The sequence below is a fragment of the Chenopodium quinoa genome, unplaced genomic scaffold, assembly GCF_001683475.1.
Source record: "Chenopodium quinoa cultivar QQ74 unplaced genomic scaffold, ASM168347v1, whole genome shotgun sequence".
NCBI classification, from domain to species: domain Eukaryota; kingdom Viridiplantae; phylum Streptophyta; class Magnoliopsida; order Caryophyllales; family Amaranthaceae; genus Chenopodium; species Chenopodium quinoa.
In genome coordinates this window covers 4,179,791-4,251,879 of record NW_018744304.1, presented here as the reverse complement: position 1 = coordinate 4,251,879, position 72,089 = coordinate 4,179,791, and the positions used below count along the sequence as shown (strand labels likewise).

Below are 72,089 nucleotides of genomic sequence, written 5' to 3'. Positions count from 1 at the left end.
TATGTTCTAAAATGCATATCTTATATGTAGTTATTTGACTTGTTATGTTCTAAATTATAATCTAGCTATTTTTATGATAATATATTGGTATAAGATGGTTATGTTATAAATTGTATGTTCAAATTCATTTTTGATCCTGTTTAAACTAGATCTATTACACTTTTTATATTTTAAATTATAATATCCTATGTTTTAAAGTATTTTGCTTATGTTCTAAAGTGTTTTCTGCTTATTTTTTAAAGTACAATAATTATGTTCTAAAATAGATCTATTATATTCTCAATTATAAATATAATGCTTATTATGTCCTAAATTATAATCTTCTATGTTATAGATATTGACTATTATCTCCATATATGTTCTAATTTATATGTATTTTTTTACCTCTAAAAAGGGAAGTCCAACCAACAAAAGATTGATCGACATAATTCAAGAATTGAAGAAGGAAAAAACAGTTTCTGATGAATTCCTTTGGAACTTTGTGGTATGTGTTGTCATTTGTTGCATCTGATCAACAAACAACACACAACTATACATTAAATTCTTGTATAGTTGTATGGATGTAAAGAAAATTGCTGAATTGGATTGGTACACATTTGTGATTAAGCACTTAAAAGATTATGTTAATGTATGGAAGAAGGGAAATTCTTACTTTACAGGTCCTTTACCTTTACTAATGGTAAGTTTTAATTTCTTACTATTATGTATATATGTTATTCTTGTTATGTTGAAAATGTGTGAAAAATATTCTAATTAATCTTAACATGTACTAAATAGGTATTCTTTTTTATCGTCTACAAAGATGAGGGTTAGAAAAACCAAGAAAAAATCCACTAATATCGGTGTGGACAAAGGAAAGGATTCAAGTGAGATATAAGTTTGAAAAAGATCATGGATTTGGATATGGAAAAATCTTGGAAAGAATGGAATCAAATGTGATATGATATTTGTATATGCTTATGTTTAAACACTATACTTTATATTCTATCTATATTTGCCCACGTTCTAAATTTACCCTTTATGTTCTAAACTATATACTTTATGTTATAAACTGTTTTAATATGTACCCCTATATATTCTAAAATTTATATTCAACTTACTTTTGTCTATGTTCTAAAGTTAACCCTGTACGTTCTAAAGTTTACCCTGTATGTTCTAAAATTTATTCTTTATGTTGTAAAGTTTATCCTTTATGTTTTAATCATTCAACTTACTGTTGCCTATGTTCTAAAGTTTACCCTATATGTTCTAAATTTTACCCTATATATTCTAAAGTTTACTCTTTATGCTAATTTATATATTATAATGTGTAGGAAGAAAACAAGAAACAATCAAGACAAGAGGACAAAGAGAAGAGAAAGGAAGAGCCATCAATGGTAACTATACCTTTTAAATTATTACTACATATGTTTATCTTTTAAAAATTGTAGACACTTTATTCTAACCTTTATATTCTAATCTTTAAAATTTATGTTGTTCTCTAAATTTTGTAATTTATATACTAGAAGGCACCAAAAGGAAAAGAAACAACCAAAACAAAAGGACAAGGAAAAGAGAATGAAAATTCATCAATGGTAACTATACCTTTTTTAATTATAACTACATATGCTTAACTTCTTAATATTGTAGATACTTTATACTTTACGCTCTTGTTATTTTAAGTTTTTATGTATATGTTCTAAGATTTGTATTTTATGTTTTGGAAGGCACACAAAGAAAAACAAACAAAAAACCAAGGCAAGGAGGGAAGAATAGAACAACCATCAATGGCTTCTAGTTCTACAACTTCTCGAAATGACATGATGATATAATGTTTAAATGTTTCATTTATTTATTTACTTATTTCTATTCTCTTCTTATTATGTTCTAAATTATCATCTATGTTCTAAATAATCCTTCAAGTTCTAAATAATCATTTACTTTATGTTCTAAATTATATTTTATACTCCATTTAATCCTTTACGTTTTAAATTATCCATGTTATGTCCTTTATGTTATAAGTTTTCCTTTATGTTCTAATTATTTTTGTGTTCTAATATAGGGCTTTTTGAGCAAATTTGGAGATTTGGCAAAAACACTTGACTCGAATGTTAAAGAGATGTATGGCATGTTAGAACAAGCAAAACATCTTTTTGTTGAGGAAGAAACAACGGGAAAAATACACCATCTCATAGACAAAATATGGTGCAAGTACACAATAAAGGTATTATAATTATATTCTAAAGTATTTTCTGGTTGTGTTCTAAAGTATTTTCAGCTTATATTCTAAAGTATAATAAATTTTTTAAATAGTTCTATTAAATTCATATAAATATTATGCTTATTATATTCTAAATTATAATTTCTTATTTTATAGACATTCGTGAACCAAGAAGAAGAGAAAGAAACAAAGAAAAGTCCTTCTATACTTAGTCAAGATCAACATTTCTTTGATGAACCGGCATTTATTGAAGAATTGGATATGGTTATGGATAAGGGAATTTTGTCTAGAACTACCCGCAAGATAGGGTCATTTGTGAACAACTACCCATTTTTTTTATTTGTTTACAACTACCCGCAAGTTTGAAAAAGTTTGGGTAGCACTACCCATTAACGTTTTCCATCCAAAAAACCGTTAGTGGGCCCCCACATTGTACACGTGTCAATTATTTATTGGATAAAAAAATTAAAAAAACAAAAAAAAAACCCCAGCTACCCCAACCACCGTGAAACCCTAGCCCCTAGCCCCAGCCACACCAAAAATCGGCCGGCCGCCACCCTAAACCTTCGAAAACAGCTGGCCGGAACCCCCTGACCACCAATCAGCCACCGCCACCCCCTTTCATTGCAGGCGACCCTAACCTAGGAACCCTCCCCAATCATCGCCTCTCCTCCCTCTCTATCCTCTTGATATACGTGTTTTATACAATGGTTTTCCCCGGTTTTACTTAGTAATTTTATATGGTTTTGAGCTCTACGGAGCCATTTCTTGCTAACAATCTCTTCTTTAGTGTATTCGATTGTTTTAGTAAGCTTTTCAGGAATATGAAGCGTTTCTAGGCAATTGGACGTGTTTTTAGTAGATTCGGAAGAGTTGATAGCCAAGAACTGCAATTTATGTGGAGTGCCCGACCGGGCATGGCTTGCCCGGGCAGACCGGGCAATGAAGAGTTCACAGGAAGAAGCCCAATTCTGAACGGTGCAACGCGCGCCCGATCGGGCAGGCTTCGCCCGGTCAGACCGGGCGATGAAGAAGTCAAGTTATGAAGATGCAATTCTGGAAACGTGTTACGCGCGCCCGACCGGGCGAGGTTCGCCCGGTCTGACCGGGCAAAGAAGGAAAACTGTCGTATTTTACGCAGCCTTCCTCCGCCCGATCGGGCGAGGTTTGCCCGGTCTGACCGGGCGATGTTCAAGATTGCGCGATTTCAGCTATTTCCGAATTTCTATCTTTTGAGGGTATAAATACCCTTTTGTAATTAACTTTTAAAGTGAGTTTTTTTCATTAGTTTTTCTCCTTAAGCCCTAGAAAACTCTCAAGAACCCTAGTTTTATTTCCTTTAAGCAATTTCAATCTTTTAATCCCAGATTAATCAATTGTTCATCAACAATTTGAGTTCTTTCAATTGGAGTAATTGGTATTTATCTTACTTCACTCTTTTCTGATATTCACTGTTCTCTAAATATGTTTTCTTTACTGTTTCTTGTTTTTGAACTTGATTTTGATTTTATTATGATGTGTGAGTAGTTTCCTTAATCCGGGATCTTGCTAAGCCCGATTATGATTGATGTATAAAGTAGATCTTTAAATTCCCCAATAATAATCCCAATTGACATGCTTAATTGATTGTGTTTATGCCAATACTAGATTAGGAATAATTAGTATTGTTATCATCCCTTTGTTCTTATTGCAACGGAAGTTGGGTATTAACGGGATTAGGTTATTCCAATTAAGGGTTTGAAGATCATCACGGAAGTAGATGATTGAATAATTAGGAATCTAGGCATGGTGTTTAATGTCCCTTATTCGCTTGATTCCACGGAAGTAGGCTTGATAGTTAATTTGGGAAGCCATTGATAACTTGGAAGAGACCTTTGGTATTATTATTAGGGATTGCTTTTCTTCTTGTCAATTGATTTATATATTGGGGGTAGATTTATTAGTTTATCAATCATAATCGTGGTAATGCTTGATCTTGGATGCTTTAGTTTATTGATTAATATTTCCTCTAGTTAATTGTGTTATTTAATATATTAGTTGATTATTATCATCCATTATTGATTGGTGACGTGCTTAGTGATTAATTGAGTCTGATTAATTGAATGAACCATAGTCTCTTGGGATTCGATCCTTACTTGCCCTACTACACAGTTAGAAGGAATAGTTAGGTTATTTTTGTTAGGTACGCGATAAGCCTATCAAATTTTTGGCGCCGTTGCCGGGGACTAACGGTTTCATATTGATTTTCCGTGATTCGTTTTTACTAAGCGTTGTTTGTTGCTTCGGCTATTGCCTCCTGTGTTTTTGATGTTCTTTGCCTAGTTCTTTGTTGTATGCAAACACGTCGCTCAGGGTCAGACGACTTAGTGCCTCTCGATTCAGAAATTGAAGCGACTGCAAGAAGACGAAGAAGTAGAAGAAGAGCAGGTAACAGAAATATGGAAGACCAAGCAACAAAGTCTCTTTTGGAGTACGGTATCCCTGACACAACAACCGGACTCCTTTCTAGCATTGTTAGACCACCTATCACCGCTCAGAATTTTGAATTGAAACCGCAGTTTATTCAATTCATATCCAATGATTCATTTGCTGGCACACCTCTTGATTGCCCAGTGAATCATATAGATGGTTTCTTGGAAAAGTGTGACACTATGAAGCTGAATGGTGTTACAGATGATGCTCTTAGACTTCGCCTTTTTCCATTCTCATTACGGGATAGGGCGAAGGAATGGTTAAGAGATGAGGGTTCTGGTTCCTTTGATACATGGGATAAACTAGTAAAAGCTTTTCTGGTCAAGTTCTTGGGACAAGAAAAGACTGCAAGATTAAGGAACGAGCTATCCACTTTCAGGCAATCAGATGAAGAATCCTTATATGACGCATGGAGGAGATTCAAGAGATTACAGAGACAGTGCCCTCATCATGGCATACCTGAATGGATGTTAATCCAAACCTTTTATAACGGTCTAACCCATGAATTCCGGATCTATATCGACGCCGCATCTGGAGGCTCCCTTTTAACTAAAAATCCAACCGAAGCAAAGGAGCTGGTTGAGAAGATGTCAGCCAATGACAACTATCACCCAGGCGGCCGAAATAGTGTCAAGAAAGGAGGTAAATTAGATGTTGATGCTCTAACTCTTTTAACTAGTTCTGTGCAGGCACTTTCAAGCAAGTTCGATAGATTACAAACTGGATCTTCTAATAATGTGCTAGAAACTTGTCAAATGTGTAATACTCAAGGTCACATCGCACCTAATTGCCCACGAAATTCGAATGAGGTATCAATTGAGGAAGCCAATGCCTTCTACAATTCCAACCCTAAAAGACCATACGATCCCCATTCTAATACTTATAATGAAGGTTGGAAGAATCACCCAAATTTCTCATACAAAAACACCCAGGCCCAGCAAAATCCACCTCCGCCCCCACCTCGAAACAACAATTATAATCCACCTGGTTTTCAACCAAGACCACCCCTAGTACAACAACCCATGCAACCTATGCAACCACTCCCTCAAAAATCCAATCTCGAACTAATGATGGAGAACTTCATCAACACCACAAATAATTCCATCCAACAGTTACAAGCCCAGAATAAGCTCATGGAAAATCAAATAAGCCAACTTGCTCATCAAGTCGGCCAATCTTCAAAAACACCAGGTACGTTTCCTGGCCAAACAGAGCAACCACAAAAGGGGCACATGAATGCTGTAATTTTAAGGAGTGGAAAACAGTTGGAAGACCTTCCCGTAAGGGAACCATCAACGATAGATATTGAGGGAATGAGTGAAAAACAGGGGATTTTGCAAAATTCTTCTTCGCCCGGTCAGACCGGGCAATGTCCGCCCGATCGGGCGCGAGAAGCAGTCGACGAAAAACAGGGGACTGTGCGAATTTCTTCTTCGCCCGGTCAGACCGGGCAAGGTCCGCCCGATCGGGCGCAAGAAGAAATTCCAGACAAACAGAAGAACATAAGCAGCTCTTCTTCGCCCGGTCAGACCGGGCAATCACTGCCCGACCGGGCGGGAGATCCAGACAGCCTAATTCCAAGGAATGATGTTCAAGAAAAGCCACGGGAACCGATCCCACCTCTCGCCCCATACATGCCAAGAGTCCCTTTCCCACAGAGGTTAGCCCAGGCTAAGTTAGAGAAAAAGTACGGTAAATTTCTAGACATCCTTAAGAAACTTCACATTAATATACCGTTCTTGGATGCAATTTCTGAAATGCCTTCTTATGCAAAGTTTTTGAAAGACATGCTATCTAACAAGAAGAAGCTTGCAGAGAATGCTACTGTTTCTCTAACTGCAGAATGTAGTGCCATTCTGCAAAACACTCTTCCTAAGAAACTAGGTGATCCAGGCAGCTATTCAATCCCAGTGAAGCTCGGAGATATAGAGATCAATAGAGCGCTATGCGATCTTGGTGCAAGTGTAAGCCTTATGCCGCTCTCCATCTGCGAAAAGCTTCAAATGGGTGAGCTAAAGCCTACAAGGATATCTCTGCAACTTGCAGACAGGTCAGTTAAATTCTTTATTCCATGTGATTTTGTTGTTATGGAAATGGAAGAAGATGCCCATGTCCCTATTATTCTTGGTAGACCATTCTTAGCTACTGCAGGTGCAATTATTGACATGAAGAATGGGAAAATAACATTTGAAGTAGGGGATGAGAAAATGGAGTATTCATTACTGAATGCTATGGGAAATCCGTCTATGGGTGAGACTATTTGTCAAGTGGATGTCCTCGATGATCTACAACAAGAACAACTTCCCCTGATCAAAAAGGAAGATGCTCTTGAAACGGTGTTGATAGGGAGTATCCATGATGAAGATTGGGAAGTAAGGGAGTACACGAGGCTACTAGAAGACGCAAAAGCTAATCCAATCATCGCTCCAGTCAAGGAAGTCCTTAGTACATCGAGTGTTGGGGAGAGTTCGACGCCTCCCGAGGTAGAGTTGAAACCCCTTCCATCTAATCTTAAATATGCATATCTTGGTCCTAAAAATACATACCCTGTTATTGTTAATGCTGAGCTTAATAACATTGAATTAGAGAAACTTCTCGCTGTTTTAAGAAAATATAGAAATGTTATTGGGTATACCATTGATGATATCAAGGGTATTAATCCCTCTTTTTGTATGCATAAGATCATTCTTGAGGACGATCATGCCTCCTCTAGAGAACCTCAAAGAAGGCTAAATCCAACTATGATGGAGGTAGTCAAGAAAGAGGTTCTCAAATTGCTTGCTGCAGGAATAATCTACCCTATCTCAGATAGTAAGTGGGTTAGTCCTGTACAAGTAGTACCAAAGAAAGGAGGTATGACAGTTGTCAAGAATGACAAAGGCGAGCCTGTTGCCACAAGAACTGTTACAGGGTGGCGGATGTGCATTGATTACAGAAAATTAAATAAAGCCACCCGTAAAGATCATTTCCCCTTGCCTTTCATTGATCAAATGCTCGAACGATTGGCTAACCATTCCTTTTTCTGTTACTTGGATGGATATTCCGGTTTTTTTCAAATCCCCATCCGCCCTTGTGATCAGGAAAAGACTACATTCACATGTCCATATGGCACCTTCGCATATCGCAGAATGCCATTCGGATTGTGTAATGCCCCAGCCACGTTCCAACGGTGTATGATGGCTATTTTCTCAGGTCTCATAGAAAATTCTATGGAAGTTTTTATGGATGATTTTTCTGTTTATGGTTCATCTTTCGATATTTGCCTTGATAATCTAACAAAGGTGCTCCATAGATGCCAGGATGTCAATCTGATATTGAACTGGGAGAAGTGCCATTTTATGGTACAACAGGGAATCGTTTTAGGCCATGTAGTTTCAAACAAAGGGATTGAGGTGGACAAAGCCAAAGTAGAGGTAATAGAGAAACTTCCCCCTCCAAATTCTGTGAAAGAAGGAGAGCAAGTCCTTCTATTCAATTCAAGGTTGAAACTATTTCCAGGGAAACTCAGGTCAAGATGGTCGGGCCCTTTCACGGTCTACAAAGCATATCCTTATGGCACCATTGAATTATGGAACAACACCGGGGGCACCTTCAAAGTCAATGGACAAAGGGTGAAGCACTATCGAGCGGGAGATCCTATTGAAGAAAAGTCAGATATCACATTCTCTTCCTCACCACAAACTCAATGAGGATGAATACGGTCAAGCTAATGACCTTCTAAACAAGCGCTTGCGGGAGGCAACCCGATTCTTTTTGAGGAGCCGTCGAGATTCCTATGCTCTCCTTACGCTGCAATGAGGCCATTGCCGCATTTAGCTTGGGGGAGTTGCTTCGTACATGTGGTACTCTCTCTCTCCTTATCTCTCTTATCTTTCTTGTTTTATTTTAGTGTAGTTATTTTAGTTGTTTTTTTTAAAAAAAAAAAAAAAAAAAAAAAAAAAACATACAAAAAATACGATCCAATGAATAATAAATCATGCTTCCCTGTGCCCCATTCATGAAAATTGTTTTAATTCTTGGTATATGATGACGAGTATTGTGGATAGGTTAGCCATGATTTGATGTTTGATTACTTGGATGTCTTAACATGAGTCAATTTTGCCCAACTACTTGTGAATATAGTGCTTGACTAGTTGATTTGGTTAGGAATGTGTGTTAGTTCCTGGTATGTCAATGAAGTTGAGTATTGGTTTATAACTTTGAGTAATGTTTGCATGACTCATTAATATGCACATTGAGGAGGACGAAGGCATTTGTTCCTCTAGGTGGCTTTCAGACGATATTAGATACATTTGTTCCCTTCTTTCTACCCATGTTGTTGCTTGTGCCCTTTTATTGTTTATTTTGCCACATTACAAGCCTATTTAAGCCCCATTGGTTACTAGTCCCAAGCTTGGCTTGGGGGAGCTAATAGTGAGTGAGGTGAGGGAGTTGTAGTGTGCATGTAATCTGCACAATTTTGGGTGGATTTGAGAAGTTTTTATTTGTTCTTATTGTTGTGGATTGAAAAAATTGAAAATTTATTGTGCAAAGAAAAAATTCCAATGTGAGATGAAAAAAAGGGAAAAGAAAGAGCAAAAGAAAAAATTGTTTCAATGTTCAAGTGTTCTAATTGAAGGCTGCTCAAGAAAAAAAAAGGAGAGTTCAAAGTTTGTTTGTTCACTCAAGTTCTATAATTTTATATTTTGTATATATGAGTGAAATTTTAAGTGTTGGAAATTTTTAATATAATTGGATGTTTGGTGAATTTTTGGTAGAGTTGAGTTGTGTTGGAGATGATTTGGTCATTAATTCATTTTGACCTTGGTTTTATTTATTAGGATTTTGGCTCCCTTAAGCATAGCTTTACTCTTACATTTTCCCAAATATTTCCTACCTTTTATCCTAGCCTTACATTACAAGCTTTGAAGACCTTCTGACCTTTGTGCATAGAGTTGTGTGAATGTGAAATTAGTTGTTTTCCAATGCAAAGAATGATTTGATATATTTCGAGTCGACTGCTAGGTTGAGTGCTTGTTTTCTTTAAACACACGAGTGCGTGAGTTTGGGAGGGCATTGTTCACATTTAAAGGAGTTGGATGGAGAGCGATCGAGTATATCTTTTACTCGCCACATAAATGAGAGTTGAGTGTGTGAACACTAGTCTTGAATTCTATATGCTCTTGTGGTTTGCTCTATTTGACTATTGTCAGACAGGATGAGTAGTCAGATGGATTTGATTGGTTGACTTTGATGCATAACTGTCGAGTTTACCTTTAATCGTATTTATTGATTTGAATTGCTTTTGGGGTGAAGTATTGATTTATTTATTCATTGCTTTGCTTAGGGACAAGCAAAGGTTTAGCTTGGGGGAATTTGATATACGTGTTTTATACAATGGTTTTCCCCGGTTTTACTTAGTAATTTTATATGGTTTTGAGCTCTACGGAGCCATTTCTTGCTAACAATCTCTTCTTTAGTGTATTCGATTGTTTTAGTAAGCTTTTCAGGAATATGAAGCGTTTCTAGGCAATTGGACGTGTTTTTAGTAGATTCGGAAGAGTTGATAGCCAAGAACTGCAATTTATGTGGAGTGCCCGACCGGGCATGGCTTGCCCGGGCAGACCGGGCATGGCTTGCCCGGGCAGACCGGGCAATGAAGAGTTCACAGGAAGAAGCCCAATTCTGAACGGTGCAACGCGCGCCCGATCGGGCAGGCTTCGCCCGGTCAGACCGGGCGATGAAGAAGTCAAGTTATGAAGATGCAATTCTGGAAACGTGTTACGCGCGCCCGACCGGGCGAGGTTCGCCCGGTCTGACCGGGCAAAGAAGGAAAACTGTCGTATTTTACGCAGCCTTCCTCCGCCCGATCGGGCGAGGTTTGCCCGGTCTGACCGGGCGATGTTCAAGATTGCGCGATTTCAGCTATTTCCGAATTTCTATCTTTTGAGGGTATAAATACCCTTTTGTAATTAACTTTTAAAGTGAGTTTTTTTCATTAGTTTTTCTCCTTAAGCCCTAGAAAACTCTCAAGAACCCTAGTTTTATTTCCTTTAAGCAATTTCAATCTTTTAATCCCAGATTAATCAATTGTTCATCAACAATTTGAGTTCTTTCAATTGGAGTAATTGGTATTTATCTTACTTCACTCTTTTCTGATATTCACTGTTCTCTAAATATGTTTTCTTTACTGTTTCTTGTTTTTGAACTTGATTTTGATTTTATTATGATGTGTGAGTAGTTTCCTTAATCCGGGATCTTGCTAAGCCCGATTATGATTGATGTATAAAGTAGATCTTTAAATTCCCCAATAATAATCCCAATTGACATGCTTAATTGATTGTGTTTATGCCAATACTAGATTAGGAATAATTAGTATTGTTATCATCCCTTTGTTCTTATTGCAACGGAAGTTGGGTATTAACGGGATTAGGTTATTCCAATTAAGGGTTTGAAGATCATCACGGAAGTAGATGATTGAATAATTAGGAATCTAGGCATGGTGTTTAATGTCCCTTATTCGCTTGATTCCACGGAAGTAGGCTTGATAGTTAATTTGGGAAGCCATTGATAACTTGGAAGAGACCTTTGGTATTATTATTAGGGATTGCTTTTCTTCTTGTCAATTGATTTATATATTGGGGGTAGATTTATTAGTTTATCAATCATAATCGTGGTAATGCTTGATCTTGGATGCTTTAGTTTATTGATTAATATTTCCTCTAGTTAATTGTGTTATTTAATATATTAGTTGATTATTATCATCCATTATTGATTGGTGACGTGCTTAGTGATTAATTGAGTCTGATTAATTGAATGAACCATAGTCTCTTGGGATTCGATCCTTACTTGCCCTACTACACAGTTAGAAGGAATAGTTAGGTTATTTTTGTTAGGTACGCGATAAGCCTATCACCTCTGACAACACCAAAACCCACCATCGCACACCATTTTGAACACCGACCCGATTTCGATTGTAGGTGGTGGTTTCGATTTCGGGTAAGGAGGGATTCGGTTTTGGGTCTGGGTTTGGGGGAGGGTGGTTTGAATCTGGGTGGCTCGTCAAAGGAAAGAGAAGGCGGTGCGGCGAGTGACCCTAGTGTGGGTCGTGGGTCGAAGGAGATAGAGGGAGGATCGTGGGACTGGTAGGGGTGTCAGGTTGGGGTGAAGGGTTGGTGGCCGGCCGATTTTTAGTGGTGGCTGGGGGTAGGGGCTAGGGTTTCACGGTGGTTGGGGTGGCTTGTTGGTGGCTGGGTTTTTTTTTTCTTTTTATTTTATATTTATTTATCCAATAAATAATTGACACGTGTACAATGTGGGGCCCACTAACGGTTTTTTGGATGGAAAACGTTAATGGGTAGTGCTACCCAAACTTTTTCAAACTTGCGGGTAGTGGTAAACAAATAAAAATAAATAAATGACTCTATCTTGCGGGTAGTTCTAGACAAAATTCCCTATGGATAAGGCATGGAAGAAATTCGAGGAAAAAAGGTCACCAAAGACACCGACAGTTGGTAATTTCACATGTTCAAACTACATGCTTAATTTCCAATTATACTTATGTTGTAAATCAGATGCTTATGTTTTAAATTACTTTCTTATGTTCTAAAAGATGCACTTAAAAGCAGATGCTTATGTTCTAAATTAGATGCTTATGCTCTAAATTTTATGATTATGTTCTAAATTAGTTATGTTCTAAAGTAACTTCTTATTTTCTAATTATTTTTTGTTATGCTATAATACTTAATTTTTATGATCTAATTGTTATGAAGATTTGAGATCAAAGGAAAAGGAAAAAGATAAGAACAAAGAAGAGAGAAATGAGCAGAAAAACAAGGAGAAAAAAAATGATCAAAACATTGTGCAAAATGAGGAGAATAAAGACAAAAACTTGTTGACCCCCTCACCAGTAGTTGGTAATTTCACATTATTTTCAAATTCAGTTTTTATGTACTAATATTTACTAGATATGTTCTAATGTTACTTCTTATGTTCTAAATTTTTTCTGGGTATGTTCTAAAGTTACTTCTTAATTTCTTATATTCTAACTATTTCTAGGTTGTCTCCTTATTATTTCTTCTTATGGTCTAATAGTTACTTATGTTCTAACTATTTCTAGGTTGTGTAATAATTGTTTATATTTCTTATGTTCTAAAGTTACTTTTTATTTTCTAATTATTTCTTGCTATGCTATATTACTTAATTTTTATTCTCTAATTGCTATGAAGATTTGGGATCAAAAGATGAAGAAGAAGAGAAGGACAAAAAAGAGAGAAACGAGGAGGGAAAAAAGGAGAAGAAAGATGATCAAAACTGTGTGCAAAATGTGGAGAAGAAAGAGAAAATGAATGAGGAGACACCGAAACACCAATTCCTCCAAAAAAGAAGCAACCTTTTGATATAACTCCTCCAAGCTTCAACTTGTTGACCCCCTCATCAGCAGTTGGTAATTTTACATTATTTGATTGACAACAGATTTCTTCTGCCAGATATTCCTTTTCAAAATAAACAATAATAAATTACCATAGATTAATGTTTAGACATCAAAGTTTACATTTTTTAAATTATACTTTTATGTTCTTACTTTTGCCTTATATGTTTTAAAGTTTCCCTTTATGTTCTACACTTTTTCTTTATGCTCTAAAGTTTACCTATATGCTTGAAAGTTTATCTATATATTCTAAAGTTTATCCAATTTTTCAATTGAATGCATTTGGTGATTTCTTTCACTCAGTTGAGTCAAATATAAAGAGTGACTTTGTATCCTCCTTCAAAACAAGAAACTTGAGTATGTCATGGAAGAGAAATAAGAACAAACATGATTGTGGAGTATTTCAATTGAAGCACATAGAAACATATGAAGGAAAATCTGTAAAACAATGGAATTCGGGACTAGAACTAGACAATGTAAGTTTACAACATAACATACATGTTTTAAATTAGTTTTGTTTATGGTTTGGTGTTATGGTTTTAGTATTGTGGTTTGGTTTGGTTATTGTTTAGATTTGTTATGGTTTATTATATTTATTATATGCTTATATGTTAAATTATATTCATGTTCTAAATTATATGATTATATTCTAAAGTATTTCTGATTATGTTCTAATAATTATATGCTTATATTCTAAAGTAATTCTGATTATGTTCTAATAATTATATGCTTATATTTAAATTTACAAAATTGATATATGATTGTTAAGATCTTAAGTTTATATTTGGAGACAGATATTTGCAAAGAATATAACAGTACATTTCTTTATTATTTGATAGAAGTTACTTTGATAGAAATTTGTTAACTAATAACATAGAACATGCAATGATGGTTTACTAATAGTTTAGAACATAGTAAATTATAGTTTATGTTCTAAACTAAATACTACAACTTAAAATTTACCCCAATACTAATTCTATCTTCTTTGTTGCGAGTGGAGTTTGGTGCTAGTAGAAGTCATGTTCAAATGTAATTAGTTTAGAACACAAGACATTATGGTGTTGATAAGTAATCATACAAATAACAAATTAAAAATATAAGCAACTTAGAACATAGAGGTAAAAATTTAGAACATAAAGGAAAACTATAGAACCTATTAATTAGATTTGAACATACAATAAACTTTAGAATATATAGTTTAATTGGACAAAAAATAATATGATATTATGTTCTCAATATAATAAAAAAAATACCAAAAAAAAAAAAATTACACGAATTTTTTTCCATGTGCAAGTAAATGAGATTATTTCTAAAAATAAAACGTCTCATGCGATTGTACTAATTGTATATCCATCGACCTGAAAAAAAAATTAAAAATAATTAGAACATAAACACATAAAAATATTAATAGAATATATATATGATAAACTTTAGAACATATTAGATGCATTTTGGAACATATACAAAATTACATTAGAACATAATAAAATGATATGAAAAGACATTTATTAAATTAAAACTCAAAGTAAAAACTTAGGACATTATTAATAACCTTTAACACATTATTATATAATAATTTTAGGTTATAACTAATTAGAATATAAGAAATTTAAAAAATGTTTACTTACAATATTACTTGACTTTCCCGGGACAATTGCGACTATCATGATGGCCAAGTTCTCCACATGCTCTACATAATCTTTTCTTCTTTTGACTTTGTTTAACAGCTTTTTCTCTGTCACTCTTCATTCTCTTGTCACTAATTGGAATATGAATATCATTTGGAATATGGACGTCATTTGGAACAATGACCTGATTTGGAACATGAACCCCCGTGCCTTTGTTCTTCGAAATTTTAGGAGGTTTGATTAAAACTTTAGAAGGTAGACTAGCTCCAATAAGCATTTCAATATCTTTTGCTTCGGTAGAAAGAGTGTTGCTTGCATTAGTGGTTTTCTTATGTTCCAAATCCATCCTCAAAGCATGAAGTTTGTTGACAAGATCACTAAGATCATCTTCATTGTTTTGCACTAAACTTACACAAGCATGAATTTCAGACCACAAATCATTCAATAACATCTTCTTATCTACTGCATTGATGCATTTTTCCAACACATTACCTTCTACTATACATCAAAAATTGGCTTCTTACAAGCCATTGTAGTCCATCTGTTTAGAACGTAGGCCTTGAGAATTTTTTCTAACATCCTTGCCTTCCATACCCAAATCATATGTCAACAAGGAATGCCTTCACAGTCAAACATTTTACAAAAATACTTGGTTTTTAAGGTAATGGATCAAAAACAACATCAAAAGTCCTCCTCCTAGATCCTTCCCTCAATTTGAAAATGTAAAGCTCATTGTCCTTCTTTATCTCCTCAACACCACAATTAAAACATCCAATTTCAAGCTCATATTGAAAAACATATAAAATTGTTATTGTAAACAACTCGGAAGCATCTTTCTCTAAAGGAATTGGAGTCTTACACTCCGGACGCTTATTCTTCGAAGCATTATCCATTTTATTTTGAGCGTGCCTTTGAGCATCCAATGAACATTTAAACCTATAGAAAATAGAAATTAACTTTAGAACATAGAGTGAATTACATGACATGCTTATTATGATCTAAATACTATTAAAACATAAAGAAAAAACTTTTCAACATGTAAGACAAAATTTAGAACATAAAAAGAGAACATAAAAGAGAATTATAAAATAAATAGTAAAACTATAAACCATAAAAAGAAAACTTCAGAGCATAAAAGGAAAACTTTAGAACATAGAGAGTAACTTTAAAACATAGAGAGTAACTTTATAACATATTTAGACAATTACATATTACCTCATGTAGAACTTAATCAAAGTGAGAGGGGAATTATGAACATAGTGAAAAAAGTATTTTCACTTTTTGATCTAGATGTGGTCCTCATGATGCCACCCAAAAATAAATCTTTGAAATACGTTAGAATCCACATGTCACATATACTGTACATGTGCGCCAACCATTCATGATCGTTCAAATGGAATTCAGAAATAACTTTGTTCCACTTTTCTTCAAATTATGCCGGCTCAATTTCTAAATGCCAAACACATGTACAAAGTTTTTTAATAAAATCAGTGTCTTGGGCAATTGCCCGACCTACTTTTTCAGGCACCATTTTCATAATATGCCACATACAAAACCTATGTTCTATAGTTTGAAAAACATTAGGAACAACAACTTTCATTGCAGGGTCTTGATCGGTAATTAAACACATAGGCTCGTTATTTCTCATTGCTTTAAGAAAAGTTTTGAAAACCCATTCAAAAGATAATATATCCTCATGAGCTACAAATGAAGCCGCAAAAGTAACACATTTCTTATGATGATCAACTCCAGTAAAAGGACCAAAGATCATATTATATCTGTCACATACACAAATTATATATGCAGAAAATATTAGAACATAGAGGTAAATTGTAAAACATAGAGGTATATTTTAGAACATTAAGGATAAACTTTAGAGCATAGTAATTTACTTTAATTATTAAACTTGCCAATAATATAGTTGTTTTAAAACAAAATGAATTACTCTAAAACATAAACAATAAACTTAGAATATAGAGTGAAGCTTTAAAACATAATAAGTAAACTTTAGAACACATAGACATAATGTTTAGAACACAAGACATAATGTTTAGAACATCAAAACATGATGGATATTAGTTTAGAACATAAAGCATAAAGTGTAAAACACAAAAGCATAATGTTTAAAACATAAAAGCATGATGGATATATTTTAGAGCATAAGGCATATATGTTTAGAACATCAGCAATTTATGTTTAAAACATTAGCAATATATGTTCAGAACATAAGACATACATAGTTTAGAACATAAGGAATATATTTTTAGAACATCAATACATGATGGATATTTGTTTAGGAACACAAGGCATAATGTTTAGAATATAAGAACATATGTTAAAAAAATTAAGATGTAAAAGCAAAATATTAGTTAGATTATGAAAGAAATCTACATTTAGAACATCACCTGTTTGTATTGAATGTGGTATCAAAAGAAACCATATCACTAAAAAGTGCTTATTTTTTTCGACAAATAGGATTAGCCCATAAAGCTCTACAAAGTCTATCTTCTTCATCAACATCATAGGAAGAAAAAAATACACTCTAGAGCAATTTCTTATTTTGAAAATTATCCACAAACATTTGGGCATCTGATCCATCAATATAAGCCTTCAAATCTCTATAAAAGTTTTTGAAACCTTGTTTAGATGCGCCAACATTATCATGTGATCCAGCTAATTCTTTCATCATAGTATAAGACCTCACAGGACCATCATTTACCTATTTACAAAAAAATAAAAATACTATGATTAAGGATCAACTTTAGAACATAGTAAATCATAACAAAGAAAACATTATTTAGCACATAAAAATAAATCACCTTTGAATCATCAACAATCAACTTTTTTGCATAATATGCATATTTCTATTATCTTTCTGAAATTTTGCACAACTTGGAGTATATACAGAATGTATGTTCTTCTTTGAAATGAGCTACAACATACTTTTCGGCATCATATCTCATACATATGCGAGCATTGCATCCTACACGAGTGACTACACGTTTCCTAGTAATACGAACTTTTCCTTCTTCATCAACTGTTTGTTGAGCGATAGGTTTTCTTATTGCCTTGAAACCTTCCTTATTGCAAACTCCATATTGAAAAGCAATTACATCTTTGTTATTCTTCTTCCTTTTAGTAGTAGATTTCCTAGAAGTAAACCCAGCGGCATTTGCATATGCTTTATAAAAACTAAGACCCTCTTCGGGATCTTTAAATATCATCCCCATACTGGGTTTTAACTTCTTGGGAACACTTGTAATCCATTCCTTAGCGGTACCACCAGGGCTAAATGATCCAACAACCCCAGGAGTATGATAAATAACACCAATTGCATTAGAACATGAAGGTAAACTTTAGAACATACGACGAAAGTCATAGAATATGAAGAAAACATTAGAACATAAAAATAAACTTTAAAATATAAAGAGAAAGATACATATAAAACTTTAGAACATACAGAGAAAACCTTAGAACACTAAGGATAAATTTTAGAACATAGTAAATCAGGGACATACTTATAACATATTGCTTTAGAATATAGTGAATTACTTTATAACATACATAATAAAATTTAAAATAAAGTGAAAAAATTAAAACTAGAAGGTAAACTTTAGAACATACAATGAAAGTAAACATTAGAACATAAAAAGTAAAATTTAAAACTAGAAGGTAAACTTTAGAACATACAATGAAAATTTTAGAATATAAAGCAAACAGAACATAAAAATAAACTTTAAAAAATAAAGAAAGAGATGCATAGAAAACTTTGGAAATACAGAGAAAACTTCAGAATATTGCTGATAAACTTTAGAACATAGTAAAGAAACTTTAGAACATGTAAGTAAATTGAAATTAAAGCATTAAAAACAATAAAATTACCCGAATGAGTAACACAGGAAGAAGGAGAATTAGGTTCAACACCATTTAAATCCATGAATATGCAAAAACCTAATTTCAAAAACACAAATTGCAGCAAAAAAGCAACCTGAAATTAAAATCCAATAAAATTCAAAAATCTGGAAAAAAAAAAGATAAAATCAAAGACGAAATTGAAAAAATCAATCAAAGAGAAAAAAACAGAAAAATCTGGAAGAGAAAAAAACAAAAAAATCTAAAAGAGAAAAATCGAAGATGAAATTGATAAAATTAGGGGAAAAAACTCAAGCAAATTCGCAAAAAAAAAAAATTTGCGGATAAAAAGAAAATGGAGAAATAATAAAAAAATTTCATCAAAAGCGCAATAATAATCCACAATCGTAGTACTAATTGTCAAATTCACCAAAACCGCATGAAATTAATTGAATCAAAATCGCATGAAAAATCATTAAATTTAAAACAAATCTGATTATAAAATTTATAAACTTACAATAATTAATCCAAAATTTGTGAAAATATCGTGATGAATTTGATGAACTTTCGCCAATCTGTTGAATTGAGGAGAGAGAGAAAGCTAAGAATTTTAGAGAGAAAGATGAGAATTCTAGAGAGAAAAGGAATAACGAGATGAAGGAAGAGGAAAAGGAATTTGAATAAACTCCTCCAAATTACAAAAATGCCATTAGTAGAGCATCATTTTGGACGGTTAGATCAAAACTAATATACGGTTGAGATTGGTTCTTATATAAGATTGAGTTCTTATATAGATGAGGGTTCTTATATGAGTCTTCCTCTATATATATATATATGGGGAGGTTCCGCTGAAAACAAGACTTATGGTGAAAACTAAAAACAGAAAATCTCAACCACTCTTAAGCCGTGCCCTAGGCGGCTGGAATGCTTGGTGCACTCTCACCACTCATCCGGAATATATGATGACCTTGGAGAAGCCCTCCAAATGGACGAGCTGGAAGAGCAAGTTTTATTATGTCTCTTCTCCTTCACCGGCTGCTAATCACCGGATGCGCTGTTACAATAAGAACCCGACTCTTCTGGAAAAGAAGTGCTCCCTACCAAGGGTTTCGGTTGAGGCTTGGGATGCCATTATGGAGTCGGGGCTATTTAAGAAAACCACTGAGCCTTTGGATGATGGGACACAAATCATTGTCCCTTTATTCTGGATCCCTCATCCGGACTGGTTAAAAAACGAGGCGTTCCTCTCCGCCTGCGGTCTCAGCACTTTCTGGGACAAAGGTCTAATGCTTAACCGGCAATTTATGTCGTTTGTATGATGTTTAAATGATGCTGACATTTTCTTGCTATTTTGTAGAGAAAGGGCTAGAAATGACTCCTCCTGAGATGACGCCGGCTAAATCAGCTGCTGAGATCAGGAAAGAGCAGCTCGAACAGAAGCGAGCTCAACTTGCAACCCGGGCCAGTGGGGTAAGCACCGGTTGTCCGGATGCCGTCTGTAAATCTTGCAAATAACTGATACTGACTTGTTGATTGTTTTTTACAGACGGGAAGCCAGAACGTTCCCCGCTCCATTCGCCAGATGGTGAGACCGGGTGGGGAGCTTCCTCAACCGCCTTCACAAAGGTGCAGGGTCTCAGGCGGCCCTACACCATCATCAGCCGGCAGAACATCAGCTCCCGAGAGGCCCACAACCGTAAGCAAAAGTCTGCAGAGCCTTGGCCTAAGCTCTGAGCCGACTGGATATAGGGAGCCTGCTCCTTCTAGCCGGGTGCCGGCTATTGCTTCCGGCTCCAATGCGGCTGGGGGTGGTGGCACCCCTCAGCCTGATGACCAAGGTATGGACTCCGCTTTTGACCCCCCCCTCCGGCTGCTTGGGCCAGTTCGAGTCAAATCTCATACTTCTCAGTCGGGAGACTCGGTCGGGAACTGGCTGAATGTAGGAGCCGTTTATTCCCAACACTTAACCGATATGTCTCATGATGCAGATACCGCTTCTCGCTGGCCGGACATGCAAAACTATGCCAGGAGAATGATAAGGACCTTGACTAGGTCCGAGAGGGAGGTTATGCCGAGTGTCAGTCAGGTCAACCTTGACCGGATTACCTCACTGCTGGCTAAGGTAAGTTACCGGATGGGGTTTTTTGTGCAAGATTTGCTAGCTGATGCCTTTTAGTTCAATTTTGCAAACTCCATTACCGGTTGATCTTACAGGCGATGCTGAGGGTGGATGGGTTGAAAGCCCCCTTGCGGAAGAAGCAAGAGGAGGTAAGGGATGCCCAGAAACGGGCAGCCGAATTAATTGATGTCTGTCAATACAACTCCCTAATGCTTGAAATCCACACTAAAGCCCGGGAGATGAAACAGGAGGAACTCATCCAGCAGCTGACGGCTGCTGCCGACACTGCCAACAAGACGGCTGCTGACCAACATCTCCAGATCGACCAGCTCAAAACTGACATCTAGGTTCTGAAGGATGCGGAGAAGGAGAAAGCTGGGTTGAAGGACGATGTCACCCGGCTGGAGGGGGAGCTGGACAAAGCCAAAAATGATTTAGTTAAGTCCAAAAAGGAGGCTCTGAACCAGCTGGCGGCTGAGTAGACCCGGCTGGTCAATGAGAACGAGCGTGACTGCGAAGCACGCATGAAGATGGCGTGGTCCATGGTCCACCCGGAGACCGACTACGCCTTTTTCGACTTGAGGTACAAATACGCAACAGAAGTATTTGATGTTCAAGTTCTCGGGCTTAAGCAGCCGGCGCCGTTCAAGGAGTGGGCCGGCATTGGGGAGGAGCAGACAGAAGGAGAGGTGCCGGATGAGGAAACTCAAACCCAGCAGACCCAAAAAGCCCCTAACGCCGGTCAAGACTAGTAGCCGGAGCAGCAGCAACAGCAAACTCAGCAGCAGCAACAGTAGGATTTATTTTTCTTTCTTTTTTTTTTTCTAACCGGCCTGCGAGCCGTGAATTTCTGTATCACTTTTCCGGACGGGGGTCCGGTTAACATTTGAATTTTAATATTTTAATATGTGTATATACCGACTGTGTCGGTTTGCTTTGCACATCTTCAATTCTCTTCATTTTTTACACTTTGCTTTGCATCAAATCATGCGATATGCCGGATGTGTGAGCCCTGTTTGCCCCTGGATGGTTGTTTTCTTATAGTTACCAACTCTAAGCAGGCAGCCGTCCATAAGCATCCGGACAAACGATTAGGCGGTCCTTGACCGTTGTACAATAGGGTTGGTTAGTTGAATTTGCCATCTGTGCCGGCTTAATCCCATGCCTTTGGTGGCATGCTGGCGGAACTGAACCGGACGTTTGTGCTTTGAATGGTATTCGGATATATACAAATATGTGGATTACCGCCTGTATTGCTTTTGAGCAATAACCAGGCACAAATGTAGCTGTGACGCTTTTGTCAATGGCCGGCTGAATTACCTAGGGGCAATAGCCGGTTGCAATATAAGACAGTATATTGGTTGTATGGCCTTGGGGCGATAGCCAATTTCAATTTTTAGATGATTTAGTGAAATTCGGGATAGAAGCGGGGTCCGGCTGTATTGCTTTTGAGCAAAGCCGGCTGCTTAGCAAGATTTAGGTCACCGTCTGTATTGCCTTGGGGCAATAGCCGGATTTATCTTCTTTGCGATAGGTCATTCAAACGTACAAGGGTTATCTTCAACCTAGACTGTTGAAGTCGTTTGAGTATATGACGCGTAGAACAATGTACCACCCGAAAGGGAGATGTTCTCTACAACGAATTCACCCGGATGGGTGTCGTCGGATGCCTGTTTTGAATTAAAAGCAGGCGGTTTAAGATATGCTGGCTTTATGCCTTTAAACGGCTAAGTTAGGTACTTAGCATGTCCGGTTGTGCGTTGCACAGGGGACTTAAGAGGTGCCCGGTTGTGCATTGCACATGGACTTTAAAAGGTGCCCGGTTGTGCATTGCACATGGGACTTTATACAAAAGATTGAAATAAAGAATCCTCTTGTTCATTTACTCTATTTGCAAAAAATAATTACAATATCCCTAGAAGTAGTACTTTTTCAAGTTGTCTACATTCCAGGTTCTGGCTAACTGTCTGCCGTCTGGTGTTTCTAGGCGATAGGTGTCGTCTCTAATTTCTTCAAAAATCCGGTAGGGGTCTTCCCAATTTGGGGTTAGCTTTCCTTGTTCATTTGCCCTACCGGTTGACTCCATTTTTCGTAGCACAAAGTCCCCCACTTTGAGGGGCCGCTTGTGTACTCTTATGTTGTAAGCCCTTGTCATTCTCAGACGGTATATCTCATGACGCAAGGCAGCATTGCCCCTGCGCTCCGGGAGAGAATCCAATGCAAGACGCATGGCCTCCCAATTAGTCTCTTCGTCATAGAGCATGACTCGGAGTGTTGGCTCATAAAGCTCAATTGGCAAGACGACTTCAGTGCCGTATGTCATGAGAAACGGGGTTTCACCGGTTGCCCCCTTTTCGGTTGTTCTGATGGCCCAAAGGACGTGAAGTAACTCATCCGCCCAAAGTCCACCGGCTCTTTCAATCTTCTTTTTTATGCCGTCTGAGATGAGCTTGTTGAAGGCTTCAACTTGGCCGTTTGCTTGGGGCCGACCAACAGATGCAAAACAATGTGAGATCCCCAAATCTCCCAACCAATTTTTGAGGGTAGGCGTTTCAAATTGAGGACCGTTGTCAAACACCATAGACATAGGAACCCCGAACTGGGTGATGATGATCCTTTAAATGAAGGAGATGACATCCTTTGTGTTGATGCCTTTGACCGCCTCTGCCTCAACCCATTTGGTGAAGTAGTCTACAACCACCAGAATGTATCTTCTGCCGCCTGTGGCAGGCGTATGGGGACCCAGGATGTCCATGCCCCATTTTGCAAATGGAACCAGGCTGTAGATAGCCGTAAGATCTGTTGCCGGATGGTGTTTGAGCCGACCAAATCTCTGGCACTTGTCACATTTCTTCACCAATTCCATGGCGTCTGCCTCAAGAGTGGGTCAAAAGTATCCTTGTCGCCTGGCCCTCTTTGCTAGAGTCATGCCGCCTATATGTGACGCACAGAAGCCCGCATGCAGGTCCTCTAGCACCTCTTTTCCCCTTTCTGGGGTAACACACTTCAACAACGGCTGGAGGTAACCCTTTCTGAAGAGTTCCCCCTTGTACATTTCAAAGCTCAGAGCTCGCTTTTTAAGCGCTGTCGCTTCTGATGGGGCATCCGGTAGAGTGTCGTCTACCAAATAATCCCGAATGGAGTCCATCCATGTAGAGCTTTGGTCAAGAATTCCAATGGGGTCATGCTCAATACTTCTTTTTTCCATGATCTCCCAGAAGACTGACCTAGGCGCATCACAAGTGGCGGATGAGGCCAATTTGGACAGAGCATCCGCCTGGTTATTTTTCTGACCAGGGCACCTGACTCAGATGGAATTCGTCAAGTGTCGCCGCCTCATCTTTAACTGCCTAAAGGTATTTGATCATTGCCGGATGGGTGGCCTCATAGTCACCATTGAATTGGCTAACAATCAATTGAGAGTCAGAACAAGCGTCAACTTTTCTTGCCCCTGCCGCCTTACACGTGCGTATTCCGGCTAGAAGGGCTTCATACTCAGCTTCATTGTTTGAAGCTTGAAACTTGAACCGTAGTGCATATTCATAAGTATCTCCTTCCGGAGATTTGCAAATTACGCCTGTACCACAGCCGTTCGAGGTAGAGCTTTCGTCTACGAATAACTTCCAAACCTGATCGGTATTCTCCGGTTGTGCCGGCCTAGTAATTTCAACAATGAAGTCGGCAAACGCCTGACCTTTCACTGCCGGCGAGGCTCAAAAGTTATCTCCAGGCTTTGCATTTCAACGGCCCACTTGATCATTCTACCGGATGACTCTATGGTAGTCATTGGACGCTTGAGTGACTGATCAGTATAGACTGTCACCGGGTGTCCCAAGAAGTAGGGCTTCAACCGCTTGACAGCCTTGTAGAGAGCCAGCCCAAATTTTTCGATCATTGGGTACCGGAGCTCAGCATTCCTGAGTAAATGGCTGGTGAAATACACCGGGAGCTGCTTGCCGTCTCTCTCGGCAAGGAGGACGGCACTAAGGGAGTGATCTGAGACGGCTAGGTACATGTAGAGAACCTCCTTAGGCAGGGGGCTCACTAGCCTTGGCAAAGAATGCAAGTGTTGCTTTAACCTCTTAAATGCCGCCTCAGCTTCTTTCCCCCATTCAAATCTAGACCTCTTCCTGATTGCTTGGAAGAAGTAAAGGCACTCGTCACCTGACCGGCTGAGGAATCTTCCTAATGCCGCTAGGCAACCTGTTAGCTTTTGGGCCTCCTTGACCGTGCGAGGTGACTGCATGTCAATCACCGCCCGTACCTTTTCCGGATTGGCCTCTATGCCTCGTTGATCAATCAGAAATCCGAGAAACTTCTCAGACTCAACACCAAAGACACACTTCTTGGGATTAAGCATGACCTTATGCCGCCTGAGAGTGGTGAAGGTTTCTCAGAGGTCGGCTATGTGACCCGCCTGTAGCTTGGATTTGACTATCATGTCATCAATGTACGCCTCTACATTCCTTCCGATTTGATTGATGAAAACCGTGTTTATCATTCAATGGAAGGTAGCAGGCGCATTCTTCAACCCAAATGGCATCACCGTGTAGCAGTACAACCCCTGATCAGTGAAAAAGGTCGTCTTTTCCTGATCCTTCTTCCATAGGGGAATCTGGTGGAAGCCTGAGTAGGCATCCATAAAACTCATCAAGGCATGGCCGGCTGTAGAGTCGACCAGGTTGTCGATCTTTGGAAGGGGATAGCTATCCTTCGGACATGCCTTGTTCAGATCTGTGTAATCTACACACATCCGCCAGGTACCATTCGGCTTCTTGACAAGGACAACATTTGCTACCCAATCCGGGTAGTAGCACTGCCGAATGAACCCGGCATCCAGAAGCTTTTTTTACCTCGGCGGCTGCCGCCTGGGACCTTTCCTCACCATGATCCCTCTTCTTTTGCCTAACCGACTTTAATTTGGGATCCACAGCTAATTTGTGGACAGCTAGATCCGGGCGACGCTTGGCATCTCTTCCACTTCAAAGGCAAAGATGCCTTTGAATTCTTTCAGAAGTTGGAGCAAGTCTGCCCCCAACTTTTCAAGAGCAACCGTCCCAACTTTGACTGTTCTGTCAGGGCGGCTGTCGTCCAGGACGACATCAATGCTCTCACCAGCCGGCTGGGGTCGGGAGTCATCCGGCCTTTCCCCGGCTAGTGATTGCTATTTTGTTTTTCTGGCGGGGGCCAACTGGTCCGCCTTTCGCTTTTTGCCGGCTGCCTTGGGGGTAGGCACTTCTTCGAGGTCAGCAGGTTTCTCGTTATGACCGGCTGCAGTAACAGTCGGCCTGACGTCTGAGAGGTAACATTCCCTAGCCGTCTTCTGATCCCCGCTTAGGGCACCAACTGATCCATCATCCCTCTGAAACTTGATCATCATAAGAGATGGGATGATGACAGCCTTGGACTCGTTGAGGGTGGGGCGGCCTAGAATGAGGTTGTAGGCGGTCAGTTTCTCGACCACCAAGAACTTGACGACCATGTGCCGCCCTTCCCCTTTGCCTCCTAGTCGGATGGGTAGGTCAATACTTCCCACCGGATGCACTACCCCTCCCCCAAAGCCAACTAGGGGGTGGGGAGCCTTGTGCATGTTTCTAGGCTTTTACTTGAGTTTTGTCAAGCACTGGTAACTGATTAGGTCAGGCGAGCTCCCGGTATCGATTAAGATCCGGCTAACTCGTTGATTAGCAACTTTACATTCGATGATCAGGGGGTCATCGTGAGGCCGCCTGACCATGCCCCTATCCTTCTCAAAGATGAAGACCTCAGGGAAGGAGTCTTTCGATGCCTGGCCCTCATCTTCTGGGTTGGATAATTTCCGGATGTTATCCTGGGCACCCCGGATAGTAGGACCTCCGCTTGCGAAGCCGTCTGCAATGGTGAAGATATGATTTTCATCTGTTTCAGAGCTAGCAGACGGTTTCTTGGACGGTTATCCCCCACTTGATTTGGGATTGCCCTTGGACTTCACCAGATAAGACTCCAGCGCCCCTTCATTAGCCAGACGGTCCAATAGCCGCCTGAGGCTATAGCAACCATTAGTGTCATGGCCGACGTCCTCATGGAACTGGAAATACTTGCTTTTGTCTCTATTCTTGACAGAGCTTTTCATCGCAGCCGATTTTTCGAATGTCAACCGGTCCTTTATCTCCATGAGGTTGGAGGAGCAGTCTTTGTTGAACTCGTACTTGGGGATGTACAGTTCCAACTTCATTTGCTTCTTCCAGGACGGCTGACCTGGGCGGTCAGCTGCCCAGACTTCTTTTCTTTTATTCTCTTCTTTTTTGGCCGGCTGGTTAGGCCGACTGTCCCTCCTGTCGGACCGCTTGGGTTCCGACGGATACTTGATAGAGCAGAGCTCAGTTGCCTGTATATAGGCCTCCGCCTCCATAAGCGCCTCTTGGAGGGTGGCTACCCTCTTGCGGACCAGGTCAAATTTGAAAGCTGACCCATCCTTCAGACCCTTGAAGAAGTCTGTATATGCAACTTCGTCAGACAGCCCCTGAATCTAAATTCTCTTCAGATTGAACCGCCTGACACAGGACCGAAGTCCCTCCTTGTCACCCTGCTGGATAGCCCCTAGGTCGAGACTTGTCTTTTTAGCAGGGATATTCATGGAAAAGTTGGACGCAAACAAATATGCAAGCGTCTTAAAGTTATTGATGCACCCAGCCGACAAGTTGTCGAACCATCGCTGGGCTATGCCCTTCAATGTAGCCGGGAAGCATCTACACCAGGCGGCGTCATCCAACCCTGTAGGTACATGAGGTTGGTGTATGCCATTAGGTGGTCTTCTGGGTTGGTGGTACCGTCGTAGGCACCAACCAACACATTCTTAACCTTGGCCGGTTGTACCGCCTCAGTTATCTCCCGGGAGAAAGCCAAAGGCTGTTCCCCAAGGTTTAGCAGTCGGAGCAGCCAGTCCATGGGCTTGACTTGGTAGGCCGCCTGACCCCCAAAGGGTGCCGACTGCATGAATGGAGATCCATACAGGGCGTATGGCTGTTAGGGCACATACGGGGCCTGCTGCTGGATCACATGAGGGCCAGTACGTGCAGATACACTGCGTGACTGACTCCCCTGCTGTGTCTCTAAATGCTTCATTGAAGCATTTCGGAAACTGTCTGAGTAGGTCGACGTTGAGGCCGACTGAGACATGCTTTGACTTCTCTTCTCCTAGATGAACAACCGGGCGTCAGAGAAAGTCTTCTTTGACCCATCCGACTGTGTATGCCGGATGACTGATAGGCTTATCGCGTACCTAACAAAAATAACCTAACTATTCCTTCTAACTGTGTAGTAGGGCAAGTAAGGATCGAATCCCAAGAGACTATGGTTCATTCAATTAATCAGACTCAATTAATCACTAAGCACGTGACCAATCAATAATGGATGATAATAATCAACTAATTTATTAAATAACACAATTAACTAGAGGAAATATTAATCAATAAACTAAAGCATCCAAGATCAAGCATCACCACGATTATGATTGATAAACTAATAAATCTACCCCCAATATATAAATCAATTGACAAGAAGAAAAGCAATCCCTAATAATAATACCAAAGGTCTCTTCCGAGTTATCAATGGCTTCCCAAATTAACTATCAAGCCTACTTCCGTGGAATCAAGCGAATAAGGGACATTAAACACCATGCCTAGATTCCTAATTATTCAATCATCTACTTCCGTGATGATCTTCAAACCCTTAATTGAAATAACCTAATCCCGTTAATACCCAACTTCCGTTGCAATAAGAACAAAGGGATGATAACAATACTAATTATCCCTAATCTAGTATTGGCATAAACACAATCAATTAAGCATGTCAATTGGGATTATTATTGGGGAATTTAAAGATCTACTTTATACATCAATCATAATCGGGCTTAGCAAGATCCCAGATTAAGGAAACTACTCACAAATCATAATTAAATCAAAAACAAGATCTAATAGAGAACACATAATTAAAGAACTATAAAATAAATAAAAGAGATGGAAAGTAAGAAATACCAAATACTTCAATTGATGATCTTGAATTCTTGAGGAACAATTAATAAAACTAGGATTAAAGATTGAAATTGCTTAAGAAAATAAAACTAGGGTTCTTGAGAGTTTTCTAGGGCTTAAGGAGAAAACTAATGAAAAACTAACTGTCTAAAAGTTAATTACAAAAGGGTATTTATACCCCCAAAAGATAATATTTCGGAAAAATAAGAAAATACGCGTTCTTGAGCTTTGCCCGGTCTGACCGGGCGGACCTCGCCCGATCGGGCGGAGGAAGGCTGCGTAAAATACGACAGTTTTCCTTCTTTGCCCGGTCTGACCGGGCGAACCTCGCCCGGTCGGGCGCGCGTAACACGTTTCCAAAATTGCATCTCATAACTTGATTTCTTCATCGCCCGGTCTGACCGGGCGAAGCCTGCCCGATCGGGCGCGCGTTGCACCGTTCAGAATTGGGCTTCTTCCTGTGAACTCCTCATTGCCCGGTCTGCCCGGGCAAGCCATGCCCGGTCGGGCATTCCACATAAATTGCAGTTCTTGGCTATCAACTCTTCCGAATCTACTAAAAACACGTCCAATTGCCTAGAAACGCTTCATATTCCTGAAAAGCTTACTAAAACAATCGAATACACTAAAGAAGAGATTGTTAGCAAGAAATAGCTCCGTAGAGCTCAAAACCATGTAAAATCATGCAATCAAACCGGGGAAAACCATTGTATAAAACACGTATATCAAATTCCCCCAAGCTAAACCTTTGCTTGTCCCTAAGCAAAGCAATGAATAAATAAATCAATACTTCACCCCAAAAGTAACTCAAATCAATAAATACGATTAAAGGTAAACTCGACAGTTATGCATCAAAGTCAACCAATCAAATCCATCTAACTACTCATCCTGTCTGACAATGGTCAAATAGAGCAAACCACAAGAGCATATAGAATTCAAGACTAGTGTTCACACACTCAACTCTCATTTATGTGGCGAGTAAAAGATATACTCGGTCGCTCTCCATCCAACTCCTTTAAATGTGAACAATGCCCTCCCAAGCTCACGCACTCGTGTGTTTTAAGAAAACAAGCACTCAACCTAGCAGTCGACTCGAAATATATCAAATCATTCTTTGCATTGGAAAACAACTAATTTCACATTCACACAACTCTATGCACAAAGGTCAGAAGGTCTTCAAAGCTTGTAATGTAAGGCTAGGGTAAAAGGTGGGAAATATTTGGGAAAATGTAAGAGTAAAGCTATGCTTAAGGGAGCCAAAATCCTAATAAATAAAACCAAGGTCAAAACAAATTAATGACCAAATCATCTCCAACACAACTCAGCTCTACCAAAAATTCACCAAACATCCCAATTATATTAAAAATTTCCAACACTTAAAATTTCACTCATATATACAAAATATAAAATTATAGAACTTGAGTAAACAAACAAACTTTGAACTCTCTTTTTTTTCTTGAGCAGCCTTCAATTAGAACACTTGAACATTGAAACAATTTTTTTTCCTTTGCTCTTTCTTTTTCTTTTCTCTCACATTGGAATTTTTTTTTTTTTCTTTGCACAATAAATTTTCAATTTTTTTTCTTTTTTCAATCCACAACAATAAGAACAAATAAGAAACTTCTCAAATCCACCCAAAATTGTGCAAATTACATGCACACTACAACTCCCTCGCCTCACTCACTATTAGCTCCCCCAAGCTAAGCTTGGGACTAGTAACCAATGGGGCTTAAATAGGCTTGTAATGTGGCAAAATAAACAATAAAAGGGCACAAGCAACAACATGGGTAGCAAGAAGGGAACAAATGTATCTAATATCGTCTGAAGGCCACCTAGAGGAACAAATGCCTTCGTCCTCCTCAATGTGCATATTAATGAGTCATGCAAACATTACTCAAAGTTATAAACCAATACTCAACTTCATTGACATACCAGGAACTAACACACATTCCTAACCAAATCAACTAGTCAAGCACTATATTCACAAGTAGTTGGGCAAAATTGACTCATGGTAAGACATCCAAGCAATCAAACATCAAATCATGGCTAACCTATCCACAATACTCGTCATCATATACCAAGAATTAAAACAATTTTCATGAATGGGGCACAGGGAAGCATGATTTATTATTCATTGGATCGTATTTTTGTATTTTTTTTTTTTTTAAGAAGAAAACAACTAAAATAACTACACTAAAATAAAACAAGAAAGATAAGAGAGATAAGGAGAGAGAATACCAACATGTACGAAGTAACTCCCCCAAGCTAAACGCGGCAATGGCCTCATTGCAGCGTAAGGAGAGCATAGGAATCTCGACGGCTCCTCAAAAAGAATCGGGTTGCCTCCCGCAAGCGCTTGTTTAGAAGGTCATTAGCTTGACCGTATTCATCCTCATTGAGTTTGTGGTGAGGAAGAGAATGTGATATCTGACTTTTCTTCAATAGGATCTCCCGCTCGATAGTGCTTCACCCTTTGTCCATTGACTTTGAAGGTGCCCCCGGTGTTGTTCCATAATTCAATGGTGCCATAAGGATATGCTTTGTAGACCGTGAAAGGGCCCGACCATCTTGACCTGAGTTTCCCTGGAAATAGTTTCAACCTTGAATTGAATAGAAGGACTTGCTCTCCTTCTTTCACAGAATTTGGAGGGGGAAGTTTCTCTATTACCTCTACTTTGGCTTTGTCCACCTCAATCCCTTTGTTTGAAACTACATGGCCTAAAACGATTCCCTGTTGTACCATAAAATGGCACTTCTCCCAGTTCAATATCAGATTGACATCCTGGCATCTATGGAGCACCTTTGTTAGATTATCAAGGCAAATATCGAAAGATGAACCATAAACAGAAAAATCATCCATAAAAACTTCCATAGAATTTTCTATGAGACCTGAGAAAATAGCCATCATACACCGTTGGAACGTGGCTGGGGCATTACACAGTCCGAATGGCATTCTGCGATATGCGAAGGTGCCATATGGACATGTGAATGTAGTCTTTTCCTGATCACAAGGGCGGATGGGGATTTGAAAAAAACCGGAATATCCATCCAAGTAACAGAAAAAGGAATGGTTAGCCAATCGTTCGAGCATTTGATCAATGAAAGGCAAGGGGAAATGATCTTTACGGGTGGCTTTATTTAATTTTCTGTAATCAATGCACATCCGCCACCCTGTAACAGTTCTTGTGGCAACAGGCTCGCCTTTGTCATTCTTGACAACTGTCATACCTCCTTTCTTTGGTACTACTTGTACAGGACTAACCCACTTACTATCTGAGATAGGGTAGATTATTCCTGCAGCAAGCAATTTGAGAACCTCTTTCTTGACTACCTCCATCATAGTTGGGTTTAGTCTTCTTTGAGGTTCTCTAGAGGAGGCATGATCGTCCTCAAGAATGATCTTATGCATACAAAAAGAGGGATTAATACCCTTGATATCATCAATGGTATACCCAATAACATTTCTATATTTTCTTAAAACAGCGAGAAGTTTCTCTAATTCAATGTTATTAAGCTCAGCATTAACAATAACAGGGTATGTATTTTTGGGACCAAGATATGCATATTTAAGATTAGATGGAAGGGGTTTCAACTCTACCTCGGGAGGCGTTGAACTCTCCCCAACACTCGATGTACTAAGGACTTCCTTGACTGGAGCGATGATTGGATTAGCTTTTGCGTCTTCTAGTAGCCTCGTGTACTCCCTTACTTCCCAATCTTCATCATGGATACTTCCTATCAACACCGTTTCAAGAGCATCTTCCTTTTTGATCAGGGGAAGTTGTTCTTGTTGTAGATCATCGAGGACATCCACTTGACAAATAGTCTCACCCATAGACGGATTTCCCATAGCATTCAGTAATGAATACTCCATTTTCTCATCCCCTACTTCAAATGTTATTTTCCCATTCTTCATGTCAATAATTGCACCTGCAGTAGCTAAGAATGGTCTACCAAGAATAATAGGGACATGGGCATCTTCTTCCATTTCCATAACAACAAAATCACATGGAATAAAGAATTTACCAACTCGCAATGGAACATCTTCAAGTATACCGAGGGGAAATTTAACTGACCTGTCTGCAAGTTGCAGAGATATCCTTGTAGGCTTTAGCTCACCCATTTGAAGCTTTTCGCAGATGGAGAGCGGCATAAGGCTTACACTTGCACCAAGATCGCATAGCGCTCTATTGATCTCTATATCTCCCAGCTTCACTGGGATTGAATAGCTGCCTGGATCACCTAGTTTCTTAGGAAGAGTGTTTTGCAGAATGGCACTACATTCTGCAGTTAGAGAAACAGTAGCATTCTCTGCAAGCTTTTTCTTGTTAGATAGCATGTCTTTCAAAAACTTTGCATAAGAAGGCATTTCAGAAATTGCATCCAAGAACGGTATATTAATGTGAAGTTTCTTAAGGATGTCTAGAAATTTACCGTACTTTTTCTCTAACTTAGCCTGGGCTAACCTCTGTGGAAAAGGGACGCTTGGAATGTATTCCCGTGGCTTTTCTTGAACATCATTCCTTGGAATTGGGCTGTCTGGATCTCGCGCCCGGTCGGGCAGTGATTGCCCGGTCTGACCGGGCGAAGAAGAGCTGCTTATGTTCTTTTGTTTGTCTGGAATTTCTTCGTGCGCCCGATCGGGCGGACTTTGCCCGGTCTGACCGGGCGAAGAAGAAATTCGCACATTCCCCTGTTTTTCGTCGACTGCTTCTCGCGCCCGATCGGGCGGACCTTGCCCGGTCTGACCGGGCGAAGAAGAACTTTGCCGATTTCCCTGTTTTTCACTCATTCCCTCAATATCTATCGTTGATGGTTCCCTTACGGGAAGGCCTTCCAACTGTTTTCCACTCCTTAAAATTACAGCATTCATGTGCCCCTTTTGTGGTTGCTCTGTTTGGCCAGGAAACGTACCCGGTGTTTTTGAAGATTGGCCGACTTGATGAGCAAGTTGGCTTATTTGATTTTCCATGAGCTTATTCTGGGCTTGTAACTGTTGGATGGAATTATTTGTGGTGTTGATGAAGTTCTCCATCATTAGTTCGAGATTGGATTTTTGAGGGGGTGGTTGCATGGGTTGCATGGGTTGTTGTACTAGGGGTGGTCTTGGTTGGAAACCAGGTGGATTATAATTGTTGTTTCGAGGTGGGGGCGGAGGTGGATTTTGCTGAGCTTGGGTGTTTTTGTATGAGAAGTTTGGGTGATTCTTCCAACCTTCATTATAAGTATTAGAATGGGGATCGTATGGTCTTTTAGGGTTGGAATTGTAGAAGGCATTGGCTTCCTCAATTGATACCTCATTCGAATTTCGTGGGCAATTAGGTGCGATGTGACCTTGAGTATTACACATTTGACAAGTTTCTAGCACATTATTGGAAGATCCAGTTTGTAGTCTATCGAACTTGCTTGAAAGTGCCTGCACAGAACTAGTTAAAAGAGTTAGAGCATCAACATCTAATTTACCTCCTTTCTTGACATTATTTCGGCCGCCTGGGTGATAGTTGTCATTGGCTGACATCTTCTCAACCAGCTCCTTTGCTTCGGTTGGATTTTTAGTTAGAAGGGAGCCTCCAGATGCGGCGTCGATATAGATCCGGAACTCATGGGTTAGACCATTATAGAATGTTTGGATTAACATCCATTCAGGTATGCCATGATGGGGGCACTGTCTCTGTAACCTCTTGAATCTCCTCCATGCGTCATATAAGGATTCTTCATCTGATTGCCTGAAAGTGGATAGCTCGTTCCTTAATCTTGCAGTCTTTTCTTGTCCCAAGAACTTGGCCAGAAAAGCTTTTACTAGTTTATCCCATGTATCAAAGGAACCAGAACCCTCATCTCTTAACCATTCCTTCGCCCTATCCCGTAATGAGAATGGAAAAAGGCGAAGTCTAAGAGCATCATCTGTAACACCATTCAGCTTCATAGTGTCACACTTTTCCAAGAAACCATCTATATGATTCACTGGGCAATCAAGAGGTGTGCCAGCAAATGAATCATTGGATATGAATTGAATAAATTGCGGTTTCAATTCAAAATTCTGAGCGGTGATAGGTGGTCTAATAATGCTAGAAAGGAGTCCGGTTGTTGTGTCAGGGATACCGTACTCCAAAAGAGACTTTGTTGCTTGGTCTTCCATATTTCTGTTACCTGCTCTTCTTCTACCTCTTCGTCTTCTTGCAGTCGCTTCAATTTCTGAATCGAGAGGCACTAAGTCGTCTGACCCTGAGTGACGTGTTTGCATACAACAAAGAACTAGGCAAAGAACATCAAAAACACAGGAGACAATAGCCGAAGCAACAAACAACGCTTAGTATAAACGAATCACGAAAAATCAATATGAAACCGTTAGTCCCCGGCAACGGCGCCAAAATTTGATAGGCTTATCGCGTACCTAACAAAAATAACCTAACTATTCCTTCTAACTGTGTAGTAGGGCAAGTAAGGATCGAATCCCAAGAGACTATGGTTCATTCAATTAATCAGACTCAATTAATCACTAAGCACGTGACCAATCAATAATGGATGATAATAATCAACTAATTTATTAAATAACACAATTAACTAGAGGAAATATTAATCAATAAACTAAAGCATCCAAGATCAAGCATCACCACGATTATGATTGATAAACTAATAAATCTACCCCCAATATATAAATCAATTGACAAGAAGAAAAGCAATCCCTAATAATAATACCAAAGGTCTCTTCCGAGTTATCAATGGCTTCCCAAATTAACTATCAAGCCTACTTCCGTGGAATCAAGCGAATAAGGGACATTAAACACCATGCCTAGATTCCTAATTATTCAATCATCTACTTCCGTGATGATCTTCAAACCCTTAATTGAAATAACCTAATCCCGTTAATACCCAACTTCCGTTGCAATAAGAACAAAGGGATGATAACAATACTAATTATCCCTAATCTAGTATTGGCATAAACACAATCAATTAAGCATGTCAATTGGGATTATTATTGGGGAATTTAAAGATCTACTTTATACATCAATCATAATCGGGCTTAGCAAGATCCCAGATTAAGGAAACTACTCACAAATCATAATTAAATCAAAAACAAGATCTAATAGAGAACACATAATTAAAGAACTATAAAATAAATAAAAGAGATGGAAAGTAAGAAATACCAAATACTTCAATTGATGATCTTGAATTCTTGAGGAACAATTAATAAAACTAGGATTAAAGATTGAAATTGCTTAAGAAAATAAAACTAGGGTTCTTGAGAGTTTTCTAGGGCTTAAGGAGAAAACTAATGAAAAACTAACTGTCTAAAAGTTAATTACAAAAGGGTATTTATACCCCCAAAAGATAATATTTCGGAAAAATAAGAAAATACGCGTTCTTGAGCTTTGCCCGGTCTGACCGGGCGGACCTCGCCCGATCGGGCGGAGGAAGGCTGCGTAAAATACGACAGTTTTCCTTCTTTGCCCGGTCTGACCGGGCGAACCTCGCCCGGTCGGGCGCGCGTAACACGTTTCCAAAATTGCATCTCATAACTTGATTTCTTCATCGCCCGGTCTGACCGGGCGAAGCCTGCCCGATCGGGCGCGCGTTGCACCGTTCAGAATTGGGCTTCTTCCTGTGAACTCCTCATTGCCCGGTCTGCCCGGGCAAGCCATGCCCGGTCGGGCATTCCACATAAATTGCAGTTCTTGGCTATCAACTCTTCCGAATCTACTAAAAACACGTCCAATTGCCTAGAAACGCTTCATATTCCTGAAAAGCTTACTAAAACAATCGAATACACTAAAGAAGAGATTGTTAGCAAGAAATAGCTCCGTAGAGCTCAAAACCATGTAAAATCATGCAATCAAACCGGGGAAAACCATTGTATAAAACACGTATATCAATGACCTTCTGTTGCCTCGTTTCGGGGAAACGAAGTTTCGAAAGATTGATCAGGGGCCCATCTGTCCCCTTGGGTTTGGGATGCGGAGTAGGCACCCGGTCTTTGATTTGCTTCTTCCCGGAGGGAGAAGGCTTCTTTGCCGACTGACCCTTGCTGGAGCCAGCTGACTTCTTGATTATATCCTTGATTTTCCCCATAAAACTAGTCATGAGGTTCATGAGTTCGTCTCTGGTGACGGGGGCAGCACCCTCCACCGCCTGGGATTGTCCCACAGGCTTGTCGCCTGGGTTGCTGAGACCAACTTTGTCGTGACCCCGTTCCCTTGTTTCCTTGGATGCGCCTAGAACGGAATGACCCGTCTGGGGCCATGTAGGTTTCGGCGTCGTAGTCGTCCCCACTGCCACTCTCATGGCCTGTATGGACCTCAGGGTCAGCCGGAGGCCGGCTGCCCTCTTCATTCGGTACAGCATCAGATGCCATCTCAGTAGTACTCTCCCCACAGATGGTGCCAAATGTTTTGGGTGTTTTTAGTCCCTCGGAAGAGTTACAATACGGAGTATGCGCGCCTGACTTCTGTACCTGCAAAACCACGAAACTCCGGTTGGGTGGAGTTCCGCCTCCGACGATCAAGTTAGTATGATTTACGGATGGGTAAATATGCGGAAGGTAAATAGGTATTTCTCACTGATTCAGAGAGATTCCGCAATTAATATTGCTCGGGTTTTGTGTATGTATTTTTGAATAACCAATAAATGAGGAGGATTCCTCTATTTATAGTGGGGGAGACATGTTCCCTGATTAGGGTTTTGATGCCACGTGTCAGCATCCGATTGGATCCCGTTGGGCCTCTGGTGGGCTGCCACGTGTCATGATTCTACTGGGCCACATGGCATAGGGTATTTTTACCCTAAACAGCATCAATATAGTTGTTCAGTGGATCACACATACTGATGATGACCCCATAATAATAAACAATGTGGAATACAAAAAATCATCCTAGATCCAACACAATGGAACAACAAAGCATAGGTTGACTGCACTATCGGTGAAAATTGTTGGCAAAGAGAGAATGCATACCGTAATGACTCTGGATAAAACCATATAACAAAGGAATCTTTGCTTTGCACCAAGGCCTCATTTCATCTGGATTACGTCCATGACAGACATTATAATAGCCATAAGCTTGAAATGCAAGGAAGGGAATGAAGATACATATACACCGCAATGCTCCTGCTAAAAGAACTTGTAGAATCAACTGAATCCCATGAAAATAAAAGGTTATCAGGGCAACCTACCCCTCCCCCTGTAACCAGCCACTCCCACCCACGATCGCGAAACACTAGAGCCAGCCATGCCCATCCCTGAAACAACCCGCCCTACCACCCCTCCACCACCGAAACACAAAACCCCAGCCACTCCCACCCCTGAAATAGCCTATCCCAGCCACCCGCACCGTCGAAACACCCCACCCTAACCTATCCTCACCCCAAATTGATTCATTTCAGCCATCCCACATCTCGAAACGCCCAACCCCAACCTTGCCTAACCCCTTAAAAATGCCACCCCAGACCTCCCCACTACGAAAATTAGAGCATTCGAATTCGAAATTTTCTAGAACGCCAAAATTTGATAATTAGAACATCAAATTTGAAAATTTTGATGAAAATACTAAATTGAGATAATTCAATTTGAAAATTATAATGAAAAACCAAAATTAAGGGCATGATATTCGAAAATTACTTACCAAAATTACTTACCATTGATGTTTCTCCTTCAACTTTGGAGAGAGAGAAATAAGCTGGGTAATTTTTTCTGGAGAGAGAAAAAGGTTATGTTTGATGTTGGGTTTGGGTGGGTTTTGCTATGTTGTAAATTACATTAATCTCAGCTGATGGATTTAATACAATCTAATGGCTGAGATTTTCCCTCACATATATAAAGGATGGGTTTTCACATAGAGGGTGGTTCTCACTAGATCCTAACCCTATATATATATATATATGCAAGGAAAATGAAATGCAATGCAATGATCATATGCAAGGAACTAAATGCTCATTTTATTAGAATGGAAAAGATAAAAACAAACTCATGAAGTAAATCCAAGTAAAAAAGATAGAGGGTGCCTATGCTAGACTTATTAAGGGAAAGGAAAATCAAAAATAAGAAATGAATCATGAAATTTTTGTCATTGGAACTTGCCTCGTGCTTTGTGTTTTCCTTGATCAAAGGTTGTAGAAAGGGAAACCATGGACACTTATTGTCAATTACTTGACTCGAACTCGATTCAACATGCATAGATGGTGAAAGATCATAGTGTATGAGGGGAATGATATGGATGAAAAAGGAAAGTATGTAGATGCGGAGATTGTTTAAGAAAGAAAGTGTAAGGCATATAATATATGGAAGGTGATGTAGAAGCAAAATATGTAGAAGGGTATATGTGTATAAAGAATGTATGTGAATGTGGAAGGATATGGAAAAAATTTGGGAATAGGATGGACGCTCAACTCGAATGACAAAAAGGACGACTCATGCATGGACCTAAAACATGGTCATGGTGTAAAAAAGTATGTACAAAGTGTGTGAAGACTCGTGAGTGTAAGTGATATTTATAAGACTTGTGTCATGACCATGTGACTAGACACGTGGTTTGACTCAAACAAGACCAGGAAAAGACCAAGTACGGACATTAAATTGGTTAATCGTAGCTGTGGGACTCGACACGTAGACTCGGAAAGAAACCACTGAACCATCGCACAATGATGGGACTATCGCATGGCGTTGGTTCCAACGCGAGGCGACAAGGCTGCCGCGACGCGTTAGTAACCAATGTCTTGTGCTACTGGTTAAAATATGGCGCCATGTCACCACAATCTGTTTTCATCCATCCTTTCAAAGGTTTAAGCCTATGGTCTTCTAGGTCGAGCATACTTAGACTTTATGGGTTCTCATATTAATTAACCAATTTAATTAAGCAAAGTCCTTTGGTTTAGTATATACAAGTCATATGTAAAAAAATCAAGTTAAGACAAAAGTTAGTTTGTATAGACATATGTATAAGAATTAAGTCATAAAAAAGGTTAGTTTAATAACAATGAAAGGGTTAGTTTAGTCACAAACAAGGTTAGTAAACAATACACACGTTAGTAAACTTTAAGAAAATTAAATCAATAAAGTAAATAAATCAAATATGAATTGAAATATAAATTTGGGACCATATCCTCAGAACTAGCAACCTTTCACGTTGAGGTCGAAGGCAACGTCGAGTATGGCTTGGAGTATTCGAATCTTGCAAAGGAGGTATTGTGACTGATTTGGGAGAGTATCAAGGATGTGTTTAGGCTAAGAACATGGATAATTGATGATGATTGAAGCTAGGTGATTATAGCTTATGATTGATGGTTCTAGCTGATTTGAAAATGGGGAAAACGACCTCTGTTTATAAGTAAAAAAGAGAGTCGGATGATCTAAAAAGACTAGAATTTGAAATGGAATAGAACTGTTTTATTGCGGCACGACAGATGTATCGCGGTGCGTTGGAGTGTTTCGCGCCGCGTTCATTCTATCGCGGTGCGATATTCCTGATGTGGCGCGATGATTTCAAAAGGATAAAAAGTCGTACGGAGTTTGATTTCCAATAGAATTGGGTTAACGAAATATATTTGTACGTCTTTTAATTTGAATGGGATAAGGACTTCATATGAGAAGTTTTATTAAGTTTCGAACTCTTTTGATCTTTATCTTTTCAGAAAGGATAAATTTGAACCTTCTAGAGGATTCTAGATGCTCCTAATGAATCCTAATAAGATATCTAGACCCTCACATGATCATTGGGTCGTAGGTAAGGTGGACCTAGGTCCGGCTTGGGCTTGGTTTAGTATTTTGACCATAACTTATTTGTTTTAAGTCGAATTTGAGCTTATAATTGAAAGGAATGGTGTCCTTCCAACAAGTGTATTCTTCCGATAGAGGGTTCAGAATTATTACAGATCTAATTCTTCAGTAAGGTCAAGTGATCGGAATGCCTAGGTGGAGGCCGCTTCCGATCAGTAATATCGAGGTACAATTGATATTACAGCTTGATCTTAACTGAACCCTTCGGGTCGAACCCAATCGAATCACCGATCCGAGACGACGAATTAATCCGAAAGGATTTAATGAGTCGACAGAGTTTTACGAATACAAACGTCGGACATCGAGCCTAGGGCGTCGAGACCGAGCGTCACAAAATCACAATCGACAAGTATGAGCGTAGCCATAGCTAGGCTAGGCTAGCTCATCATAGGCACTAGGCGCGCCATAGCAGCCCTAGCATCATGCCTAGGCGCTATCGCAGCCTTAGCGTGATGGCTAGGCACCATGGCTGGCTATCGCTAGCACCAGGCGCGCCAACACAACCCTGGCATCATGTCTAGGCGCTATCGCAGCCCTAGCATGATGCTGGGCACCATCGCAGCCCATCGCAAGCCAGCAACATCACTAGGCGCACCATGCGTGCCCTAGGATGGCTGGGCACCATCGCAGCCCAGGCAGCATCACTAGGCGCACCATGCGTGCCCTAGGATGGCCTGATGCCGTAGCAGCCCAAGCATAATGCTGGGCGCATGGCAGGACCACACGCACCAAGCACAGCTAGTGCTAGGCACTGGCGCATGCGTGATGCGTGGTGCTTGGGCGAGGCATGTACGTGCATGGTGCATGGCCGAGGCTGATGCGTGTGGCTATGCGAGTGTATGCGAGGGGCTAGCAAGCTAGAAACATCAAGCCAAGCATGCGTGGCTTGCTAGCAGCACGCATGCTAGGCATTGCGTGCGAGAGAGGTTGATGCGTGGCGCGCATGATGTGCGAGTGTGGTGCGAAGCGAGAGGCCAACATGCGCGGCTCGCTAGCAGCACGCATGCTGGGCTATGCGAGCATATGGTGCAGCGATGATGCGTGGGATGCTAGCACCAGCGCCAGCACGCACCAGCCAGCACCAGCGCCAGCACGCACCAGCAAGCACCAGCGCTGCTGCTGGGCTTATGCTAGCATGCTGGGCTAGCTGGCACAGCCAGCTGGCGTGCTAGCTGGCAGCTGGCAAGCAGCCTTGGTTGAGGCGGTTTGTGAGGAGAGTGGGGACCAAGGCTTTGTGAAAGCCTTGGGGAGCAAGGCATTGGTCCCCCCACCTCTCCATGGTCCTCACCTAATACTCTCTCTCCCTTTGACACTTATCGAATTGTGATTGCATTTATTTATTGATTTATTTTAGAAATAAATTAATTAGCAAATAAAAACATTCTCCCACATTGGTTGGGGAATGAAATGCAACGGTTCATTTCCCTATAAATACCAAGCTTGGGTATTGGGAAATGAACAACCTTGAGTGGAATTAAAAAGGCAACTCTAAGAAAAGAGTAAACTTTGATTCGTAAAACTCATAGTTATTTTGTCCGGGTCTTGACTAACCTTCAAGACTTAGGACGCTCGGGTCGGATCGAGGGTACGATCCGTCGGAGATCTCGTCTTTTCGGGATTTTGAAGTAAGAGCTCTTTGGGAGCGAAGCACGCGTCAAAGGTATAATTCTTGTCCTTAATCTTGTTTGATTAAGTTTATTACGCTTGTTTAATTGCTTTAATTAAGGGGCGGGTCTTGGTGGGTTTCCTTCCGCGTAGCGTCGGGTCACTACGAAACCCAACAATAATATATCGTTGGAAAGATCTTTTCAAGCCCCATCCAATTAAGCAATAATTGGACCGGGATTATGGACCAAAAAAATCTGGTTTGGACGTTTTTATGACTAGGACACGAAATGAATGATTTTGAGGTACACGAAATGAATGATTTTGGGTTCAAAGAAACGAATTAAATGATTTTAGATTAAAACATTTTAGGTAAGGTTAGGAATAGGGTCAAGGGAATTTCACGAGACTCTTCAACTCTTTACTGAACTCGTTAATGAAAGATGTGAAAGGTACTCATCATTGGGTTTGGTTTTTGGGGAGACACAATCAGGTGTCTACAGGTTTATGTGTAAATACATATTTTAAAAGGTATAATTGACATCACACTATTTATAAGAGTAATCTTATATTTTTTATAAGGTAGGGAAAAACCAATTTAGATCCTTTTATAGTTGCTGTATGTCTTTTAATTAATGAATTGTTTTAATTAAAAAAAAAAAAAAACTCAATTTTAGGGTGTGTTTTCCGCTGAAGTGGCCAAAGTTAAAATTATTAAAATAAAATTTTCTTTTATTTTTAACAAACGAAACTTTATGAAATTAGTTAATTAAATCAAATGCAAAATCGTATACAATATAGTAGTGCTTGAATGTGTCATCCTGAAAATTGATGCATAAATCTCCTTTTCCCAAAAGATTCTCTTTCAACAATCTTTTTAACTTGAATTATTCACTTCTGAAACCCCTCTTCTTCCTTCTTTAAACCCTCTACTAAGCTTTTTGACAATGTCTTTTTGCTGATTTCTGGGTATTTTTCTTTGAATATGGTGCTTTATTTCAGCAATTTGTTCGTTATTTTAGCTATTATAATCTTGTTTAATGGAAACAATTTCTGGGTTCAGTGTATTTCTGGGCCCCACATTGCTGATGTTAACATTCTTTTGCCACCAAAAATGACCCATCCTGTTGAGTATCGTCTTCTTGGAAGTGATGGCTGCTTCAAGTGGTTAGTTGATTATAACTTAATTCATTTACTTCAATTTTTGATGTGGGTTTTTTTTTTTTTTGGTAGGTTGTTATTTGGATTATTAGCTGAAATATGATATTTTGGTTAGTTGTTTTGTGCTGTGACATTGGTCTCAAATGGTTTGCAATTGGTTGAATTTGATGAACTATGTTCATCTATTGTTCACCCTTTGATGCTACTGCTCCTATTTAAGAGTTGAAAGAAATTTAAAGCGAAATCGGGTGTTGTAGTTCAAATTTACTAGCTGTCTTGGGTGTGATATTAAATTTACTAGGTTTTGTAATTGGATATATTCGTAACAAATATGTTAGGACACAACAATAACTAAATGAGCAAGAAAGTTAAATAAGCTTAGCTAATAAGCCACACTGGTTGTAATTGCTAAATTTACCAAGATAAATTGATCTGGGGTAGTGTTTGAACTGCAATGATATATCAAGTTGAGGGGTTTTTGACTTTTCGGATAAATGATGTTTGGAGGGGGGGGGGGGGGGGGGGATGAAGTTCCAAAGTAATTAGGCCATGCTTAAATGCTAGTCAATTATCTGTTTTCATCAAATAAACTACATAGTTAAACAATGACTAACTCTTTGAACATCCAAAGCATGAATATTCCTTACTAGCTGGTCCAAAAGTCTCACATTGCTAGAAAGAAAGAGAAGTGCGTCAACTATATAGGACTTATAAGGAAATTGTGTCAACTAATATGGATGGAGGGAGTATCTTCCAATACACCATTAGAAGGTCTAAAACATGCCATCACAAGGGCCTTTCACAATTTCAAGTCAACATAACCTTTGGCAAAAAATCAAACAACCAACATATGAGAGTTACATTAATAGAGATGTCCCTCTATATCTATGCAAGTAAAACCAATGAAGTGGTATTGAAGTACTAGGTGAAGTAATGGAAACAGGTTCAATCAAACAAGTATTACCAATGACTGCTAATGGGAAAAATATTCCGATATTAAGGTAAAATAAGGGCTTTAGATTGCAATGAATCCCAGTCATCATTTATTCGTTTATATGATGTGAGTCAATTCATTATGGCATTGCCTTCATGATGTGATGTCATGTCATCGAATAAGATTGAGCCAATGAATTATGAACGGGCTGGTGTTGCCCTCCTTACCATCCCTGTCTAGAAAATGGAGACCATATAATTACAAATTTGAATTAATAAAAAAGTTAAGGTTTACCACTGAATTTTGAAGGGTTAGAGGAAAGAATCTAAGAGATTTGTGTGAGAATGACAAATGGATATTTAGTTGAGATGTGAGCTAGATTTCGGGTGCTATGCAGATTGGGTGTCAACCCAATTTAATCTATTATAGCGCTGCCCTTCACAAATTATAAAATATGGTGGACAATAGTGTCTAATGAGAAGTAAGTTGAATTGCCAACTGAAGTGAGCCTGACTGAGCTCTTCCCATGATACTGTGAGGAGAAGAATGGTCATAATGAAATGAATTTGTCATGTAGATACATGACGTGGTTACGCCAAAAAATTATGTGTAAGAAGTTAAACTGAAGAGATTGATCAAAATCTAACAATAGTTATTTTGGTGATCTTTGCTCTCATGGCATCTTATCTAGTTTAGTCTGGAGAAATTATGGAGTTACGGTCATTGAAGTCCATGGATAACGTTAAAAGTCCTAGAGAATTTTCCTTAGGAGAATGAAAGCTTGTCTGAGGTCCATAAATAGCATGCAAAATGTTAACAACTGATGTGGTTCCAAGGCATCACATGTTATTTTAATTATTTTTATGTTTTTTTTTTTTTAATTTCATAATTAGGTGACCGAATTTATTAGGATATTTTTGTTAGTTTAATTTGGTTAGTAGAAGATAAGCTGAACTTTAAACATATTTGCAAAATATTATCATTACAAGTTAGGGTTAGTTTCCTAGTTAGATTAGAATTTGTTCTACACAATTTTTAGGCTAATAATTTAGCTTATAATTACGTGATGGTGTTTAACAAAAAGTATGATTGATTGATTTGAAATTTATAAAGTTTTACGTAAGCTTGTGCTTGTGTATTCTTGGCCTAGTTTAGGTTTTAAGCTCGTGTTGCTTAGTGTTTCTTGACCGAGACTCAAGATTCCAAACCTTTCAACTGCGATTGAAGGTTATATCCATTAAAATCCATATCAAATTGGTGTGGCTGCTGTTTGACGAGGGACGAGGTTGACAATTTGTGTCAAAAAACTCAGTTTCGAAGGTCATATTGATCGACTTGGTTCTCCTTTGTTTCTAAAGCTTTTGAGGTGATTCTTTTTTTCAAATTGGTTAATATTTTGTCTAGTTGTCACCTGAAAAATTTGAAATTTTTTCAAAGAACATAGCTATTAAACTGGGTTCGTTTTTTGCAACTGGTCAAAAATCGACCTAATCTGGCAGTGTTGAGAAAAAAATAAACTGCGAACACTTGGCTTGGAATTCTTGGCTGATTTTTTGGTCGAGTATTGTAGACATATAGGGCTAGCATCATACAAAATTTCAGATATTTTCGAGGTGTTTTGTTTGGGTTTTGGTCCTCACACTTTGATCAATTTTTGGACTGATTTTGTGTGTTTTCTCATCCACTTAAACATGGAGAATCAAAGTTTGTTTGAAGCACTTATGGAGGAAATCAAGTAAATGAATGCATGTTTGGATAGAATTGATGCACGTTTTCAAATACGTGATGTGAGATGTGGCTTACAAGATATGTCTTGTGAGAAGGAGAATATGTGATGCCTTGGAACCACATCAACAACATTACAATAGTTGGTGAAATGTTGATGGTTAATCAACAAATTGTTGCTAAGGTGAGGTTGTTGAGGCTGTTGACTTGTTGAGTATAGGTATTACATTCTTTTATTGGGGTGTTCAAACTAAGCTTCTTTCTGTCAGCCTCTCTTATAATGGGAATGAGAAAACCATGAATCCTTCCTTCTGCTTGTAATGGCTGCCCTTAGCCCTAATCATCTCTTGTTCGCAAGTAAATGAAGTAAATGAATAAAAGGAGTATAATTTTAGTTAGTAATCATTTTATTTTATGTTTTGGCTTGGCAGGTCATGGGATCATCATGATGTGTTATCTGTTGTACCTGAGTACAATGAGAGTAACCATTGTTCAACAAGTGCTCGCTTACGATCAATTGCTCCTTACACTGGAAGAAAGGAGACTGCTGTTTATGCTGCTGATGTTCGCACAGGAACCGTAGTTCGTTGTAAGGTATACATTGATATGTTCTCCAAGATCCAGATATTCCATAGCTCTGTTAAACTTGACTTGGATGGTCTTGCAACTCTCCGGGTCCGTGCTTTTGACAAAGAAGGTATTTAAAACAATAATCTTGACATATTCTCCTGAATTTGATGTATTTGCTCTTTTAGTGGTTATGCTCCGTAGGTGTGCTTTATTTCCCTTTACATGTTTATTTTTGGTGGCACTTATGCTTCTGACATACTGAATTACTGACATGTGATGATCCCATTATGCATGAGTTCCTAATAATAGTCTTCAATGCAATTGTGTATCAACATCACAGTTATATGATATATCTTATCTGTTCACGACTTCTTGTGGCCTTGTGGGATCACTAAAAGTTCGAATGGTTTACATAAGTAAGAAGCTTCTGAGTAATTCAAAGTATTTTTTGCTATGAGTATTGTTTGGCCTCTGTGTATGAATTAGCATCATTTGATGGCATAATGCTCACTCTTAAACTGTTATGCAGATAACGTCTTCTCTTCATTAGTGGGTTTGAGGTTCATTTGGCAACTGATGCCTGAAACTGACGAGTCATCTCATCACCTTGTTCATGTCCCTTTGGGTGATTCTCCTTTAAGTGACTGCAGTGGCTTTTGTGGTGATTTAAATATTCAGACAAAGCTTGAAGATAGTGTATGTTCTATTTCATAAGAAGTTAAATGTTAAATTCATTGTGTATATGCAGCTTGTCTAATCAATATCTTATGTGCAGGGAGTGTTTTCAGATCTTTTTGTAGTGAAGGGAGTTGGCATTGGGCATGAAATTGTCTCTGTTCATTTGCTTGAGCCACAATTTGATAACATGACAGATAAGATCGTTTTGACTGTAGCAGAAGCCATGTCATTGGATCCTCCTTCCCCAGTTCTTGTTCTTGTTGGTGGCACAGTGCAGTACAGTCTTAAAGTCATGAGGAGGAACATTCCTCAAGGTTTTTTCCCCTAGCTTGTTCTTGTATATTTTCATGCAAATGTTGTAAAAGCCTTTATAATTAAGCTGTTGCCTGCCTTTAATATTTTTTTTTGAGGAACTTTAACACTTTGTTTGGATAGAAGAAAAGGGAAGGAAAAGAAGGGAAGAGAAAGGGAGGGGGCCAAACTCTCTTGTTTGGGTAAAGGATTGGGGGAAGGAAGGGAAAGGAGATGGAGGGATTCATTTTCCCTCTCCCTTTAATAAACATAATCCCTCCAAAATTGGAGAGATTTGGAGGGAAATTGGAATTCACCTCTCCCCTCCCTTTCTTTCCCCTTCCCTTCCTCCTATTTCCCTCCCCTTCCTTTCCTTATTTGCTATCCAAACAAAGCGTAAATATTTATTCTCTCTGGTTCAGGTAAAACTGTCAATTTGGTAAAAAATAGGGGTCATGTATTTAAATCTATGGCGTCTGGTGACAAATTGGTAAATTAAAAGCATCATAATCATAACGGCCTCTTTATTTGCTGGATTCTTGAAATAAGGGCATATGTCTGCACCACACATGCCTAGCATTACTGTTTTACTATTCTTTTAGCTTTTCCACCCAAATTACCAAATTGAAAAAAAGGGGACAAATAACTTCTGTAGGAGGAATTTATGCTCAAATAATTTTAAATAAAATTAATCGAATGAAGTGAGTGCATGATTGTGAGATTTTGTGACTCTCTACTTCCAAAAGTTGTTTTTTTAACCTCGCATAATTAACTTAACAATATAGTCAATAGTCATTTGATATTACATAATTAAGCTCCACTTAACCAAAAAAATCATTATAACTTTATATTTAGATTCTCCACTAAAGTCTACTGATGCTTACAATATTTTTCCATAGACCCAATAAAAAAAAAATTTACCTGCTGAAAAATTATTTAAAACGTTGTATACTTTGTATCAACTGGATGTGCAGGCAAGCACTTATTTCAAATTGCTCATAGCATTTACGTCTGTCCTTGCAGTTGTGCCTTTGCCCTCTCCATATCACCGCTGGTTTGCACTGAATACCTCAACAGCTCAGGTGGATGCTATGATGGGTGTTGTGCATGCATTAAAACTAGGTGAAACCAGTATCATAGTGGAGGATACCAGGGTTGCTGGGCATGTCCAGATGTCATCTCTGAATGTTGTTCTGCCAGATTATATGTCTTTGTACTTGCTGCTTTTATCTGAATCTGGTGACCCTTTTGAGGGAGTAAAACCTACACCCCCCAGTGCACGTTGGTATGTCGTCTCCGGTCGACAATATTTCATTGATTTAAAGGTTTTCTCTCGAGGGCCTGATGCTCGAGTAATCTATTTAACAAAGGTACTTTAACATCTGTATATCTCTGTGGCGTTTGGTTGAACCTTGGCTTTAAAAGAATAGGCTGCTGGTAGGACAAAAAAAATGCTGTAGTCCTTATAAGAGGAAAAAAAAAAAGGATGCTATAGTCCACTGATTGAGAACTACTTATTACAAAACTTCTTACTTCAATGTTTTTTGTTTATAATTAATTAATTTCAGAAAAAAAAAAAAAAGGAATTCCCACAAACCCTTTTCATTGTTCTTTTTTTTGATAACACAAAAATACCATTTATATTTTTATTGGCAACCTGAAAAAACCCAAAGCCTGGTCCTCTTCCCTATCAATTTCTATTAAAGAGTTGGAAGGGTAGTGGCATGCTGCAAATCCTACCCTAGAAACCAACCACATTAATAGCTTGTGTAATACCAGTTATCTTTTCAATCCTGGAAAATTTGACCCGATTCTTCTCAGAATTAGCTCACAAATTCTCCATCTCTTGAAATTTATTATTTGCTACAGTTTTCTGTTCCACTTTTTTAAGTCTAGTGTGCCTGAGTTCATGTCAAAGAGCATATACCCTGAGTCCCTGGATGAACATATTAGTAAGCTGTTGGTTCGATTTAGATACTTCATTTATCATGTGTAATATTGTTTTGCAAAACAAAACTTATGAATTTCAAATATCCAGGAACATATACCCTCATTTTCCTGTTTTTAATCCCTTTTTTTTTTATTTTTTTTATGGTGTATGTGAACTGTGTGAGTTCTCACTTGATTACTTGAATGCAGAATGAGGATGTGAAATTGAACTATGATCAGCCGGAGCTCTGGAGAAATTATCCCATACCAGAAAGTGTTGCCGTCAAGTCTGGTCAGCAGCATTCAAGAATTTTGGTGGCCACTATAGAAGGACTTGGAAAGTTATCAGCTTCTTTAACCTACTCTACTGACCATCTTGAAGCAAAAGAGGTAATGTTTCACTAATACTACATTGAAGATCTTGACTATCACTGAAATCATTTGTCACTCTTATGTGATAATACTTCCACCTTGGCAGTTGGCACTAAACTATTTACTATTTGCATATGCATCCATTTTCTTTTGAGAAGTGAAATTATATTTTTTTACCAAACCTATAGAAAAAGGGATTTTGTTCTAGGCTATTTTTTTACTATGAAGATGATAAATTAATTTTGATTTCTTTTTTAACATTATAGAAGAACAGATATATAAAACCTCAAAAGACAGAACAATCCTTTATTCTGCATCAGTAAATAGCCCTTCCTAATCATGGTTGGAGGGAAGTCTCTTCACGTGCAAAAGGACTAAACAAGCTCACATCTAACAAGGTTTTCATATCACCAATATATCCTCTGAACTGATTGTTTCAAACTATCCTCTTCCATTAAAATCTTAGCAGATCTCCCCTTTAGCAGATGATAGATTTTTGATGGAAAATTTTGTTGGTTTTGTGGAAATGGTTCAACTAGGAGGATTGTTTGGAGAAGGAAACAATTATGGGATTTGATAGCATGACAGTTTGAGGCGTTGGGAGCTTGTCTAAGGATGGAAGCAGACTACATGCCCGTGTAGGCTGAGTTACACGATTGTGTAGGCCACGAGTCATGACCGTGTACCCTGACGCTAAAACAAGTCACAAGAGGACTACACTACACGACCGTGTTCCCTATATCTCCGGAAACATGGGGCTGGTCTACTAGGGTTAGGACTTAGGAGACTATTGTACCCTAATAAATAGCCTACTAAGCCGTTTAAGAACATAACACTCAGTGTGTATTCTGTGTAATTATCAGATTAGAGAGGTTAGACAACTATAAGAGAGAATTTGTGTTTAGGCTTAGGTTGGGAGATCTTTAGACCCTTGTATCATCATCTCGTACATTGATTAAAGTCCTAGTGCAAAGTTCCTGGTTTTTAATTCCCTCTGGCAAAGAGGAGGATGTCCATGTAAAATTCTTCTTGTGCTCTTTATTGTTCTTCTTTGTTTCCAGTCTATAATTTCCGCATAATTATATTGTTGATCACTTGATTGCACAATAACGGAGCCCCAGATCATACAAATTTCACACCAGTTTGCATCTAAGTTTAACCATCATTAGCTGTAATTACCTCTCTGCAGCTCAACTTTCTTACATGACCCAGGACATATTGCTTGAACTTTGCAACCTCCACAATTCTCTGCCTCATATGTAATGAGCACGAATCCGTAACCTGTCCTGATCTTGTGCAGAAGCCCATAGAAACTTTATCATAGAATTCTTATTACAAGTACCTGAAACAATTGATTTCCATCCTCCAGCAATATTGGGATGGCACATTTTCTACCAAGCAATTGTAGCTTTCTAGACTAATTAAGAACCTATTTATGGGAAAGTCCTGCTGTAGCTTTGAACTTTCTCATAAACTCTTTTAAACATAATAAAGAGCTGCCTCCAAAATAATCTGCATAGAGCCTATTAAATTGTCTACCGCTGCTTTCTCAGTGATACAAATAGCAGCAGGTTATATGTACTATTCGCTTGCCATGATGACCGGTGAGCAAGCTATCAAATTTATGAGAGAGATGCAGCTTCTCAGCTTCTCTATTGTTGTGCATATTGCTCTATTGATCATCCAAGGTTTGAGTATTTGAATTATTAGTGGAATGAACTCCCATGCATTTGACGTTAGACTTTAGTTTATTAGTCTATATAGTATACACCATCAAGTCACAGATGGAGCCCTGATAATAACAGTATCTAAAACTAACACAAAATCTTGTTGTATGAGGGTGTTAATGTAAGTGGATTCTGCTATAGGTTTTGAAGGTTGTGCAAGAAGTTATGGTGTGTGACCCAGTGAGGGTTAAAGGAGAAGGAAGGAACACTTCATTGTCACCCCTTCTGCTTCCGTGGTCACCAGATATCTATCAGGAAGCACAGCTAAATGCTGCGGGAGGTATGTATCCTTATCTTGCCTGGCTCAATTTGTTACCACCATTGTTATACTACTTTATGACTCTCTAACTATGTTTTTTATTGGTGGTCTTGTAGGTTGTGCAAATTCACCTGCTGACTATAGGTGGCTATCCTCTGATAATAGTATTTTATCTGTATCAGCCACAGGTGTTGTTCAGGCCAAAAGGCTTGGTAAAGCCACTCTTAAAGCTGTTTCCATTTTTGATAATCTCAATTTTGATGAGGTAACAACTGTTTGCTCGCTATTAAATTTATTATTATTATTATTATTATTATTATTATTATTATTATTTATTTATTTATTTATTTATTTTTTGTCCTCTGGTTTCTCTTGTTTTTATAATTGGAAAAATTTATCTATCTAAAATGATAGTAAACCTTAGCTGCTTAGCAGAAGGTTTCCAAATAGTACTGTAATAGTTTATTTGAACAATTGTATCAATGGACAAAAAATAGTTTGTCGGTTGAGTTCAGTACAATTGTTGAGCAATCGGCTGTCTATGTTACATCACTTGGCCTCTTTGGATGTCATATATGAAGATACGGTGTTGATATTTTGGGTAACTTATAGGGAAGTTAATGTTGTTATAGACTAGTCTACTTAAGAAATGGAGGAGCCATAATTTGTTCACCTTTTATTACTAGTGGTGTATTATATATTCATATCTAATTCTCTAACATAGTCATGGACATCTTTGCCTATAATTAAATACTAACTCAGTTAGCTATAACTAATGTATGTTTCTACAACTATTTATAGGTAAGAGAGGGGCTGAACTTGGGGGGGGGGGGGGAGGGAGGGACCGTTGCTTTCCCCAGCCTCTCTTTGATTCCGCCACTGTTTATAGGTAATATAGGGACTGAATTTGAGAAATCATTGACAAAACAAATCAACAAACTACCTTCATCTTGAGCATCATTAATTTATTAATCTGATCTTGAATTATTTATCTGTAGTTCAAGCGTATCTGAATCTCTCTGTACATGGATGTTTTAATTAGCTAAGAGCTTGATATATTGATGCTAGCCTTCCTTTGAATAAACGGGTGACATTCCTTTTTGTCCACTTAAATAAGATTCTAAAAGGAAAGGGAAAATCAATCAGGATAATGTGGTGGCACCATAGCCTCAAATAGGATTGCAAATTATTACAGCTCCATTGTTTCATGATAAAGGCCAATTGAAAAGTAACTTCAAATCAGATCAAGGTGGTTTGACTTGATTCTGAAAAGGAAAAATGTTGTCAAGAAGTCATTGTTAAATTCTTAGCATAATAAATGAAATTTAATGCTTTTGTATATGGTATTGGATTTCATAATGTGTTTCAGTAACTTAATGCTTTCTGATGTACCAAAAATTGTATACTTTTCTTTTTGAAAAGCCCCTTAAAGGACTCCATTTGTTTACTTTGAATTCATTCTTTAATTCTGTGATCCTGTACTTTTTTATGTGATATAGGTGCACATTGAAGTTGCTCTACCTTCTTCAATGGTTATTTTGCCAGACTATCCGGTAGAGACTGTTGTTGGGTCACATCTTCAAGCTGCTGTGTCTATGAAAGCATCAAATGGTAAAACTCATTGAAGTTTGTTTCATTTAGCTCTTTGTTAACTGAAATTTTAGGGGTTGATTTCATGAATTCTTGTTGATGGCAGGTGTGTTTTTTTTACCGTTGCGATGCTTTTAGTTCACGCATAAAGTGGTCAACTGGAAGTGAAATTTTCATAATTGTTAATTCTACTATTGGGCCATCTATGAAGAATGAACTCATGAAGAGCAACCGATCTAAACTAGGTCCTACTTGTGCTTGGACCCACCTTAGAGCTACTGGTCCTGGTCGTACTGTTTTACATGCAGCCTTTTCTATGCATACAAACACTGATTTTAACAAGCAGATATTGTTAAAAGCATCTGCTCCTATTGCATCGTTTTTACCGCTTATTCTACATCAAGCTGGAGATGGCAATAAGTATGGTGGTTACTGGTTTGATTTGGAGGAAAAAGGAATGCGTGATGGATGGGAGAATTTGAATTATTTATATCTAGCCCTTGGATCCCATTTAAATGTTGCACTTGCTGGAGGACCCGAAAGATGGAAGAAAGAAGTTGATTATATTCAAACTGTAGAAGTTCTTGATGAAACTTGTTCCCTTCCTAAGGATGGAGTCCTTATCTCTGAAGTCAAAAATTCAGAAGGAAATGGATACACAGTTGTATGCAAAGTGCTTGGTAACTTTGTAAGTCTAGCTGTTCTTTATTCCTTACAGATAATATTTTCTGCAGAAATTATCTTATCTTGGTGATTGGGGATCTTACCTTCTTTCCTGTTTAATGTTCAGACACTTGTTTTCAAACGTGGAAATTTGGTTGGAGATGACCATCTGCAACCTGTGGTTGCAGAGGCAAAATTGCGACTTGATTGTAGCTTTCTTAGTTCAATTGTAGTTCTTGCTGACGAACCTGGTTTGTTTCCTAATTCTTTATCCAATTTCTGTTCGAACTCCTGAAAATTGATAAAAGTTGAAAATCCATAGTATTATGCAGAGAATAACTAGTCCTCTAAGTTCCGAAACAGATTAACAAAACTGTTTCATTTAATAAATGATGTGCTTCCAATCACACTCAAGTTGAATATGTGAAAGATAGACTCCTTAAGAAACATTATGAGATGCTTCTTCTGTCTAGAATAGTTTGAACAAATTCCATTCTCATCTGTCCTAGGATTATTCAAAGACTTCCGTGTTTTTGTTTTTTTTATTTTTTTTTATTTTTATTTTTTATTTTTTTGGTATGGCTCTATCAATCATCAATTATTTAACTTCCGTCACATCTAATCTTCTATTAAAGAGAATAGATAACTCAACTAAAACTGATCTTTTAAAGCTCCACGTGTAAGGGATCCCAAAGCTTTCCAAAATTAACTATGATGAAGAATTCCCCAATACAATCTTTGTAAAAACCCAGAATCCACTCTCAAGAGTTATTCAAAGTGAAGAATTTTGGTGTTAGGGTTTCCAACTATTCATGTTTTTGCATATTATTTCAGTGAACAAGTTGGATATTATACAATATGCTATTCAAGCTGATCGTGACCCTGGTCGCATTCGCTCCATGCCTAAAACTGTGGCAAATGGGCGGACCATTAGACTATCAGCAGTTGGGATCAGTAATTCTGGAAATGCTTTTGCCAACTCTTCTTCTGTCCCCTTAAGATGGGAATTGAACAACTGTCAGGAGCTGGCAACTTGGGATGAAGCTTATAATTCTCAACTGTCCGTATCCAGTTGGGAAAGATACCTACGTCTGGAGAATGCATCAGGACAGGTACTGCTGAAAAAGCTAAGCTTGGTGATGATTGTTGTGCGGTCTCTATGCTTGATGTAGTTAATGCGTTTGTAACTTTTTAATGATCTCTCTATCTTTGGGACCTTTATTTAGAATAATCCTTTGCATCAATATTCTTCTTTTCAACTTCTTTTGTTTTTGAATTTATTTTCTGTTAACAAAAATAAAATAAAAGCAATCACCTCTACGTCACACTTTTTTTTATTTTTTTTTTTAATTTATTTTTTATTTTTTATAACATGTTCTAACTAGATCATGCTTGCTACTAAAATTCTTGTTTAAGTAAGTTCATTATGCTGAGCTCTAACTTAGCATGATGGTATTGTTATATGTTTTTATTAATATTTTAAATTTGCTTTGGACTTGGTCATTTTTGTGTGACTTCTATTTCCATGGTTTGGAAAATACACCCATCAATGGAAAACATAGGTTTTAATTACTTGCTTTAGTAATGTATATCCCAAGTTCTAAACGCTACTCTTAACACATATTCCCATAGATTTAGGAAATATTTTAGCTGGCTATGAATTTTATGTGTATCCCAACTGGTGGGGTTAATGTAGTGGTAAGGGTGTGGTCCCCTGTACCCAAAAATAGTATGGTGCAAACTTAAAGAGACGGACTAAAAAGGAAATTGGGGCAAACGATAAGGAATAGTTGGAGTACTACACTATACATACTCGTTTGTTTAGCTATATCTGATTTCAATATTCACTTTTTTTTTTTTTCATTTTGTTTTTATTTTGTTTTTTTCTTTCAACCCCCCCCCCTAAACTCCTAATACGATAGATAGTGAAAGAATCTTCTGATGCATAGTTTATTGTTTTTGAATGTTTTGCACCGTTAATCATCAGGGAGTATATGCGTCCTCTGTTGCTAGGTTTCTGTAATGTTATCTTGTTTTACTTACCTTGATTATACTTGACTGGTGTTATAGTGTTAAATCATAGCTTGTTATCCTTATTTAGTGTGTTTTATTTGGTTTCTAGTGCACTGTTCATGCTGTGGTGAAGAGTCATTTCAATAATGGCTCTCCTTTATCAGAACTTGATGCTTCAGAGAATGTTCTTCGAGATGCTGTTCGTCTTCAGGTATGTTCTGCAACATAGATTATTTCTGTAAAATGAGGAGAAAACAATTTCATCAAGAAGTTATCTTTGCAACAGTGCAGAACAAGAGTTTTCCATTCAAACATTATTTAAAATTAGGAAATCCTATTATAAAGAGCTTTACATATCTCACAAAATGCAGGTTGTCTCTGCGCTACAAGTATTTCCTGAATTCAGCTTGCTTTTCTTCAATCCTGATTCAAAGGTAGCTGTTCTATTCAGTTATTATTATTCAAATGTATACAGGAAAGTTTTGCCTGTGTTCTAAGGGCTAAGTGAATTAATTATCCAAACTGTTTTACGAGCTCCACAAAGGGAACTGAGGCAAATTAGTTTGAAAAATGCATAGGGAAAGTCATCTACTATGTAAAATGCAACTCGGCTTAGGCAAAGGAGGGGGTTTTTTCTCTCTCTCTATTAGTCCATATTTTATTTAAAAAAAGGAGTTAGTACTCCATCCACCTAATTCATATATAATTATTTAACTCTTACCCCCTATGTTCCCTAAAGTTCTTTCCACTTCCTGTTGAAATACTTACCAAAGAAATAAGGAGTGTGAAAGTGTGCATTTCTGTTTTCGAATTTTCGTCTCTGTTTCCACTTTTGTTATTTAATTATCCTATATTTGCATTGATAATGCATTAATTTGCAGCAGAACTTTCTTGAAGTAGATTAAATTGCATGCTAGTTAAATTTCATATTCCTGATGTTCATTCAAGCTGCAGATCTAAATGTCGTTTATTTCAGATGAATCTTTCAGTTATCGGAGGAAGTTGTTTTCTGGAGGTTAATGTGAAAGATTCTGGAGTTCTGGAAGTTATGCAGCCTGCAACAGGTTTACAGTGTTCACCATTGACTTTAGTTCCTAGAGGTGTGGGAACTACAGTGGTAGATGTAACTGATGTAGGGCTTTCTCCTCCACTTAAAGCTGCTTCAATGGTAACTCTCCTAACCAGCAAAATTTTTTTGATTAATTTTTATTATCCGTGATGTTTTCCACATACAAATTGATTTGTCAGTGATCAAACTATAAGTTACTGTAGACTGCAAAGAATGTAAACTTTAAACTCTAAAATGAGCTGCAGTTTCTGTATCCTTTTAAAGCATCTTTCTTGTAGAATGAAGCAAATTCTGGCTGTGCACTCTGAAATCAAAACTGTCACATAGGTTTTGTTTAAAATTGTCTTGCTTACATATCAGGTCAAAGTTGCAGAGGTGGACTGGCTCAAGATTATGCCAGAGAAAGGAATAAGCCTGATGGTAAGTTTATATTGAATTTGGATTATTGTAGTTTTAATGGATTAACAAGCTGTCTTGGGGACGTGCAGGAGGGAAGCTTAATCTCTATTGACCTTCTTGCTGGAACAGATGACGGGAACTTATTTGAGTCTTCTCAGGTTTGATTTCTCTCTTCATTCCGCTATTGTGAATCCAGTATCACGTATGAGGGGCTGTCTTCCAAAAATTCATTTTTACATCCGGAATAAGATATAAATTTCATATCTGCTTATGAACTATCATTTATAACAATGTGCTTTATCGTATTCTAAATCAACCAATTTATTGGGGAAAATAAGCGGCTTCAGCCTGTTTTCCAGGTTACAATTTGCACAATAATATTTACTCCTTTTCCTTTAAAATTTTGTAAAGAATAAGATTGGTTTAAAATATCTTGATATATATGAAACTTTGTTGTTACTTTTGTTGTGCCAAATAATTTTCTTTCCCCCACTTTGAAATGTGAGAAATCCATATTTTATTAAGTTGAATGGCACATATTAAATACAGTCATAGAAATATGACAATTTCCCTTTGTCTATAAGTTATCCTTCTAAGTTCATTTTTGCTTTTGGCAGTATGCTTTCATGAAAATTCAAGTATTCATCAAGGACCATATAGTCAACCTTGTAGATGGTGATAATATAGCTATTGGTGATGGATATATTAATACCTCCAACTTTACAATATGTGGAAGATCGGCTGGAGTAACATCTCTTTATGTAAGTATTCATACATTGATAATTCTATTATTGATAACTTTTTTATTTTTTTATTATTTTATTCTTAGTAAATAGCTTTCTTTTTTTATTTATTTTTTATTTTTATTTTTGGAACTATGGACAACCACCATGTTTGTTATTATTAATTAATCCTTTTTGCTAAAATTATATTTCAGGTTACTTCTAGACAGCAGTCAGGTAGAGAAATATACAGTGGAAACATAACGATTGAAGTTTATGCTCCACCTTTGGTACACCCCAGTGATATATTTTTGGTTCCTGGTGCATCTTATGTGGTAAGTATCTGATGTTCTAATATTATCAAGTATAACTGCTCAATAATCTATTTGCTCTAGGCAATTGATATTTTAGCTGTAATAAAAGGCTGAATGACAGTTACTCTTGTATTTCTGACAGTAGTGAAACTTGTTATATTAAGTATATGAAAATCTTGTCCTCATATTATACATATGTAAACAACAATTTAAACTTTCTAATTAAAATGTTAGATCTAAGCAAGAGAGAGTACCTTCTACTTGTGTCTTTTTGAGTTTAATCTGTAAATAAACATTTGCAGTATATTTGGGACACAAAATTTTGTAGGTCTCTTAATCGTGTGTCATGTCTACACTTCCAATATGTCTCAATTATATCATTTTCTAGTTTTTGACCTTTATCTTTTTAATTAGTTACGTACAATGAATGTCATTATACAGGAAGGTCATGAATGGGTAGGTCCTTATATTGTTTAACTTATAAGAGAATTACTGGTGTACGGTATCATTCTCATTTTGTTAAATTATAATGTAATGTACAAGGAACTCCTTATGTACAAGAAATATATAATTTAAATTTAGTTTAGGTAGTTTTTATAATTTATATTCAACCATTTATAATGAATGTTTCAACATGATGCTTGTATTAATCCCTTGTATTCTACGGTTCTACCAGCTCATTTCGTTAAGTAAAAATTGGATACTTGGTGCAAGAGAGAAATATTGCCTCCACTTTGCCCAATTCAGTTCAAAAGAATATCCTTTGAAAGTTAATTGCAACTTTCAAAGTACTACGTGTATGAAAAGATTGTGCTGCAGGGATAACAGCTTTTCTTCTCTAGTCCCAATTAAAATGGTGTTTTCTGTACCATTGTCAAAATGAGTTGTGTTGTCCTGCCTTAAGTAAATTACTTGGCAGGGATATTATTGATTCAGAATATTAAATTGAACTATATTTTCAGGGACATTTGTTTTCGTTCCATCTTCATGACATGCTTCTAACATCTTCTTTAGCTTACTGTGAAGGGAGGACCAAGGATTGGTGTCTTCATTGAGTATGCAAGTATGAATGATAATACTGTGGCAGTTCATGCTTCTGTGGGACAACTATATACAATAGCACTGGGAAATGCTGTAAGAGAATGACTGTCCCTTTTCAGCTGTTTCTCTTGTTTTCTTCTTGTATCAAAGTGCATGAATTGCTGTCAAACTGATGTATTTATACTGTTTTTACTACCTTCTTTTTTTTTTTTCACCTTGCCAGACCATAGTTGCTACCTTTTATGGAAGTGGAAGAACAGTCCTTTGTCAAGCACATGGTATAGTCAGAGTAGGGATTCCATCTGCAGCAATTTTGAATGTACAGAGTCAGCAACTGGCTGTTGGACGTGAGATGCCTATTTTTCCTGTCTTAGTTGAGGCAAGAGAAGTCAAATATATGTCTATATGTTTATTGTCCTTTCTTTCTAAATTTTACTGATATTCTTGACTTATTTAGGGAGACTTGTTTTCATTTTACGAGCTTTGCAAGAATTACAAGTGGACTACTGACAACAAAAAGGTTAGATTATTTGCGATTCTTGAAAATAACCACCTTTATATTGTGCTTGACTGATAAGTTCATGCTAATTCCTGTGCTAAATGGATCTGATACTCATAACTAGGTACTGGATTTCCACCATGCCGAGCATACGAGTGATTTCAACTACAAACGGCCAAATTTGGAGCTTAGCAGCTATGGGTATGAGGAGGAAATCAATTTTATAAAGATTCTAACTGGAAGGTATGTTTTTTTATTTTATTTTTTATAATTTTGTTATCCTACTCTCAATTGGGTGGGGAAAAATCAGTTAGTAAAACAGATAGATGAAAGTAAACAATTACATGGAAACAAGAAAAACAAATAAAGAGCTCTGCTCATTCTGTTCTCAACTATAGAAAGTGCAGGAAATCCTTGTGGGTTTGGGTACAAAAATTACTCATTGGCAGGTTTGTTGTAAACTGTCAACTTAACTCACTAATGACAAATTTCTTTTTAGAGACTTCCTGGCTAGCATTGTGGAACTTAAAGAGAGATATATAGCATAAATTTGTAGAGAGATTTGGCTACACGAGCTTTTCTTGTGTGTCAAGTTGTCAACTTATTAGGACCCATAGTTTAACAGCTTGAACAAAGGCACTGTATTAAAAGATAGTTTTGTTTGCTGCTAGGGTCCCGCATGATTGATGTTTGTGATTTTCGTATCATCGTTTACTAGATTGAGCACCACCCTGAACTGGTACCCGACAATTTGTGATGCAGCACGTGCATACCCAAAGCAGTTTGCCGGATTGAGGAATTGTGATGATTAAGAAAATTATGTAAAACCCGCGTCTGAAAAAGGCTCAAGTTGCAATAAAGCTAATTATATAAAACTTGTGCCTAGGGCTAAAGTACAGGTGTGACATGCGCATCCCATCGAAGTGAAGCAAAATTTTATAGAATCAAAAGGTTGTTAGATGAAATTAAGACAGCCACTATGCCTTTCTGCGCCTCATTGAATTCACCTTGTTAGGCCTTTCTCAGAGCTTCGATTTGATGGTTTGACTAAGACTTTTAAATAGACATTGATTTGACTAACCTAGGTTACGTTGTCAGGATTCTTGGTTTGGTTACTGTGGTGATTAAAGCGATGTTACTTGGACTCTTCATAATATACCTTAATATTCGGACTTGTGGGACACTATACTTTATTTTGGGCCGTAATCGTGAATTTTTTTCAAAAAATAGCACAGAAATCATCTGCTTCAGATTTTGTGCATGAGTTCCTGAGCAAATCTGCATTCATGTGCAATGACCCTGTTTTCATATAGGACCTGGATGTTTGTGCTTCACTGAGAAGTCTGCATTCATGTGAAATCTAGTTTTTTGTCTTTTTTAAGGTGGTTGAATAAAAAAAAAAAAGAGGTGGTTGAATAAAAAAGTGGGCTTTTTAGGGGTGGTAAAATACAAAAAATTCCCTTATAAAAATCATGCAATTTCTATTATTTTTTCAATTTAATAAGGTTTTTTTTTTTTTTTTTTTTTTTGAAAACTTGTGTTTTACCACCTCAAAAAGTCCAGTTTTAGATTTAACCACCTAAATAAATAATTTTTTTTTTTTTTTTTGATTTTAACTCCTGTTCCCTGAGTCCGGGGAGGATTCTGGTTGTGGGCTCCAATTCGCACTTTTCCCATGATTTCACCATTATTGGCTACTCTCAACTTACTTTAACCTCCATAATCAACTGCTTCAACCTACAAACATTAAATTCCTCTCCCAAAATTTGGAAGAAAATTAGTCTATAAAATTAGTTGGTTAGTTCATAGGAAAAATTCAAGGGAAAAGGTGTTCAAAAGGTCAAACTAACTAAGTAACTATTATGCGAGCCCTGCAGTCGATTTCCCCACCAGGTGCAGGCACGTATTGGTAAAATCAATAGCTTTTCTTTAATTAGGTAGTATAATAAAATAAAATTATTTTTGGTGGTTAAATCAAAAACCAGGTTGTTTTTAGGTGGTAAAATACAATTAAAAAAGTTTGAATTTTTCTTAATGTACTGTTTTTTTCTTGAACTCAGGTCTGGTGGGAGAAGCAAAATTGCACTTACATTCACTTGTGACTTCTCGTCTCCTGGTTTTAACTTACATCCAAAGGCTTACAGCGCTTCCCTACTCATAAGGGTTGTGCCTGATCCTCCTCTTGCTCAAGGGATTCCAATTACTTGGGTTCTTCCTCCACATTATACCACATCAGATCTCTTACCTCCTTATTCAAAATCACAAAAAACTAAAGATAATCAGAGTCAAACAGTTGCTTACTCATTATTGGGATGTTCTGGAAAAAACGTTGAAGGTGTTATTTCTATTTCTGGCAATAGTATTACAACAGCCGAGAGCAACAATCTTGCTTGTATCCAGGCCAAAGACCTCACTACCGGGAGAATTGAGGTTGCCTCTTGTGTGAGGGTGGCTGAGGTACTATAATAGACAGTCAGTGGCATATGGTTTGGTCAATTGAACTACCGTCTGCTTATTTGATGACTGTTTTGTAAATTTTCATGACTAATCATCGTTAGCTTGTTCATACTGTCTTTCTTATCCAGGTTGCTCAAATCAGATTCCCGAGGAAATTAACATTCCACCTTGCTGTTGGCGCTGAGCTTGAACTCCCTGTTTATTTATTTGACAATTTGGGTATTCTACATCTCGCTTTGATTCATGCTTGCTAATCATGGATAAGATAATATCTTTCAAATAATGCAACGTTAAAATTCCTTTTGAGCAGGAAATCCCTTTCTTTAAGCTTATGATGTTTAAAATTCCTTTGAGCAGGAAATCCCTTTCTTGAAGCTCATGATGTTGTGGTGTTTGACACTGAGACTAACTTTAAGGACATTGTTGCTATTGATAATGTTAATCAGAAAAATGGAAGTGCTATAGTCAAGGTATTCATGTTTACTATCTTACCTTCTCAAAGAATTAAGGTTCGGTTACTTGCCGTGATATTATAGAATTTTTCATTCTAAATACTCTTAGCTTGACCAATCTCTGTAACATTCAACTCATTTTGTCATCAGTTGGATTTTTGTCTTTATGCTGTTTTTTTTGGTTCCTTGTGACGATTCATGTTAGCAGACCCCAAACCATTTTTGGACTAACACTATGTTTGGATAACAATAGTGAAGGGAAATGGAGGGAACGAAAAAGAGGGAAGGGAAAGGGAGGTGAGGGGAGGGAGAAGGTAAACTTCCATTTTCCTTCCAAATCTCTCCAACAATGGAGGGATTTGGTTTATTAATAGGGAAGGAAAATAGATTCTTCCAATTCCCTCCCCTTCCCTCCTTACATTAGATTCCCAAACAAAAGGATGATGCATCCCTCCTTTTCTCTTCTCTTCCTTTCCCTTCATTTCTCTCTATCCATAAAGTAACGCTTGTTGTTGTTGTTGTATTTTTTTTTTTTGGTTCGTAAAGTACCTTGACTTGGGTTAATGATCTTACTATGTATGATTTTTCTAAATTGATTGTGTCAAAGGCAGTGCAACATGGCAGAGCTCTTGTTCGTGTGAGATTTGGTGGAAATCCACGGAAGTCAGACTATGTGATGGTAATTGTTTATCTCAGGTCTCTCATCTTTGCATTTTCTTGATTCTTAAGAAGTTAAGAGTGAAGTTTAAACAGTAAGAATATCATCAAAAGTTTAATTTCCATGCTCATGATGTTTATATGTTCTTATTATATAAATTTGGATGGAGGGGGGAGGAGGATGCAGGGGAAGGGCATGTCATCTGTTGGGGGAAGATATACATACAAAGACACACAAAGGATCTTAGTTTGACGTGTTTTGGAAAAGAAATTCTCCATGATACGTGAACAGAGATCTTTTCCTTAGCTTTCTGACTAGGGTGGGAATGATCCCTCTATGAAAGTTACTAGTAAAAAATAAAAATGTTCTTTAATACTATAGTATGTATCATCTTATACTTAATAAACACATGCACAATTTTGTTTAACTAGGATTCGTTGTTCTAGCATATGAATATACACTGGAGCTGGACTTGTTTTGGATAAGAAACCCTCCATTTTACATGAAAATTATTTAATGTTAAGTGACAGACAATTTGTAGATCCATTTGTCATTAATATGGGTGTACCCAGAAGGGATTTATTGTTATGGAGTGGGGTCATTTTGGAAGATGACCTGTAATTCAAGATTACCTTATATAATTTCCCTTTTTTTATGACTAAATTTTATGTGTTAATCAAAAGATTAAAGATGATGTTTTTTCTTCCTTCTCTTCGTATTTTGATTTTTATAATATTATGTTATATGGAATTTTTATGTGAATTAGTCTTTGCTATGTTTAGGTTTCTGTGGGAGCTCATATCAATCCACAAGATCCAATTCTTCACCCTGAAAGCAATTTGAACTTCAGTGTAGAAGGTAAAAGCGGCTAATTCCTCTTAGTTCAGTCGAAACAATTTTGTATTCTGTAAACTCTTCTCTTATCCCCCCCCCCAAAAAAAAAAAAAAAACTAAATAAATAAAAATCCGCCGTCCAAGTACACTTTAGTAGAAATCATTGTGCTGACTATGACCAGACTACTTTGTTTTTATGTATGTAAACCTGGATTTCTTAGCTGATTTTCTTAGATTGTGGCAATATACCATAATTGAAGGGAATTTTTTCCTGACTGAAGATCATAGTTTCTTGGTGCTGCATTTTATTTCGTGATTTGAGATCCTCTGTCAACCAACCTTGCTGAGTTTCTTTTCTAGGACTAAATGGTCAAGAACTAGGACAATGGTCGAGTGGCGATGAAAGTGTTGTTTCTGTGGACTCACTTTCAGGTAAAGCTGTGGCAATTGGGAAGGGTACAGTCTCAGGTAATTATTGATTCATAATGCTTCAAGCTGTCCTAAGATTTTAAGCATGAAGACTTTGCATGTAAACATAGTATCTGTAGATTCATTTGACCCACATTTATGGATCTATAATGTGAACAGTGACATTTCGAAGTTCAAGCTTGGAATTGCAAACTACTGTAAGAGTGCTGAATGGAGATCTCATATACGTTGATACTCCAACAGACTTCTTAACAAATATTCATATTCCCCCGGGAGGATATAAATTCTCAGTGAAATTCAGGTTTGTGAAATTGTCTCCTGTTTTCTGCAAAGACTCCAATGCAAATGTATTACTTCTTCTGTTTTTTTTTTTTTTTTTTCTTAGGGTTGACACATTTTGACTTGGTCTTGTGATTTATAGATACGATAAAACATAGTGATGTGGGATCTTGTTTCAATTGTCTCAATGTAAATTTAATTAGAATTCACTTTTTATAATTTTAAAATTATAATTATTAGAGATATTAATTGTTAAAATTGTGCATTGCCACGTGAAAAAAAAAAAAAAAAAAACAAAATAGGTGTCAACTAAAAAAACTGAGGTAGTAATTTATTTTTTATTAAATTTTAATATTTAATTTTTACCTTTTACTATCTCTAGCTATTTCTCTTTTTTCTCCTGCTTTTGACCAGTTGATCTCTGATTCTCTTTTCCCCCATGTTCATTTGATTAGGCTGATCAATTAGCCTTTGATCTTGACAAAGATACACTATCTCTCTCACAGCCGCAGATAAAAGTTGAAATGTTTTTCATAAAAATAGGGCAGCTAACGCGCGCCATAGCTCGCCATGTCTGAGAAGCTCTTTCGGTTACTTAAGTTGTAAGAAGCATTAATGAGGGAAATATATGTAAACAAATATTTTTAGGGTTATACAGTTATAAATGTCGTACACTATTCTTAAGAGTTAAAATAAAGAGGCAATTGACATTAATGAGGGAAAATAAGTAAATAAACATTTAAAAGGGTATAATTGTCCAAACACTATTCATAAGAGTTGTCTCAAAATTTTTAAAAGGTAGGGATAACTATTGGTTTACTTGACTAGATTTGATAGTATGTCATCCAATTTAAACAAATACTGTGAGATTCGTTACCGGATAAAACTGTAAGTTATACTGTTTTAGTTAAATACTTCCTCCGTTTCAATTTAGTTGACGCGTTCAATTTAGGCACACATATTAAGGAAAGGAGAGAGAATGAGAGAGAATGATAAAGCAAGTGGGGTACACTAGTTAATGCAAGGTATAAAACTTACCTAAAATGAAAACGTGTCAACTAAAAATAAACTTCATAAAAAGGAATACGTGTCAACTAAAAAAAAAAAGGTAAGTAAAATGTATCAATGTGCTGTCCTCTTCTTCTTGCTTGTAGGAAGTAGTGATCGAGTTGCTTTTCAAGTAAGGGTCTGTCAGAAAAGTCTCTCTGTTTTGTAGAAATAAGGCTGTGTACTTAAGTACATATGATAATAGTAATGGTATGATATGATTGATAGTTTGTTTTTTATGTCTACTTGTAATGTTTAGTTTCAATGTGAATCATGGGTATTCGTCAATATATGCAACAATATCTTCTCAGGGAATATATTATTTGCTTGCAGTATGAATGTTGGAATATTTTTCAGTGTTTATTTGAAATGTTAGATTGAGGAAATCACGCAGTATAGGGTAACACACATAATATGGAAACACTCAGTTTAGGGATGTATCTGCCTCCCATTTCACATCAGGAGTATCATTGTCTGCCTATGCCTATTCTTGAGTGTAAGATTTTATAAAGCATATGGACGTTATGGTTCAATCTTCAATCCTGATATTTTAAGGGATAATACAGTTAAATGCAACTGAGTTGTAACACTGAAAATACCTTACTGGATTCCCAAACATCTGGAAATATGATCCGGTGTTCTTTGGGCAACTCCAATTTGGAAGTTCTACTAAAGTGCTTACTGTTTCCTTTTTAGAATAAGGAAGTAACATAGGATATTCATTTATGGATATGTCATACTTGTGTAGCTGTATTCAATAGAGGTATTTTTTAAAAATTCTGTATTGAAATTTGTCTTTAGGTAGAAGTGAACATGAGACCTAGATTGGGGTTTTGTTATGGTACTTGTAACTTGTTGCTGTATTACAACATTTCATTCACATGACTTTAGAATATCTAATGACTACTGTGTAGTTTTGATTTTTCTAATGTGTAATATTGCAGTGACCATGGATTGGGAGGTCCTAGCAAAAATGTGGACCTTCCTTTTGAATGTGAAGTGGAGCCTACTTTTATAGGGTATGCTCCTGATCCTGATCCCCTCACCCTGATGGACTTCTTCACTTTCAAAGCTTCTATTTCTCATTCGTTAATTCTTCTCTTTAAATTAAAAAAATAAAATAAATAAAATTCTTGCAGGCATGCTAAGCCATGGAAGGATCTTGATACTGGTGATACATATTGTCTTTTCTTCCCTTACTCTCCTGAACATTTAGTGCATACGGCACCTAAATTGAAGGATAAGAGACAAGATATATCCATCTCAATCTTCGCTAAACTGAGAGATGTAGCTGATGTGTCAAGCTCTGCATCTGCACTATTTCTTGGTGGATTTTCGATATTGGATATGGATAAGGTAATTAGTTTTGTCAGTTGAACTATTATATTTTTTTGTGCATATGGAGGAGAAAGATAGGGACCAAAATCAGTGCCTTCTTGTCTTGATTAATAGCAATGTTGCACTGAATGGGTAAGTGTTCCATCTAAGATGGGTGAAGGAAATTAAAAGGTATGCATTGCTACCCATGCAATTGCAAATAGGCACTTCTATCCCTTCTCCTACCATTGAAATTAATCTCTTTCCATTGACCCTTGATCTAGAAGCTATTTTCCTAATAGAGGAGATCAGGGACTGTGTTTTTAAACTTTTGATCTGGCTCATTGTGATCCCAGGAAGAAAAATCTCAGCAGTGCCCTCTAAATTTTCTTTTTACTACCTTTTTTGTGCATCTGTACTCTTTTTCTTCAAAAGTGATAAAAAATACTAACCTTTTTGAGATCAGGAATCTTTGCAGTTAAATTTGACACGAAACTTCAATAGAAGCATCATAACAGTAGTGGGCAATACAGGTAATTTTCCTTTTCCTTTTGTTTTAATTTTTTTTATTTCTCCTACAAGTCAATTTAAATTGGGGTATATTTGGAAGTTCAATGGTATCTCTTTCTATTTTCTTAAAAAATGGTAATTTTTCCTTACATCTTCGAATATCATAGATGGGTTTTATATTTAGGTGGAAGGAATTTTTATTATATGTGAGGATAGAAATTTTTTAATGTTCTAATATACAAATTCTACTGTAAAGCTAAAGAAATAAGGAAAAGAAACCCGAAAAGTGGAGGCCAGGAAACAATACTGAAATTATTGAGATATGCATATGCTGAGGAAAAGAGTAAAATACAATAAAATAAATTGTTGCTCTTCCCTGAACATATGCCTTAAAATATTCCACATGCTATATGTGAATCAAAATTACATGTTTGTTTGTGTGTGCTTGTGTGGGGTAGGACCAAATTAGAAAATAATTTAAGCTAAGGTGACAGTACCGCGATTATTGTTCATCTATGATCAGGACTATGATGATTTTATAGTGTATGGCATGTATGATAAATTACACCTGTAGGTTTGAAACGTGGAAAATAAAGAGTGATTAAAATTTCTTTCTCTTCTTTAACCTCTTAACCTTCCTCGTAGTACATATAACCATTTGGTCTGCAATGCTAGTATCAATGTTTGTGTGGGTATAGTGGTGACATAGGGGACACCATGGGTCGGTTGTCCTGTTTGAGGTTTTTTTTTTTTTTTTTTTTTTTTTTTTTTTTTTTTTTTTTTTTTGGGAATTCTAAGCATTCCTAGCAAAGAGCTAATTGTTTGCAATGTAATAATGGACCTCCTTGAGCCTAAAACTTGGTGGATTGGGTATGGAGGATCGTGATGGAGGTAAGGATTAAGGAACCTCAAATAGTTTCCTAAGAAATCTCCCATGTTAAAGGCATAAAGAGGTTACCCCACACGAATTGTGTATTGGGAACACATGTATTAGAATGCGAATACTCTAAAACACTTATGGGTTAATTTAACATAAGTCGATAGCATGGTTACTCGAATTTTTAGGAGTTTGAGTTTTATGAGAAGTACTTCCAAAGAGCTTTTTTTTTTTTTTTAAAAAAAAGTACTTCCTTAGAGACAAGTCTCTTAAATTTGAAAGAACATTTAGGGACAATGAACACTCCAACAAATGCTACAATTGCCTCATCAACACTGCAACAGAAACTCCAAAGAAGATGTAATGATAATGTTGAAAAATGCCTTGTATATGTTATAGTCGCAAACGAGCAGGTGTGCTAGAGCTCGCTAGGTAGCTCTTAGGGGAACAATGGACGGAAGGGTTTGAGCAATAGCTTGTGGGAGAGTGAGCTAGTGTTTGAAGGCCGTCGGAGAATTACAGTGGCGGAGCTATAGCTCTAGACGAGTGAGCTTTAACTCTTGCGTTCATTTGAGCTAGCGAGATATAGCTTGAGCTAGTGAGGTATAACTCAGCTTCAAGGTCCTTGCGGCAGCGACGAGGTAGTTGAGTGACGGCTTCAATTTTACATTTGGGCCCTAGCTCATTTTGTGTTGTGTTTTCGGGCGTACTATATATACATTCCGACTTCCAGAGGTTGTTTCCTAGTCATCATAGTATTTCTCATTTGTGAGATCAAAGAGATATATATTTGAATCTGAGAGATAATCATTCGGTTTACTCTTTTAATCATTCTACATCTGTTACGGGTTGTCAACTTGTGACCTTGCCATTGATAATTGTATGCAAACGTAAGTCTTAAATAGGGTCAACACAATATTCTAATCTGGCAATGTTTTATATACTTATTTATATACAAATGTAAAGAGATAATAAGAATTTTGTTTGTTTCAACTCCACAGCTCTGCTTAGCTTTTTGAGTTTTTTCAAACTTTTCACATAAATTATCTTATGATGTGTATATATGCACAATATGTCATGTGTGTGTGCATGTATTTTTTGTGTTTTTTTTTTCTTTTTTGTTTTTTTTTTTTGTTTTGCATGTCTTCATGGGTACTGATGAACCAGTCTATATTTTGAACAGATGTAAGCATCCACTGGTTTAACCGAGATCTGTTGATGGTTAGGACATTGTTTAAAGAAGGTTCTGGCATTGGCGGGCGTGCACAATATAAGGTAATAGAAGCAATGTTTTGTTACGTAATGGAGAATTGGAGATGAGAAAAAAAAAAATTCTAGCAAGATTGAAATATCATGTCAGTGATAACAATGAAACTTAAAAGATTTGTTTTGACATCATAAAAGAATGCTGAACATAGTGTAGAAGATGTGCTGTTAAAATGTGTTAATAATGTTATTGTTCTGCCTTTCTGGTTACATTCAGGTTGAAATTCTAAAATCAAAGCCTTTTAAGGACAAGCTTACATTTTCTCTTCCAGCCAATGGTAAGCATATCTATGGTCTTCATGACTTCACGTGCCTCCATGTCTTGCACATAATCTAGAGAGTATCAATTCTTCTATTTTTTGCATTTTGTCCAACTTATTAATATTTGATTCTGATTTAACAGGACAAAAAGTAGAACTGTATGTCAACTATGAAGTAGGCGAGGAAAAGGCATCAACTTCTGATATAACACTATGGGCAGGGGTAACCGGGCTTATATTATTGATACTATCTGTTGTCATCTTTATATTTTTCCTTGACAAACCTAAAAGTACTCGCTCATCTATTGCTCCCCCTGCCCAAAATGTTACCGCGCCTCAGACTCCTGAACGTAGAAGCCATGATCCTGAAGCTGAACGGTCCCCTCAGACTCCACAACCCTTCATCGATTATGTGAGGAGAACAATAGATCAAACTCCTTACTACACGCGTGAAAGGAGGAGAAGATTTGACCCACAAAACACGTACTAGTAATCCTCACAGAATGCAATTTTGATTGCTTGTTGTAACATGTACAGCTGCTACCTTCTCAAACCATCTGCAAAATCCTTACTCTTTCTGTATAAATTTTTTTGAAGGTGCTATAAATTTTCATTATTTACTTATGGACCAATTTACCCTTATCTGCAGTACTAAACTAGAATTTCACCCACTAACCCCACAATCATCTTTAGGACATGGACACTTAGCTAACATAAATGCCAGTTTCTACATGTTTGGTCTATGCCTCATCCTCGACATATAGGGCACCATCAGTTGATAGTGGTCTATTGAATTGATGTCCCCATCAAAATCCATCCATGAATAGCTCAAAACTTGCCTCTTAGAACTGTTAATCTTCACTTTGTTGGCGAACAAATCAAAAGTTTATACTACGTATTAAGAGCATTCTCAATGGTGAGATTAAAGATTTTCCCTCACCACCCTCTTTCTCTCTATCTACGTTTCCTTCAACTCTACATAAGATTTTTGGTGTGTGAATTATTTTTATATCACTAAGGCTCAGTTCACCTTAAAATAATAATATTTAATAAAAATAAGGAAATTTTGTTAATAACTACTTCCTCCGTTCTTTATTACTTGATTGTATTCCTTTTGGGAAGTTTCTTTTTACTTGGCTTGTTTCCTTATTTAGCAACTTTAACAATACACTTTTACTTATTTACCCTCACCTTTTGAACATCATTAACCCACCATATTCTTATTACCTTCCATCCTCTCTCACCTTAGTCACTCACCAAAACCCATAGTTTTTGAAACCACCTTTCCTCCTCCAAGTTATCCATGGAAACCACCGTCACCACCACCCTTATTATTCAAACATTGCCAAACATCAATCACCACCCTCTCTCGTCACCTCCACCTTTGCGGCGTATTCAGCGACTCTCCTCTCCGCACAAGTCACCTTCTCTAGTCACCTCCACCTTCGCGGCGTCACCGACGAATCTCCTCCCCGCACAAGTCACCCCTCTCATCTTCACCGCACAAGCCTCGACTCTCTAGAAGTGTTAAGTTTATCAGAATCGAAACCATGGTGGTCGAATTTGGGCGGTTATTCCAGATCTAAAACCACCATAGTCAAATTCAACCCACTAGCTCTCACTTCTTAAAAATTTGCTCAAGTATGTGACGATGGTTGGTGGTGTGGGTATTTTCACTTTTC

The 72,089-nt window shown here is 37.7% G+C and overlaps 2 protein-coding genes across 2 annotated transcripts; both read left to right on the top strand.

Annotated features, from left to right (window-relative positions):
• The first annotated feature begins 12,107 nt into the window (after window positions 1-12,107).
• On the top strand, window positions 12,108-13,055 carry LOC110695828 (protein PXR1-like). The gene is made up of 3 exons (XM_021873054.1): window positions 12,108-12,165; window positions 12,424-12,567; window positions 12,880-13,055. Exons 1-3 carry the CDS (start codon window positions 12,108-12,110, stop codon window positions 13,053-13,055), a joined length of 378 nt encoding a protein of 125 aa, XP_021728746.1.
• Window positions 13,056-42,836: 29,781 nt separating this feature from the next.
• On the top strand, window positions 42,837-71,063 carry LOC110695661 (nuclear pore complex protein GP210). The gene is made up of 36 exons (XM_021872881.1): window positions 42,837-43,232; window positions 46,317-46,582; window positions 46,985-47,151; window positions 47,231-47,447; window positions 48,448-48,794; window positions 49,564-49,743; window positions 51,594-51,732; window positions 51,828-51,976; window positions 53,211-53,326; window positions 53,413-53,989; window positions 54,092-54,215; window positions 54,799-55,076; window positions 56,087-56,188; window positions 56,349-56,411; window positions 56,954-57,145; window positions 57,407-57,466; window positions 57,535-57,603; window positions 58,063-58,206; window positions 58,383-58,502; window positions 59,496-59,615; window positions 59,746-59,901; window positions 59,980-60,042; window positions 60,146-60,264; window positions 62,082-62,478; window positions 62,607-62,697; window positions 62,836-62,948; window positions 63,538-63,609; window positions 64,371-64,446; window positions 64,783-64,890; window positions 65,011-65,152; window positions 67,122-67,196; window positions 67,317-67,533; window positions 67,961-68,027; window positions 70,065-70,156; window positions 70,365-70,425; window positions 70,551-71,063. Exons 1-36 carry the CDS (start codon window positions 43,051-43,053, stop codon window positions 70,895-70,897), a joined length of 5,808 nt encoding a protein of 1,935 aa, XP_021728573.1. The 5' UTR covers window positions 42,837-43,050; the 3' UTR covers window positions 70,898-71,063.
• Window positions 71,064-72,089: the final 1,026 nt, after the last annotated feature.

Bases quoted from the DNA above. Each gene is read 5' to 3' on its own strand.
- LOC110695661 (XM_021872881.1), top strand. From the start codon at position 43,051: ATGGTGCTTTATTTCAGCAATTTGTTCGTTATTTTAGCTATTATAATC. The intron at 56,189-56,348 runs GTATGTTCTGCA...CACAAAATGCAG, and splicing joins GAGATGCTGTTCGTCTTCAG to GTTGTCTCTGCGCTACAAGT. The intron at 56,412-56,953 runs GTAGCTGTTCTA...CGTTTATTTCAG, and splicing joins TCTTCAATCCTGATTCAAAG to ATGAATCTTTCAGTTATCGG.
- LOC110695828 (XM_021873054.1), top strand. From the start codon at position 12,108: ATGGATAAGGCATGGAAGAAATTCGAGGAAAAAAGGTCACCAAAGACA. The intron at 12,166-12,423 runs GTAATTTCACAT...ATTGTTATGAAG, and splicing joins ACCAAAGACACCGACAGTTG to ATTTGAGATCAAAGGAAAAG. The intron at 12,568-12,879 runs GTAATTTCACAT...ATTGCTATGAAG, and splicing joins GACCCCCTCACCAGTAGTTG to ATTTGGGATCAAAAGATGAA.